Source organism: Gasterosteus aculeatus, chromosome 9 (genome assembly GCF_964276395.1).
Source record: "Gasterosteus aculeatus chromosome 9, fGasAcu3.hap1.1, whole genome shotgun sequence".
In the NCBI taxonomy this organism is placed as follows: Eukaryota; Metazoa; Chordata; class Actinopteri; order Perciformes; family Gasterosteidae; genus Gasterosteus; species Gasterosteus aculeatus.
The window spans coordinates 20,416,730-20,468,906 of NC_135696.1; the positions used below are offsets into that span (position 1 = coordinate 20,416,730).

The 52,177-nt window shown below is 49.4% G+C and overlaps 4 protein-coding genes across 8 annotated transcripts; 2 read left to right on the plus strand and 2 right to left on the minus strand.

The window, feature by feature from the left end:
- Positions 1–1,932: 1,932 nt before the first annotated feature.
- LOC120825435 (E3 ubiquitin-protein ligase pellino homolog 1) lies at positions 1,933–9,740 on the plus strand. Its single transcript, XM_078079709.1, has 7 exons — positions 1,933–2,704; positions 5,501–5,651; positions 6,413–6,542; positions 6,673–6,774; positions 7,940–8,122; positions 8,214–8,402; positions 8,675–9,740. Exons 2-7 carry the CDS (start codon positions 5,566–5,568, stop codon positions 9,251–9,253), a joined length of 1,269 nt encoding a protein of 422 aa, XP_077935835.1. The 5' UTR covers positions 1,933–2,704; positions 5,501–5,565; the 3' UTR covers positions 9,254–9,740.
- Positions 9,741–10,292: 552 nt separating this feature from the next.
- vps54 (VPS54 subunit of GARP complex) lies at positions 10,293–23,323 on the plus strand. Of its 2 annotated transcripts, XM_078079706.1 has the most exons (24): positions 10,431–10,576; positions 13,062–13,227; positions 13,332–13,573; positions 14,767–14,851; positions 14,999–15,033; positions 15,366–15,497; positions 15,587–15,972; positions 16,236–16,362; positions 16,745–16,774; positions 17,676–17,783; positions 17,865–17,920; positions 18,052–18,148; positions 18,226–18,542; positions 18,660–18,789; positions 18,881–19,062; positions 19,143–19,255; positions 19,542–19,605; positions 19,698–19,803; positions 20,022–20,109; positions 20,219–20,340; positions 20,759–20,839; positions 21,230–21,337; positions 21,424–21,518; positions 21,608–23,323. In XM_078079706.1, exons 1-24 carry the CDS (start codon positions 10,472–10,474, stop codon positions 21,711–21,713), a joined length of 3,081 nt encoding a protein of 1,026 aa, XP_077935832.1. In that variant the 5' UTR covers positions 10,431–10,471; the 3' UTR covers positions 21,714–23,323. The 2 variants fall into 2 exon arrangements, with proteins under 2 accessions (XP_077935833.1, XP_077935832.1); XM_078079707.1 differs by lacking the exon at positions 16,745–16,774 and having other exon boundaries at positions 10,293–10,576.
- Positions 23,324–23,623: 300 nt separating this feature from the next.
- LOC120825090 (UTP--glucose-1-phosphate uridylyltransferase) lies at positions 23,624–30,762 on the minus strand. Of its 3 annotated transcripts, none has more exons than XM_040186477.2 (9): positions 30,538–30,762; positions 29,010–29,125; positions 27,426–27,533; positions 26,077–26,262; positions 25,567–25,998; positions 25,294–25,491; positions 24,964–25,206; positions 24,638–24,742; positions 23,624–24,216 (listed from the first exon to the last, which is right to left on the minus strand). In XM_040186477.2, the coding sequence occupies exons 2-9, from the start codon at positions 29,106–29,108 to the stop codon at positions 24,109–24,111; spliced, it is 1,479 nt and encodes a 492-aa protein (XP_040042411.2). In that variant the 5' UTR covers positions 29,109–29,125; positions 30,538–30,762; the 3' UTR covers positions 23,624–24,108. The 3 variants fall into 3 exon arrangements, with proteins under 3 accessions (XP_040042411.2, XP_040042409.2, XP_077935834.1); XM_040186475.2 differs by lacking the exon at positions 30,538–30,762 and adding an exon at positions 29,599–29,922; XM_078079708.1 differs by lacking the exon at positions 30,538–30,762 and adding an exon at positions 29,599–29,705 and having other exon boundaries at positions 29,010–29,206.
- A 918-nt stretch (positions 30,763–31,680) lies between these two features.
- On the minus strand, positions 31,681–40,576 carry LOC120825091 (malate dehydrogenase, cytoplasmic). Of its 2 annotated transcripts, none has more exons than XM_040186478.2 (9): positions 39,734–40,576; positions 35,946–36,044; positions 35,272–35,368; positions 33,961–34,136; positions 33,262–33,384; positions 32,598–32,774; positions 32,398–32,511; positions 32,189–32,278; positions 31,681–32,099 (listed from the first exon to the last, which is right to left on the minus strand). In XM_040186478.2, exons 1-9 carry the CDS (start codon positions 39,785–39,787, stop codon positions 31,977–31,979), a joined length of 1,053 nt encoding a protein of 350 aa, XP_040042412.2. In that variant the 5' UTR covers positions 39,788–40,576; the 3' UTR covers positions 31,681–31,976. The 2 variants fall into 2 exon arrangements, with proteins under 2 accessions (XP_040042412.2, XP_077935836.1); XM_078079710.1 differs by lacking the exon at positions 39,734–40,576 and adding an exon at positions 36,936–37,211.
- Positions 40,577–52,177: the final 11,601 nt, after the last annotated feature.

The following is a 52,177-nucleotide window of genomic DNA, read 5'->3' on the forward strand; positions in this document are numbered from 1 at the left end:
CAAACTAACATACGTGACTCACCTTTAACACATAAAGACCTTATGGCCAATAACAAAGCACCGATGATAACTGAGAAAAAAACAAAATTTGCAATTTCCGTATGTCAGTCCTCGTCAAACCAAACAAAGATCCAACTCTTCCAAACTTAACGTCCTATTTCACTCCTCACTGTAGATATTAAAATCATCAGTTAGGCACCAGCTCACAGATCAGAAAAAGTCACCCCATCCATAATTCGTCCAGATCAAACCAGCTTTATCAAAGGTAGACGTTCCTCCACCAACACACGCAGACAGTTTAATTTAATAAAGGACTCATGATTACAACAAGCGGAACCATCGCAGCCTCTTTGGACGCAGGAAAAGCCTCTGACAAAGTAAACTCGACATTTCTCATGAGCACATTACAAACATTTTGGGGAATCGTTTATTAACTGGGTTCAGATTCTGTACACTGCACCTACAGCCACGTTCATCACTGTGGAGGGAAAATGTTTCTCATTGTCCAACATATATTCATGTTATAATCAGTTTTTAGAGAGTAGGGATACATCTATATTAACATAGATATACAGAGGAGTTACAATTCAACAGAGAGAAGGTTGCAAAGATATGTAAAGACAGGAGTCATGGTGATACTGGGGACGGCAAAAGGTTTACGACAAGATAGTGTAGAGCAGGTGTCACCAACCCAGTGCCCGCGGGCACCAGGTCGCCCGCAAGGACCATATGAGGCGCCCGCAGGCCTGTTCTAAAAATAGCACAACTCACCACTAGTGAGCGGTCTAATAAAATTTAATTAATTTTAAAATAAATAATTTTTTTGATCACACTTTCCTTTATATGTATATGAAAATGACAAGATATTTAAAATAAAATAATTGAAAATATTTGTATAATACATGAAAGTTTTGATAATTTAGTCGAACTCTGACCTATTCTAGTTCAAAGGTGAGTGCGGGAACAGCAATGATGCGGAGCTGAACGCACAATCTTACCCCAAAAACATGGCAGAAAAAAGGAAGAGAACGTATCATTTGGTGTGATGCGGCATCTCGGGCGCACAGGTGAGGGAGGCGGGGCTTGTGGGGGGTTTTTCGGAGGACCGCGCGCACTTCTTCTTACTTGTGCACCGCGGGAGTGATGCCCCGCTGAGGTAAAGCCTACAAAGGTGTTCAAGGCCGTGAGGGTAATTAATGTGTTGGCTGGTTTACTTATTAGATGTGTTCAAATGTGTATGGAGGCCTTGATGAACTGGTTCTCTTCAAAATGTTCAAATTCAAATTCAATATTTGATTAGGCCGCCTGTCCAACAGAATATAATGAAAAAACAACATGCAAATATTCTTCATGTGTTCATTTTAACGTCTCTATTTCATTCATGCAAACACTTGAAACATATTACAGGCTGCTGTTTTTTATCCGTTTCATTTATTATTACCTATATGATTATTATCTATTTACAATTGTATTATTATCTGTGTTCAGCAGGTTTATTTCAATCATTTGCATACGTGTACTTTCTGGTGATTTCACAACACCAGATGGCCTTTGACACGTGCTTCTAACCTGTCTATAATGTAAAAACAGGACCTCTGAGAGTACAAAGTGACTCGTCCTGTGTATGATTATAGGTCATGTACTCAGGCTAGTCCTGCTCTGCCTGTTTATATTTAATTCGTTGCATGTCTGACCAAAACCAGTAAGTTCTTCCTGCTGGAACATCAGTTTAACTTGATGATAATCACTTTGACTCTGGGACATGCTAATCATCATGTGCAAGCACATGCAATGCAGCACTGTTGTTTCTTGATGATCGATGAAGGCATTTCATTGGTGTGTTTCGTTTTAATCCAGTGTTATTCTGGTTTAATGGTGTGGTTGCCGCTAGGGGCGCCGAGCACCAGGTAACAGAGGTGAAACCACACAGGCGTCACTGTCAGGTGATAAAGCAGGAAAGGACGTTACCAAGGTTTGAGACACGAGGGAATTCATCTTCAGACCAATACGAATGTGTCAGTGAATTAAAGTAGTGATAATTACTTTATTAATGTTTTATTAAAAAAAAACATGAAGCATATAATGGACCGTCGGTTTTTTGACCTGGTAGAGAGACCAGCTGAGGTAAAAGAGGAACGAATTCTTCCTTTCACAATAAAACATCTGTTACGGTAACTTGGTGCATGTCATTAGGCAAATGTACTTCTTGATAGCACATAACACAAAACGCACAGGGATTAGTTTACTCTGTGAAAATGTACATTTGTACAGTAAATACAAATGTACGTATATAAATGGTAAATACTTTACGGTTTTTTAATCTATCTCATATGTACAAAATCACTTGTACATGCCGATTCTTTTAACTGTGGGATTAAAAATACACAATTTATTTTCCTTATATGTAACTTCATGGTTGAAACTGAATCTTAAACAACAGCTTAAGGTTTGTAGCCACTTGGGCCCAACATCAAGAACTTCCTGGTTTTACTTTGAAAAGCCCGCCGGAAGCAGATGCCGCGTACGTTCGGGTCGGTGTCGGTGCGGCGCAGACGGAGCCGAACCTCGATGACTTTTTGTTCAGTGTAACGAGTCCCGCGCGGGTGAGGAGCCGTGGAGGAACCGGGCCGCCGGCAGAAAGCCGCCTTTCTGTGCGCAGAAACCGGCGACACATCCGGGTCACGCGAGAGCTTCCAGACCAGCGGTGAGTTTCTACGTAAAAAAAAAAAAAAAGTTGTTTTAACGCTGAAATCATTCCGACTAACGACTTAAATGATGACTATTTAACGTCAGAGGGAGAATTAAGTACTTTCTAAATAAGTTCTTCACTTCCACCGACCCAAATGCATTAAAGTTAACGTCATCCAACGTTATCTCTTTTTTTTTTTACTGTTGTAATAAACGACCCGAATTCACCAATAACGTAACGATATATTATACTTCTTTTAATCCAAACATCCGTCACTTCAAAATCAATAATTTAGTCAAAGGTACACGGCAAATAACGCTTTAGCTGCGATGACATCATGGCGTTTATTCTGCTTTTATATTTTATTTTAACACTATTTAGTAAGACTCTGTAGAACTCACTTAAATATTCCCCTTGTGACTTAAAATGTAATTGGTATTATACTGCTACAAGTACTGCTGAATGTCTGTCTTTGTCCCTTTTAAGCGCTTATTTGTAAGTAAACATACTCTTCCAGGTTATGAACTTAGCATGTTGAAATGCTCTTGTGCCGTAATGTCTCTACGTTCCTCCCTCCTGTGACTCTGAACAGGGTGGTTCATGAATCTGGATCCGTGCACGTGTCCTTTTCACGCGTCTTGTCCTGAGCAGGACGGCCCCGTCCAGCTGCCCTCCTTTTGTTCCGGCCACACAAACTGATTAGCATCCCCCGTCCCGTCCCGTCCCAGCATCTGTCCCCACAGACGCTGCCATTGTCCCCCACCTTAAACTGGACAGTTTGCCCCCCCCCCCCCCCCCCCCCCTTTTTTTGTTTTAGTCCAACTGTCCCCCGCATATTCAAAGCCCATTGACACCCACACGCAAATGTTGACCTAAAACCTGGGGGAAGCTTGGTCTGGGGGGGGGGGCTTCGGTCTCTGTGGGGCTCTTGTACAACATCATGACCTGATATTTAAATGTTCTACTGATGAAATGAGGACATCGATTTTTGAGTAAAATCCTCCAGAACTAAATAAGCAGTAGTGAGACCTCACTGTCGCCCTTTAATCTGCTCCTAATCGAGTCAGCAGTGCACAGTGACGCCGTTGTCTCAATGACCCAACGCGCACGCCGTCCACCCTCCGCCCCGGTCGCAGAGACAGTCTGACACGTGAGACGCGAGCCTTTGTCTCCGTCCGTTGCCGTGGAGAACTAGGTTGGTGTGTGTGTGTGTGTGTGTGTGTGTGTGTGTGTGCGCGCCAGTCGGTTGCAGTTAAACGGGTGACGGAACCGAGGAGCAGCAGCAACAACAACAACAACAACAATAAAGGGAATTTATTGCTGAACACATTCCAGACATCCAGCTACGTGTCTGTCTGACCGTTACCACGGTGATCTCCCCCCTCCCCCTCCCGCTCGGCCTCGGGTGACGTTAGTGAGACCTGTGGTTTACCTGTGCGCCGCCGCCGCGGATCAATAATTCACACGTTTTAAATCAGCGGAGGCTTCACGTCCCGGTCAGACTGTGTGGTCACGTATGTGTAAATGTACGCAGAGGAAACGAACGCATGTCGACGATACACAGAATGTGAATTGACCACCTGAATGACGTCATGATGTACTTGTCGCCGCGGTGATGCCAACAAAGCGCGGTGAAAAGCCGGCGCTTCATTAAGCTTGCGTGTTGTTGATGAGAAGATGACGTCGCCGACGTCAGGCCCGACGTGTCGTGGGGTCGTGGGGTCGGGGGGTCGGGGGGTCGGGCTCAGCCACGAGACTGAAAGGGACCCACAAAAGAGCGATTGTTGTGAAGGAGTGGAGTCACTCTAGAAAGCAGTTCCAGGCGGTGAAAGGCTCTCTGTCACGCTGGGAGGCCGCCGTGGTCGTGGCGGAGGGGCGACCCACCAAACACAACAGGCCCCCCCCCCCCCCCCCCCTCCTCAAGGAAATGGTCCTTTTTCTGATTTACTTTCATCTACCACAAAGAAACCAGGTGATCCTCCCGTTCCTGAATCATGACCGAAGCAGTTGAGCGCGTTGAGGCGAATAATCCAACATGTGACGTCATCGTTCATCATTCAATCAGCAGCCTCGGGGGGCGAATGTGTAATTCTTAAACAGAACACCAATGTACGTGTTAAAAATGACACATAACACAGAAACCATGAAGAAATATTAGATTCGGGCACTTGTTCTATTAGAGGAGCAACAAGCAGCCGCCGTGTGTTTCTCAGCACACCGGGACGATTTCCATCTTCACACCACATCCGGCCCTCCGCTGTCATTGGACGTTGTCAACCCTGTTTGTTTTCCGCCATTTGCTCTTGTGATTTTAATCTCGAGTGTCTGTTAACAGAGGAAACCTGCTGCTCCAGATTGCCGACAGAGGCCTTTTATGTTTCTTTTCTAATCTCGTAAAATGTGACTAACGCAGGACATCACATCTACCGACGCCTGTGGGCTGTGCGGAGGTTTGACTGCGCGCGTTAGAAGAAGAAGAAGAAGAAGAAGAAGCCGCTTGGTGCTCACTTTGCCGGCAGCTTAACAGAAACCTCCTTTTGAACGAACCCCGTCGCCACGGCGACCACCTGCTCCCGGGGGCCAGCGTTGACTTTTTGTTGTCGCCGACATTAAACTCATGCACGTTCTTGCGTTCGGATGTTTCACATCTGGGAACGAATGCGCCGGTTGCGGCGTAGGAGGAAAGCGATGGGGGCGTGGCTGCGAGGCGGGGGTGGTGGTTGACCCCCGTCACACCTCGCAGGTGTGTTAAATGAAATCTGTGAAACGACTGTATCGTCATACATCACATCTGTACCTCTGTGTCTGCAGGCGATTCCCGTTCGGACGGCGGCGCTCTGAGGGTCCCACCGAAAGTCCTCCCGACGTCTGCACAGATGTCTCTCCCCCGCAGTGAAAACATCTCCACCTCCCCTGCTTCCACCAAAGGGCCGGTGAAGTACGGAGAGCTCATCGTGCTCGGGTGAGGAGCTTTTAACCGCCGCGGTCCGAACTCCTAAGTCATCGACGTGGAGCCGTTTTAGAGCTTATAATGTGGTCCTGCACGAAGCGCCTCTCGCAAGGCGAATGAGGGTCCTCTGAGTGACCTACGCTGGGTCGGTTAGCCTAGCGTAGCATCAAGGCAAGACGTCTGTTTTTAAGAGTTGGTGACTTCTCTTTACCACCTGTTGCAGCTGCAATAACTAGAAATCCGGGGTAAAAAATAACTAAACGAAATAGACAAATAAGTGGAAAGAAATAGAAATACAGTTTATATGTACAGCATTTATAATTCATGAGGACCTGAATTGGACTGAATCGAACAAGGGGCCCTTGTCGGTCTTGGTCTGTTTTTTGTTTGCAGAGCTCGGACCTTTGTTCCGCCTCCGGTGGCGAGTGTGTATTGTTTTGGGATCCGCATAAATTCGGCTCAAACCCGGCGAAATGTGTCCAGAGACGAAGAAGAATGCAGCCGACTTCCTGACTGAGCGCCTTTCACCGCGCTCACAAGGGCGCGCCTGTGGGTCGGGGAGGTCGGCTGCTGCGCCTTCAGACCTTTTTTGTTTGCTTTTTTTTGTATTATTGTATCCAGAAGTGAGATCAAGCGGTCCGGGACCCTCGGCCGCCGCACCCCACCAGCACCCCACCAGCACCCCACCAGCACCCCACCAGCACCCCACCAGCACCCCACCAGCACCCCACCAGCACCCATGAATGAACGAATGAATCTGTTCTGTGCTTCAGGTGCAACGGCTCGCTGCCCAGCGGCGACAAGGGGAGGCGGAAAAGCCGCTTCGCTCTGTGCCGCAGGAAGAAGGCCAACGGGGTGAAGCCGAGCACCGTCCACGCCTCCTGCACGCCGCAGGCCGCCAAGGTGAGAGCGAGAGTTACACTCGCGTGTTACTTGTTGGAGGCAACGGCACGAGCGTCGGCTCGGTGTCTCGTGAGAGTGTTTGTGTGACGTCGCCCGTTGTGACTCTCGTGCGTCTCTTGTGTCCCTGAAGGCCGTCAGCAACAAGGAGCAGCACAGCATCTCGTACACGCTGTCCCGCGCACAGACGGTGGTGGTGGAGTACGACCACGACAGCAGCACCGACATGTTCCAGGTCTGCGGCGTCCGCTACCGACACGCCGAGGCCGCTACGCGCCGAGACCGCTACGCCCCCCGACAGCTACACCCCCCGACAGCTACGCGCCGAGACGCTACACGCCGAGGCCGCTACGCCCCCCGACAGCTACGCCCCCCGACAGCTACACGCCGAGGCCGCTACGCGCCGAGACCGCTACGCCCCCCGACAGCTACACCCCCCGACAGCTACGCGCCGAGACGCTACACGCCGAGGCCGCTACGCCCCCCGACAGCTACGCCCCCCGACAGCTACGCCCCCCGACAGCTACGCGCCGAGACCGCTACGCCCCCCGACAGCTACACCCCCCGACCGCTACGCCCCGAGACGCTACACGCCGAGGCCGCTACACGCCGAGACGCTACACGCCCAGGCAGCTACGCCTCCCGACAGCTACACCCCCCGACAGCTACGCGCCGAGGCCGCTACACGCCGAGACGCTACACGCCCAGGCAGCTACGCCCCCCGACAGCTACGCCCCGAGAACGCTACGCCTCCCGACAGCTACACCCCACCGACAGCTACGCGCCGAGGCCGCTACACGCCGAGACGCTACACGCCCAGGCAGCTACACCCCCCGACAGCTACACGCCGAGGCCGCTACACGCCGAGACGCTACACGCCCAAGCAGCTACACCCCCCGACAGCTACACGCCCGAGACCGCTACGCCTCCCGACAGCTACACCCCCCGACAGCTACGCGCCCAGGCAGCTACGCCCCCCGACAGCTACACGCAGAGACCGCTACACGCTTTAAAGGGGCCGCTCCCCCCAAATGTCACAAGCACATGTCTGTTACACTGGACACTTCTTGTCTATCAGTCTACGTTGTTTTTCTTTGTTTTCTATGTTCTCGATCTCAGATCCCAAAATATCCTCAACTGTTCGTGTCCAAAGTGTAAACTTCTACACGACAAAAAAAAATCGCTTTGATTTGTTCTTGTTTGTTTTTAGACAACCAGACAATGTTGGCTTGGTCCGATTCTCTCGACCCTCTAATGAGAATCAACAAAGCTGCAAACAAATTCCTCTGAGGAAAACTTCAAATAGCAGAAGAGTAGAAGCTGTAGAAGTCGCAGTCTTCTCGTGTCTCCACCTGGTCGGTGACGCTGATGTCGTCTCGTTGTCTCCGTGCGCTTTCCAGCTCGGTCGCTCCACAGAGACCCCCATCGACTTCGTGGTGACGGACACGCTGCCCGCCGACGGCCAATCGGCCCAGAGCACCATCTCCCGCTTCGCCTGCCGCGTCATCTGCCAGCGGGACCCGCCCTACGCCGCGCGGATCTACGCCGCCGGCTTCGACTCCTCCAAGAACATCTTCCTCGGGGTAAGCCGCGGGCGGGGGGGGAAACCCGCCGCCCGCGATTCGCCGACACCCAACGGCCGACCCGGTTTAACGGCCCCTCGCGTCCCCACAGGAGAAAGCAGCCAAGTGGAGGACGGCGGGCGGTCAGATGGACGGGCTCACCACCAACGGCGTCCTGGTGATGAGCCCGCGCCGCGGCTTCGGCCAGGGCTCCCGACCCGGCGTGTGGAGGGAGATGTCCGTCTGCGGCAACGTCTTCACGCTGCGGGAAACCAGGTCGTCCCAGCAGAGGGGCCAGATGGTGGGTGACCCACTCGACTCCAGCAGAACCACACGGAACCGCTCTTTCTTCCTTTCATGAATAAAGTTCTTCTTCTCTCCTGTGATAATGCTGCTCCGTGGCGCTACGAGCGATTAAAAGAGGGTTTTTTTTAACGTTAATAAACCTTTTTAAAAGATAAAGTAAACCTCAGGAACATGCTTCACGTCTCCTCGGCCGGGTTCCACCTGAATTCGCCCCCCCCCCCCCCCGTGTGATAATGTGAAAATGTTTCCGCTCGTCCCTCCCGTCAGGTGGAACCCGAGTCCAACGAGCTGGTGGACGGGTCCCTCGTCGACCTGTGCGGGGCCACGCTGCTGTGGCGCACGGCCGAGGGCCTGGCGCGCACGCCCACCGTCAAGCACCTGGAGGCGCTGCGGCAGGAGCTGAACGCCGGGCGGCCGCAGTGCCCCGTGGGCCTCAACACGCTGGCCTTCCCCAGCATGCGGCGCAAGGACGTGGTGGACGAGAGGCAGCCCTGGGCCTACCTGCGCTGCGGCCACGTGCACGGCTACCACGGCTGGGGGGGCCGCCGCGACCCCGAGGTGGAGGCGGCGTGCCCGGAGAGGGAGTGCCCGATGTGCCGGACGCGGGGCCCCTACAAGCCGCTGTGGCTGGGCTGCGAGACGGGCTTCTACGTGGACGCCGAGCCGCCGACGCACGCCTTCGCGCCCTGCGGCCACGTCTGCTCGGAGAAGACGACGGCGTACTGGAGTCAGATCCCGCTGCCGCACGGCACGCACGCCTTCCACGCCGCCTGCCCGTTCTGCATCGAGCCGCTGGGCGCCGAGTCCGGCTGCATCCGACTCATCTTCCAGAGCCCGCTGGACTAAAGCCGCTCGGACCTTCTCAGGCTTTAAAGCCACAGAGGGGACAGAACTCTGTCCTCCGGGGGTTTTTCCCCATAACTTCATTTTTTTTTAACTTAATTTTGACCAATGTAAATTAATTGTGTTGCCCTTTTTGGGGAAATCAGAAATGCGTCATGCAGCGTTATCCTCTTGAGTTTTTTCCCTGGACATTCTTGTTTTATTTATTCCTTTTTACCTCTTTTATAAATCAATGTGGAATTCAACAGCTGATTTCTGTCTCACCTTTCCTTAAAGAGCCATTAACACTGAGACATGATCACCAGTTTGGTGTAAGTCGAGTGTCTCACCGTGATCCACTTCCTGTTTCTAAATGCAGATACATGATTCATAACTTATTTCTGTATTTAATCCTTTTCACCCAAATCAAGTGACCTTTCTCGTTAACGCTGTTCGTTGAATTTGCAGTAACTGTTTTCATCATGACTTTACCAAAATATATCCTTGTGAAGCATTTTAGGCTGCTGTCCTGTACTTCAACCACACACATCAAACAACATCATTCCCTAAACTAAGCACAAATGTACTTTAGGCATTAACGACTAATAAATCGAAAGTAAACGCTTCCTGTTAGATGCCACAGAATATGCTTTTGAAGTTATACTTGCAGAAATGCATTTACATAAACACAAGAATATTGTTTCTAAATTGTTTGCTCTAATCTAAGTATTTTAAGCCGATAAATACATCACAGTAAAAACTAAAGATATTGTTCATTGGTTCTTATGGCTTTTACAATCTTTGAAAGACAAAGTCATGGAAAACAAAAGTCAAAAGATATTAAGTGAAATAATGTTTTTGAAAAAAACGTCCAAATACGTTTTAGCCCTAAAACAATGACTATGTTAGTATGTTAGGTCAAAAAAATTAAAGTATTAAGTCAAAAAATGTTTAAGAAAATTAGGTCAAAGACCTTTTTGAACGAAAATGCAAACAATGTTGGCTAGAAAAATGTTTTGAAAAACTACTTTTGAAAAAAAATCAAAATATGTTAAATAGGGGAAAAAAAAGTTTTAATCAGTTCACATGCTGGATGCTTCTGATCAAAAACCCACAGGAAAGTCATCAATCCGCCGATACAGGAGGAAAAATGGCAGCCGGCCGGTAGGTGGCAGCAGCGAGCTTTACACAAAGAGAAGAAGAGACGTCGGCTGCCCCGCCTCCTGCGGTGCATGATGGTCGATGTCCTGTTGGTATCTGCCGTTCGTCCTGTTTTCCTCCCGGTTCCTCCGGTGGTCCTGTGATGGTGGAGAGGAGAAGAGCCGGCCGCTGTGCTTCACACAACAGGTACGGAGCGGCGGAAACCCCGCTGTCACCGAACTTCTCCCGGTTCGACTCTCGTCTCCCTCCGCCTGTCAGCGCGATAGCTCCGGCTTGTCAGCTAGCATGCTAGCATTAGCTGGTCTACGTGTACCCGCTGCTGGACTCCCTGACAACATTAGCTTTAGCATTAGCTTCACTCCACGGGCATTCCTAGTCTTAACAACGCTGTCACCGAAAGGAACGTTGTGTTATGTGCGCCTTGTGTCACCGCGTGGTGTTGACGTCGCTGTCAACCCGGTGGATTAAACGCTAATCGCCACAGCGTTGAATGAGCGGGCGCTAAGCTAAAGCTAGCCGGCTAGCTTCTGTCACAGCTGTCTGTCCTGCTGAAAGGGAGCAGAGGTGGAAAGTAACTGAGCATAATAAGTCACGTGCTTTACTTAAATAGACATTTTGGGTACTTTTACGAAGCTACCATGTAGTATGTAACGTAAAGGTCTTTAAGGCATCTACAGCTGTATAATGCAACATGCATTGTATTTAGCAGGGATGTTAACCGAGAATCATTTTATTGCACAACCTGTAAATATCTTAAACTACTTTTTTGATGCGGAACTATTACTCAAGGCAAGGTATCTCTTTTACAGTATGGTATCAGTACTTCCTCGAATCCTTCCTAATTCCTCGATAAAGCAATCTAAATTCTTATTTCACCTTTTTGGAATCAGTGATTTAATATTTCAAACATATTGAAGTATTATTTATTCATTGATAATTTCCAATTCACTGTGAAATGTATGTGGTAGATTCACCGCACCTGACGCTAAACAGTATTTTAAACCCTGAACTTTGCTATGGTGAGTTTATCCTTAAAATAATGAGTTGGATTAATGATAAATTCTCGATTTATTCAATGTATTCGTTAATCGATGCTTAGATTTAGAGAACCATTATTTATTACCAAATAAGATAAGAACTTTTTGAAATCTTCCAACCCAGTTTTAGTCGTGTGAGATTTACCACGCCTGTGAAATCGGTGGTAACGATGTATCTGCTCACCTTAAGCGTTCTTTTTTTTTGATGGAGCCATTTAACCTTTAGCTCAACGGAAACACCGTAAACACCCACTAAATACTGCTTGTTTTTTCTATTAAAAACCGCACTGATCCAAATTGCCTATTCAACAGGAAATATCAATCATGTAGTCTGAGAGTCCTACTCTCATTTCAATGTGCAGCACCGATTAAAACATCCAATTATTTCTGTTTTTACCTCTCGGACGTCTCTGCTCGTAGGTAAAGGTTTTACACACTTTGAAACGTTGGTGTCGTCGTTGGAGATGTGAGGGTCTCTCATCGGGGGGACGGGATTAGCGCAGAGGGTTTTACACCTCCGCGGTCCGAGCCGTAAGCACGCGGCTCTCTGCTTCGCATCCTTGCGCCGCTGCCGAAGTCGTCCCGTCTTCCTCCGTGTCAGCGGCGTTTTCTAAAAGGCCGATGAGGTGAACGCTGCCGTCCACCGATGACCGTCACAGACAGCGCCGCGAGTTTTAGCTCTTTAATGACTTAATCTGACCATTGTTTACAGATGTACCTGTAAAGTCGGCGAATTGTCTAAACAGAAAAGAAATGTCTACATTTCTGGTAATTACAACTTCATATGTCAGATTCCGTTTACGGTGTAAAAAACCCCAAAACTTTAAAATCGTCCGGATAGACAAAGTAGTTACACACAAACAGATTTGCTGTTTTTGGAGGTCAAAAACAGCCTCAGGGTGCAACAGGTATAATGTTTGCAAACACAACTGACACACACACAAGTCACGCGTCAAGGTCACTCAAAGGTGTTCTTCTTTGCAGCGGGAATGTTTAGAAAGAAGACAAACTGTGCTGCTGGTAACCGACCTCGGATGTAGACGATCATCTTTAGGCACCACGAGATTCTAAACACCAACACGCCGTGAGCGAGTCGTCTAAGAAATACTGAGTGAAGGTGCAACGTTATTCACATTAAAGAAAGAAGCCAACAAGTAATAACAATCTTGAGAATTTGGAACCAGAGATTGTTCAAAACTCCCTAAAATGCTTTTCAATTTTAGAGTTTCTGTACTGATTGTCTTTCCTTTTTTTACAAAGATAAAATTCTTTGAGACAGTAATAATTTATGTTCACAATAGCGCGAGTGACTTTGTGTGAAACTGATGCCTCAGAGCCTCTGGATTTCCCCTCATGCTTTCTGTTACGCTCTCGTCAGCAGCGTTTTCTGATGAACTCATGATTCTCTTCAGCAAACACGCAGTCAGTGTCAAGTGGAGAAAGAGTCCGATTTTTCTCTCAGGTGTTTGAGAGCTAAAAGCCGTAGAATATTGGACTCGTCACATGGACACAAACGATTATTATAATAATAATAATAATAATCCGTTCTGCGTCTGAGGTTGAATTTACGGTTCAACAAACAATTCAAAGATTGTGCACATTGTTTAATCCGGTACTTCACCGTCTGTTTGCAGCTAGCCTCCTGGGCGGCGAGTCCCGATGCCATGGCCTCCAGCCACGGCTCCTCCCCAGTCCCTCGTGGAGGCCGAGGTGGGATCTATCGCAAGGAGCGGGACGCCCCGCCGGCCCGATGCCGGTCCGTCCGCTCGCTGCCCGACGTCTGCCCGAAGGAGCCCACCGGTGGGAACGCCCGGCCGTCCTCCATGTTTTGGAGTTCCATACCTTTGTGTCGCCTGACTACTGTGTTACGGTACGAGCGTGACCCTATGTTGAATGTTCTGCAGGTGGGGGGCGGGGCCTGTGCGACGGCCCGTCCGTGGTGGCGGAGCACGACAGGTGGACGGTGTACAGCTCGAAGGTCAACCTCCCCGCCGCGCTCAACGACCCGCGGCTCGCCAAGCGGGAGTCCGACTTCTTCACCAAAACGTGGGGGCTGGACTTCGCAGAGACGGAAGTGATGCCCTCCTTCTACCTCCCCAACATCACCAGGGAACACTTCGGACCTTACCTGCAGGAGACGGCTCAGGTAACACTGAATTGTTCGGGGTGGGGGGGGGCAGGCAGAAAATGCCGCCGGTGGTCATGTGACCGGTTGTGCGAAGCTCATTCGTGGCTGAAAGAATGTCTTGTTTTCCAAGTGGCCTGCAGGTTCACTGCAGGAAACTGAATGCAAATGTTCTTCTGAGGGAATTCAGATGGAGAGCTTTTTTTTTATCTTAATAAAAGGCTGCAGTGACTTCCACGGCTCCATGAAGGAATATATATATTATTTATAAATGATCAAATGATGGCCTTTTATACAACCGTGTATACAACCGGTGTGACCCGGGTCTTACCGTACCATATCTAACCCCGGCTCACCTAACCCCGGCTTACCGGCACCATACCTCAGCTTACGGGTGTGTCGGGAATGCTGTTGAAGCAGTTTTCTTCCCTTCCCTTTCTTTTGTTTCCGGCTCAGTTTTCCAGATAAATCTGTTGTGTTTTTTTATCTTTAGATTTATAACACAGCTGGCTGGAAACACCTGTACCGGTTTGAGTGTCCTTTTCTTCATGCGTAGCTGTGTAATATCAGATCAGAGACCATGTGACTGCTGCTCATCTCTGATCAATCCGCCTTGTTTCCCCTAAACGAGCCCTCGATGATTGATGTGATGTGGTTGTTGTCGAGCTTTAGTGGTGCTCAACAGATGGAGGGTTTAGTCTTTCATTTATTTCCTTGTTTAACGTTGAGTGTCCCGATAAGGAGTTCCGTCTTGCTGTCTTACTCTTTCCATGTACCTGCTCAAACAGCCGTATTTCTTTTAAAGTCGCTTGGCTTTAAGTTAATTTCCTTGCAGCTGTCAAAGGAGAAATACGTTTTTAAAATGGTGATTAAACTCACCAGAAAAGCAGTGTGTGGTTTCACTTTGAGGCGTTTAGACTCCTTTCGGTTCCCGTCTGAGCGTCTGGTTTCCACAAATGTCTGTGACGCCTTCATCGCTTCCTCCTCCGGGTTTCAGATGTCTTATAATAAATCTTTATTTATTAGCTCGTTATTGCTTCCTTATTCCGGCTGCTTTCTGCTCTCATTGTTCTCCTCTGACAGGAAGTTTGGCCTTCGGCGGCATTCATGTGTTTCGTGATTTAAACCCCCGCCGCCCGGACATGACGTGACATCTCACACACGAGGAGGCCTCGTAGATTCTCAGTTTTCTTTCCGTGTTTTTCTACTTTTAGAAGGAAAGAATCCACGAACGCTGCAAGACAATCTGTCCCAACAAAGACGATGTGGACGCCGCCTCCAGCCTCGACGCCAGCCACGGTATGAATGATGAACGGGAAGTAGAATGCGGCGGCCTTCTGATGGACGCGCAGGAGTAATGTGACAGTGTCCTCTTCCTTCTCATCGATCAAAGAATGTGAAACAAGCTGACTAATTAAATCCCAAATGTCTGTTTCTCCTTTGTAGAGAAATCCAGAGCGGAGCTGGAACAAGTGCCGAAGGTAACACTTACTAACTCGACTCCTACTTGATAAAACTAATCCCAATAATTGATTGAAACAGTAACAGATGTTTTGATGCAGTTTTTCTTTTGTTTATTGTGGAGAGAATAATTAATTCATATAAACTCAAATATCAAAATCTGACCCTGCATCAAAACAAAAGTTATTGCGTCGGTATTGTTGTAATCCTGTAAAGTGGCGTTTGGGTGCTTGGTTTTATATTCCCGCTGTCGTGTTAGAAACAGTCCGATCCAGATGTTTGAGCTGGAGCTGGACTCGCGTCGGTAGAAGCATCTGCTGCCTCACGACGTTTCTGTGCTTTTGGTTTGCAGATGTTCATGAGGCCTGAATTCGCTCTGGAGGACTCGGCCACCTTCAACAGCGTGCTGCCCTGGTCGCACTTCAACAGCGCCGGAGGGAAGAGCAGCAGAGACGTGGCCTCCTCCAAGCTGCTGCAGGAGAAGGTGACCTCCCTCGTCCTCAGCCCCCCCCCCCCCCCCCCCCTCCACCCCGAGTGTAACCTCACCTCGAGCTCCTGGTCTCTCTCCTCCAGCTGAGTCACTACCTGGACGTGGTGGAGGTGAGCATCGCCCGGCAGATCTCGCTGCGCTCCGAGGCCTTCTTCCACGCCATGTCGTCGCAGCACGAGCTGCAGGACCGCCTGCAGGAGACGCAGCGGGCCGTGGCCGTGCTGCGGGGCCGCACCGCCGCCATCGACCGCATCATGTGCCGGGGGCCCCTGCGGGCGCTCCGCACCGCCCTGACGCGCAACAACTGCGCCAGGCTGCACAACAAGCTGAAGCTGATGGCGGCGGTGCACCAGACGCAGCCCACCGTGCAGCTGCTGCTCTCCACCTCCGAGTTCGTCGGAGCGCTGGAGCTCATCTCCACCACCAAGGAGGTGCTGCAGCAGGAGCTGCAGGGGATCCACAGCTTCAGGTGAGGGGGGGCAGCAAAGTTTGGGTTTAGATCCGGACTGGAGTGCATCCTCGTGGGAGAAGTTGATGTAATTCTTAACCTGTGAATGAGCAGATGACGCAGACACATTCTGGTTATCAGTGTGGCCTTTTGATCAGAGAGGCTTTTATTTTGAAAAGGCCTCCCTTGAAGAGTCATCCGTTTTTAACAGATTTGAACTCTGAGCTGTTGTCACGTGAAACCAGCTTCCACCAAATCGCTTGCCTCTGTCCGTCCGTCCGCAGACATCTGGGCTCCCAGCTGTGCGAGCTGGAGAAGCTGATCGATAAGATGATGGTGGAGGATTTCAGCATGTACGCCCGCAGCGACCTGAACCGCAGCCTGAGGGACGAGCCGCTGGTCCTGGAGAAGGTCTGAACTCCTCCTCCTCCTAAGCCTTCATCCAGTCCTCTTGTCTACTGTGTTCAGCCCAATCAAAGAAGAGATTAATGAGTGGGAAGCTGGTCCTACATGTACCAATACATTTAAAGACAGAGTAACATAGACAAAAAACAATGGTGAGACATCCAATAATATGTGGAGGGATTTGTTGATGGATGTGAAGGAGGCGTTTGAATCTTCTTCGATTTGTTTCAACGTGTTCGTTGGCTCTTTTTTTTAAAGAGAAACATGTTTCTTTGATGTCGATGGCGAACTTTTACCTTGTAAAACACAAGAGTTAATTTACTCAGACACATGAAGGGTGAGATCATGTGACCTGCTATGCGTTTAACAGACAATGTGCTCATCACAGGTCCACAGACCTAACGCTGACTCCCAGAAGGTGGGACACACACACACACACACACACACACACACACACACACACACACACACACACACACACACACACACACACACACACACACACACACACACACACACACACACACACACACACACACACACACACACACACACACACACACACACACACACACACACACACACACACACACACACACACTCACTCAAATCATCATCAGAGTGTTTGTTTTGACGTGCCTGGAGTGCCTGACGGGTGGAGTTAACTGCGTCCGGTGATTCAGATGCGGTCAAGCAGGTTTATCCGAAGTAAAACGTGTGTACGTGTGTTTTATATCCCTCTGGTCTCCAGGCAGGTCGAATGAGCACTGACTACTTCTTAAATGTGTCCTTTGAGTGCTGCATGTTTACCAATGTACCAAATGTTGATTCAAATCTGTCGCCAATCAAATCCTACAGAGCAGAATGGAGGTTTTCCTACAAAATTTAAGATTAAAGCAAATACTATTAAATTCAATTATTAAATTATTTTTAAACTATAAAATTAAATAATCCACTAAAACTTTCTTCTGCACTATTTCATTACTTTAATTAAGTTTAGTCAGCGTAAACGTAATTTACTTTTTTTAAATTTCATTATTATTTCTCATGGATAAACCCATTTTAAATAATCATGACCTTTAAAAACAATCCGTTTTCATTTTTGATCTTACCATCTTATTTTGTGTAAATGTGTATTTTGGATGAAATGGTTGATTTACAAAATCTCTGGGTTTTGCTGCTTGAAAATCTTAATTTATTTCAAACTGAATCACATTTCCTGCCGAATTAAATGCTGCATTTTGTCTAGTTTGGTCTTAACGCATCAGGCCTTTCGTTGAGTTTTTATTTGAATATTGTGTGTGTTTGTGTGCGTTTAGGACCGTCTGGAGTCCCTGGTGTTCGGCCTGCTGCGCCAGAGGAAGCTGGACTTTCTGGATATTTACAGCGATGAGATGATCTTTGCTGCTAAGGCCATCGTCTCGCAGGTAACGAGCACATTTTTCTTTTCTTTTTTTCACTACTTGGAAAGAACTCTGTTAATATAAGCTGCTCGTGGGTCTTTTCAGTGTGTAGCAGAAAACGTTTTGAACATAGAAGATATCGACACTGAAGTCGTCACTAAGTAGGTGGAGCCCTGAACGTTCATAAAGAAACGCGTCCGTCTATTGTTTATCAATAATAAGCAGATTATCCTGCCTGAACAGGATGTGGTTAACCGTGTGTGTGTGTGTGTGTGTGTGTGTGTGTGTGTAGGCTAGCTGACCAGATGCGTCTGATGACGTTCCCTCAGTTGTTTGAGCTGCTGAAGAACATCTTTGCGAGTTTCCTTCTCTTCCTGCAGAGGATCAAGGTCGGTCAGATGTCCTCAGGCGCGTTCGGCCGTCTTTTGAACCGACGTGAAAACACTGAACGCGTCTCTCCCCTCAGGCCACCCTCGGCGTGATCCAAGGCGTGGTCCTGGAGGTCCTGTCCTCCAACCAGAGGCTGCGGCTCCTGGAGGCGGGGGCCGGCTCGGGGGCCGCGGTCCAGGAGGCGGCTCCCCCCGGCCCGTCGCTCCCGCAGGGGGAGGCCGAGCTGGCCTACCTCACCCACGAGGGGCTGTTCATCAGCGACGCGCTGAACGAGGCCCGGCAGCAGGCGGCCCGGGAGCAGAGCCCCCCCGAGCAGAGTCGGGCGGAGGCGGCCGGCGGCGGCGGCGGCAGCGACTCGGCGGTGACCTCCGTCAGCAGGGAGCAGAGCCTCATGTACGTCGCCATGCGAGCGCGGACCCCAAACGGGGGTCAAAGTGCAGCGATGTGTTGTGATGCGTCACATTTAAAACGGGACGGCGGGTGTTAACGGCTCCCCGTGAACGTGTTCAGGTCCGGCGAGACGGCGATGCCCACCGACCTGGAGCTCAACCGCGTGACCAGCAACCTCCAGGAGCTGCTGCACACGGCCTGCGACGTCAGCCACGACCGCTGCGTCAAAGTCCTCACGGCCAGAGCCAAGGTACGCGCGGGGTGCAAGCGGGGAGGACGCCACGGAGCCCCCCCCCCCCCCGACACAACACTGAGACGCGTTGCTCGTTGTCCCCCCGCAGGACGGCTCCCTGGAGCGCCTCAGCTCGGCCGAGTTCGTGTCGCTCTCTCGGGCCGTGGAGGCCTTCGTCGGGGACACGGAGGAGCTGTGCAGCAGGCGCAGCGTCTCCCTGCGGGGGGCGCTGCAGAGCCAGGCCAACCGCTTCGTGCACCGCTTCCACGACGAGCGCAAGACCAAACTCAGGTGAGCCGCCGACCCCTAATGTGTGCAACGTGTGCGGAGGTCGAGGAGCAGCGGTTCTGACGTCTGTGGCCGTTTCACAGCCTCCTCATGGACAACGAGCGCTGGAAGCAGGCCGACGTCCCCGCCGAGTTTCAGGACCTGGTGAACTCCATCGCGGGCGGAAGGATAGCGCTGCCGGAGCGCAAAGTCCCAGGTTCCTATCACGGATTGTCTTACTTCCTTCAGGAGAAATCCGGCAGAGACGCGATAAGAAAAGTTACTGGAAAAACCACTTTATTGTGAAACGCCTATTCGCATACTTGGAACAACAAGTCTCCTAAAACTAAAATAAATTTAAAAAAAAGAAAGAAAAAAAAGGTTATTTAGCCAAATGTTTCGCAGAAGAATGAGGGTAGATTCGTTTCGACTGAACAAACGAGTGGGATCAACTTCGATTGAACCCGTGTGCGTGTGATGACATGTTGTGTTTCCGTGTGCAGGTCAGGAGGACAGGAAGCCCGCCGACTTCCTGCTCGTCAACGGGCAGAAGTACGCCGTGGTCGGGTACGTGGCCCGTCTGGCGCCGTCCGCTCAGCTCACGCGGTCCGCGAGACGTGTTGTGACCATCGTCTTCGTGTGTCTCTCTCTCTCTCCAGGACGGTTCTGCTGCTGATCCGGATCTTTCTGGAATACTGTCAGTGCGTCAACGACATCCCGTCCATCGCCACCGACATGCTGACCCGCCTGTCGGACCTCCTCAAGGTCGGAAACCGCCTCCAGCACTCGCACCGCGTCCGCGTTTTAGAGCCTCGCGCTCCCTGCGGGACGATTGGTCCGACCGGCTGTCAATCAAGCCCTGGTCCCTCCGAGCAGAACCAATTACATGATGCATTCATGCAGTCTCTTTGTGAGGAGGTTATTGAGCAGCGAGGCCTCTGCGTGGTTTTTAAAAGTTCTTCTTCTTCTTTGGTTTCCTGCAGCACTTCAACTCCCGGACTTGTCAGCTGGTTCTGGGAGCCGGCGCGCTGCAGGTCGTCGGCCTGAAGACCATCACCACCAAGAACCTGGGTAGGACCGCCCCCGCCCGCTGCGCTCACAGCTTCAGTCCGCTGCGAAACGGACCCGCTAACCCAGAGTGTGTGTGTGTGTGTGTGTGTGTGTGTGCGTGTGTGTGCAGCGTTAGCTTCCCGCTGCCTGCAGCTGGTGGTTCACTACATTCCCGTCATCAGAAGTCACTTCGAGACCAAACTGCAGCCCAAACAGTTCAGCGTCCTCAGACACTTTGACCACATCACCAAGGTAGAAACGCGCGCGTACGCACATCTACCTGAAGCAAAATGAGTGACTCAACACCTGGGAAATAGTTTACTTTATACCCCGTTGGGTGGTTTAATCTACGTCAATGCTGCCATCATCACGCGCACCTCTTTTTCAGCTGCTCCAAGAAGCTTTTTAAGCTTTATTCAGCTGGAGACTGAATATAATAAAGGAACATTTCATATTATCAAACATCTGGAGATGCGAGATGAGAAACGTAACTTAAGTAATTGCACAAACGTTTGTGATTTTAAAAACTACAATATTTACTTCTAAGTTGCAGTGGAGCAAAAGTACAAAGTTTCCTCCAGTTAAAACGTAAGAGCCCGATAGTCAGAACGTAGAACTCAAGCGTTTCTCTTCCCTGCGTTGATCGATTTGATGGATTGTTGCCTTGCAGGACTACAACGACCACGTGGCCGAGATCTCTGCCAAGCTGGTGGCCATCATGGACAGTCTGTTCGAGAAGGTTCTGTCAAAGGTGAATTATTTTAATAATAATAAATCATTTTTCTAAAGGATTTATTATTAAGGACGGCGCCACCCAGTGTACAGAATAAAGTAAAGACATTTGGCTTTCACTTCATCTAGTGACGCTTTATTTTCACACACACACACACACGTTATTTGTCTTCATAAGAAGAACCTTTGTTGATGCAAAAGAGTTCGCAGGACATTTAAGATCACAAAGACATTTATGTCGTTTCCTCATGAAAAGGTCACAAAAGAAGATTCTCTTTTAATATTTCATCTACTGGTTAATGTTGAAATTAAAACGCACTCCTCCATCGAGGGAAAAGCTTCAGCTCGCTGCTGGTTTGATTCCCGGCGGCTGATGGTTGTTGTTGTTGTTGTTGTTGTGTGTCCTCAGTACGAGGTCAAGGCCCCGATGCCCTCGGCCTGCTTCAGAAACGTCTGTAAACAGATGGCCAAGATGCACGAGGCCATTTCTGACCTTCTGCCCGAGGAGCAGACGCAGGTGAGGCTCCGCTCTCTGACCAGGTTCGATGTGGTCGCTCGGCGCGTGAGCGGCGCGCTCACGCAGATGTGCGTATCTCCGCACAGATGTTGTTCCTGAGGATCAACGGCAGTTTCAAGACGCACCTGAAGAGGCAGCTGGCTCGCCTCGGGGTCGTTAACGACGGGGGACCTCAGCACGGGTACACGCCCTCCCGACACGACGAGCCGTGCAGAAGACGGTAATAAGTCGGTATTTAACCCCCCCCCCCTGTCCCCCCCCCCCCTCCAGGCTGGTCGGGGTGGACGTGGCGTTCTACACGGAGAACGTCCAGGTGCTGAAGAGCCTCGACCGGCTCGACCTCAACATGGCGGAGATCTGGGAGCAGAAGAGGTGATGGAGGACGCCGACGGGACGGCCAGGACTCACAGACGCCTCGGCCCCCGTGGGGGTTCAGAGGGACCAAAAACCCCGAAGCGGGTGAAGCAAAGCAGCGTCACGCTGGAGGGGGGAGGGGCTTCCTCTACAGCGCCACCTTAATAAGACTTGAGTGGAGATATCAGAGACTCGGTGGGAGTTTAAGGAGTGTAATTTATTTTTCTCTCTTGAGAAACATTTGATTCTGTGGGCAACTTTTCCTCCAGAGGTTTCAGCCGGGGGGGGTTCATCATCCACGCACACTGAAGCAAAGGATTCTGGGTGTAACAGCCTTTCCTTCCTGCGTCTGGCCGAATCACCGGCTCCCTTTGTGGTTTTGTTTCGCTGCGGTTCGTTGGATTCTTAAGTCAGGGGTATTTTTTTGGGGACGTGTTGCGTTCGGAGTCCCGGACGTCTCGACGTTTCGAGACCTGGAGACAAACAAACGTGTGATCGAAGAGCTAAGTCCCGCCCCTCCTCCCCCCCGAAAACCTTAATCAAACATCCAGAGCCCCCCCCGCTGCATCCTGTCCCTACCAAAGTAAAACACTTTCCAAATGGGGACATAAACTCTTCTATGATACTATTGTTTCCTGTCCAATTATGCATTAAGTTTTCTTCCGACGCGGAGACACTTTTTATACGCGCGCTCGCCGATGAGTTTGACTGCAGAAGATGAAGCATGAAAATCAGCTGTTCTCCCTCCTTTTAATCTGCATGAAGAACGCAAACTTTTAGTTTCCTCTGAAGCTGAAACCACTTGAGACGGAACAGAAAATCTGTTTTAAAAGCTGCTCGTCGGAACTCTGACAGGAAGTCGCGGTGCCTTCAGGCGCAGTCGTCCACACAACACTCTGCTGTTAAAAACTGTAATTAAATCTGGTGCTGAAACCTGCGGCCCGCCCGGTTCCGGTCGGCGGCGCGCTGGTGAGGTTTTGGAGCGCTCCCCTTCCCCCCCCTCGGCTCGCACCGGTTCTCAGATCAATCAGCCGCCGCTAAAGAACGAGGTTTAGGTTTTCTGTTCCTGTGTGGCGTTCGGTCGGTCTGAGCTGCGACCAAACACACGCGCGCACACATCTGTCCAGCTGTGGTCGCACCACCCCTGTTTGAGCCCCCCCCCCCTGCCCACCCCCCGGGCTCACGGCTCTAATCTCCTTCAGTACTTTAATACAGCGCGTTTATTACAGGGAGAATGATCCTTCAAATAATGTGACGCAGCCACCGGGGCTGTGAAGGAACTCCAGGTCAGAGGGCTTCGGGGTGGGGGTGAGGTGAGGGTCAGAGAGGGGGGGGGGTCAGGAAGGGGGGGGGGTGTCATGTGACGGCAGCTGTCAAGTTTCTCGAGAACAAAAAGCATCGACTCTCTGCTGTCGGCTTCAGAAGTGCCTCCTTTCAGAGACGACACATCTGAGCTCTCCACTACAGTGTGCCTACCATACCACTGTGTGCGTGTGTCTGTGTGTGTGTGTGTGTGTGTGTGTGAGAGAGACGGGCTGCATGTATGATGATCCAAAATGTATCGACTCCTTCAGACGTGATGTGAATAAAAGCGGACGACGGCTCGTTGTCCTTCGGTCTGTTTCTCTGAAACTCTTCAGTTCAAAGTGACTGTTTGTTTTGTGCATTTTGTTCCATTTAACAACCTTCTCCTTCTCAGGTTTTTTTTTTTATTGAATTGTCCCTGCAGAGACACACAGGACGATGCAGCTCTTTACGATCACGTCCTCTTTTCAGTAGAGCGAGCGTGGAGTTAAATATGAATAAACGGCGGCTTTATTGTGAAACAGGAAGCCGTTTTAAATCAGAACACATCATCAGTTTGTTTTAACGCGGACCTGTTCTCTTCTCGTGGAACTGTTACTCAGGCGGATCCCCGTCTTGTTGAAGCGCTTTGGTCTCCATGGAAACGTGTTTTAATGTGAAGGTCATTTACAAACCCAGCTGTTGTTTTTTGGCAAAGTTGAACAGAAACATGAACTTCTTGTCGGCAATCCTGCATGCATGTACGTGCACATACTGTGTGTACATGTACACACTATGTGTATACATGTACACGCTGCGTGTATATATGTACACACATGCATGACAAAGCATCAAGTCTTCACGACGTGTTTAGGAAGGCAATATATTATCAATCTATATCAATATTTTCAACCATCATGAAGATAAATCCAACTGATTTAAAAACAAATATCATTTAAATCCCCAAACCTCTAATTTGAAATGATTTGAGAAGCTTCAGACTTTGGTTAGTTTGCAGTAATGAGTTCAGCAGGTTGACCTTTGACCCTTGTGCGGTCAGTGACACGTGAGTTCGAGGTGCGATCGGCCGGCTTGTTTCTGTGGGCTGCTGCTTTTTGTTTTCCCAGCATGCATCAGTGGTCGAGGATGCGCAGGTTCCCTGAGACGATCTTGTTCTCCAGCATCGCCCCGGCCGGAATATCGATCCGGTCCCCGTGATTGGCGATGATGATGACGGTTCCCTGGCGAAGGTCAAAAGGTCAGATCATCAAAACGCAGCGATTGTCATTCGGAAAAGTATTCGAATCCTTTTCTTTCGTCACCGTAACAACCGTGTTCTTTTTTTACATGCTTAGGACGCGTCTCACAACATGCTAGAATGACAAACGTCATTTCAAAACACCACACGAGACGCTTCTGGACCGACATGCGATACGATGTGTTTTCTAGACTTTTTTTTTTTTTTTTACACGGTACAATGACTTTTAAACTTTTTTTTTTTTGACCTTCTAAATCAATACTATGATTTAACTTTTTTGAGATATTACTATAGTACAACTTTATCATAGTATTTAATACCTTTCTTAGAAATACTACATTCTTTATATCTAATATGTGAAGAAAAATCTGAATTTCTCATCAGCCGCGTTTGTTTTCGTTCACCTTCAGCGAGACGTTTTTCCCGAAGGTGACGTCTCCGGACACGGTGAGGTGGTCGAGCTCCAGCATGTCCGGGATGTTCTCAAACCGGGACAGGAACTCCTGAACCTGCAACGCCAACGTCTCTGAAACCGATCTTATTTATCGATTTCACAAAAATAAAACCCCTTCCAACATGTGGCCTCATTCATCCAAAGACTAACAAACCGCTGTGATCTTTTATTATTCATGAACATATATAATGGAAGAAATATTTGTAATAGTAATATTCTCAAAATGAAGTGATGAAGTGATACTTGTGGATAAAACGGTAGAGTAAGAAAGCCGACCTTGGTGAAGGAGCCGCCCAGCTTGACGTGCGGCGTGCTGGGGAACTCCCTCCTCTTGCTCATGGTGAGCGAGCCGGCGTCCATGCTGTACAGGTTGGACATCACCAGCAGCAGGTCGGACGACGTCTTCACCGGCAGGAAGCGGCTGCGCGGCACGTTCACGCCCATGGCGTTGTTGAAGCTCTTGATGGCGGCGCCCACGGCCGTCTCCAGCTGGATGACGTTCAGGCCGCCGTCCAGCGTCTGCGGGGGGAAAGAGACGTTGAGGAAATAAAAAAAGCGTCCCGCCAGAGGACGCGGCCGGACCGCCTGAGGAGGACGGCGTCTCACCTTGGGGTTGACGATGATCTCCAGGTCCATGGCGTTCTCCTCCTGCAGCCTCTTGATGGCGGGCAGGGAGATCCACAGGTTGTTGGTGTTGAAGATCTTGAACTTGGTGACGGACTTGAACTCGTCGACGTGGGCCTTCGGTACCTGCGCGATCTCCAGCAGCCTCAGGTGGTCCTCGTACTGGATCAGCGTGCCGCCCTGCGAGGAGGAGGAGGAGGAGGACTGAGCGGCCGAGCCGAGAGGAGGAGATATAAAAAAAAACCCTGCGCTGACCTTGACGTCGGCCCGCGTCTTGTCGGTGACCTCCATGATGAACTCGCAGCGGCGCTCGGCCGGCTGGCTCATCAGGTGGTGCAGGATGAAGAGGTCCACGGTGGCGCCCAGGTTGTCGATGTTGGACACGAAGACGTACTCCTTCCCCTCGGCCAGCAGTTTGTCCAGCAGGCCGCAGTTGGCGAAGCTGGCGTAGATGTCCCCGTGGCCCGGCGGGTACCAGGCCTCGCCGACCTCGCCGCCCGTCGCCATGTCCTTGGCGATGGGGAGCAGCGAGTCCTTGTTGATCCGCGGGTACCGGCTCTGGTTGAAGGTGTGGATCTTCACCCGGTGGTGTTTGTACTTCTGCAGGATCTTCTTCGTGTCCTCGTCCGTGTTGAAGGAGTTCATGAGGACGAGCGGCACGTCGGCGTTGAAGGTTTTGTTCAGATGCTGAAAGAGAAAAACGGCCGTTCACTTCCCCACTTTTCACAGGAAATGGTGGCGTCTCCGTCTCTAATGCGGCTCCACCTCGATCTGCTGCACCGTCAGGTCCAGGAAGGTGTTCTCGCTGCGCACGCTGATCAGGCTCTTGGGGCCCTTGCAGCCCATGCTGGTCCCCAGGCCGCCGTTCAGTTTGACCACGGCCAGCTTGTTGAGGCTGGCGCTGATGTTGTCGGGGAGACCCTCCGTCCGGATGCTCTCGTAGGGACGGATCTGAGCGGAGACACGGAGACGTAAAGACCGGGAGAGAGAGACCGGCATGAGCCGGAGGGACGCGGTTTGGCCCGTGCGTGAATAAGCCGCATACATTAGGACAATTAACGGGCAACGCGCGCTAGCTACGCTACGCTAAAGAGTCCCAGCGTGTCTCCACGGGGACAAAAGGGACACGTCTCATGTGGGACTGTTATTTTAAAGGATCAGAGCTCCAGAATGAGCTTCATGCTTCAGGGACCTGTTGAAGGAGCCGACACATCACCTCACCAAGTTTGACTGAATCCCGTCCAGAGCGGCAGTTCTGACCTTTGAGAGGTCGCCAGAGACGCGTGACAGCCGAAAGGACACGCGTATTTATGGACACCGTGTGTGTGTGTGTGTGTGTGTATATGCGCCCTCAGGACACGGTCCCATATTCTGTGATTGGCCTTCACAGCGACAACAATGCATTGTGGGACTTGGTGCTTATTACGGTTAGGAAACACTGGAGGCGCGAGGGAACAAGGGGCCGAGGGAACAAGGGGGGAAGGGAAGGAGGCACATGAAGACAGGAGACGAAGGTCCGTCTGACCTCGCCGCCCTAAAACGACTCGAATGCTTCGTCGGTCAAAACTATTCTGGTCCTGACCTTCAGTGTGCTCGGGTATTTAGGGAGGTGTGTGTGTGTGTGTGTGTGTGTGTGTGTGTGTGTGTGTGTGTGTGTGTGTGTGTGTTACATGCCACACTGGTGATGAATCGTTGGCTTCAGTCCTTCTTCTTCATATCTGGTTACTTTAACTCGTTTCAGCAGCTTTGTGTTTGGACTTTATCACTTTGTGCTTCATTTAAATGAACCTGCACAGACTGGTTTAAAGTAACTAAATCTAATATAAAGTTCTGTTTAACAACTTTAAGGAACTTAAATTCCATTTTATACAACGTTATTCTTCTACTGTTACTTTTATTTTACTATATTTATTTGATTCATTACATCACATTTTATTTGTAGACGTGCAGAGATAAGATAAAATAAACGTATTGACATCAGGAGGAGCTGAAGATCTGTGACTCTGCAGTCCCACCGAGCCGCTGTCTGACCTCCGACCTCAGATTACAGCAGAGGGTTGCAACACGAGAAGTGTGTGTTTGGTGTGTGTGTGTGTGTGTACTCGGCGTCTCACCGAGTCCTCCGGCGGCCGGGAGATCTTGGCCCAGTCGACTGCGGGACCTTTGACCTGCAGGAATCTGTGGAAGAGCTTCTTGAAGCCATCGAAATCTTTCCTGGAGATCTGAGGGAGCAGAAGCCGAACATCAGAAGAACTGAACCGGACTCACGGAACACGAATGTGTTCAAGCTTTCAGTTCCTGTTGCGTAAAACTGGTCGCGATAAAGGTCATTTGCGGTGAAGCCTGTTTCTTGGGTGCTTCTGTGTGATTAAACTACTGCACAACGTCAATATCATCCAAATCACCGCGGCGTGACGTGTGTGTGCGTGTGCGCATGCGTGTGCGTGATCTCTCGGTTGTTCACCTCGTGTGAGTGTGTTTTATCTGAGTGATAAGATGGCCGAGTGGACTCTCTTACTTTACAAATATTTGTGAGAGCAAAATATTCAGTCCGTGACCCTTGTTGCCTCGCGTGAAACCACGAAAACACACGCTGCAGTTTCCAAATGAACATTCAAGACGTTGAAATGAACAAACAATAAAGTGACATAAGACAGCGGATTTTAGACTGAGACGGTGCGGATTGGTCAAGACTCTTTCGTAGGATGAAACATCTGGTTCTCTTAAACCTGCATTCTCTCTCCTGACCAGCAGGGGGCGACTCCTCTGCTCCCATAGACGTCTATGAGGAAATGACTCTACTTCTCTGTAGTGACCAGCAGGGGGCGACTCCTCTGCTCCCATAGACGTCTATGAGGAAATGACTCTACTTCTCTGTAGTGACCAGCAGGGGGCGACTCCTCTGCTCCCATAGACGTCTATGAGGAAATGACTCTACTTCTCTGTAGTGACCAGCAGGGGGCGACTCCTCTGCTCCCATAGACGTCTATGAGGAAATGACTCTACTTCTCTGTAGTGACCAGCAGGGGGCGACTCCTCTGCTCCCATAGACGTCTATGAGGAAATGACTCTACTTCTGTGTAGTGACCAGCAGGGGGCGACTCCTCTGCTCCCATAGACGTCTATGAGGAAATGACTCTACTTCTCTGTAGTGACCAGCAGGGGGCGACTCCTCTGCTCCCATAGATGTCTATGAGGAAATGACTCTACTTCTCTGTAGTGACCAGCAGGGGGCGACTCCTCTGCTCCCATAGACGTCTATGAGGAAATGACTCTACTTCTCTGTAGTGACCAGCAGGGGGCGACTCCTCTGCTCCCATAGACGTCTATGAGGAAATGACTCTACTTCTCTGTAGTGACCAGCAGGGGGCGACTCCTCTGCTCCCATAGACGTCTATGAGGAAATGACTCTACTTCTCTGTAGTGACCAGCAGGGGGCGACTCCTCTGCTCCCATAGACGTCTATGAGGAAATGACGCCACTTCTCTCCCGATTTATTCCCTCAGTAAACGTCGTGAACACGAGTTTATGGTCTCAGCCTCTAGTTTCAACACGGCATGATGGTCGTTTAGTAAATAATCCATTTAGCGTCAAACGGACCATAAACTGGTTGCAAAAAACCCCCAAAATCAAAAATGGCGGCTGCCAGAATGAGTATCAGCTGGAGGTCATCGGGGGGGGGTGCGGACGGCGCTCACCTCGGCCTCGGCCTCGTTGGCGGTGGCGAGCAGCGCCTGCAGCTCGCGGTGCATGGAGTCCTCGTGCTGCTGACGGAGCTTCTCCTGGAACTCCGTCATCACGCCGCCGCTCAGGTCTGCAACACACGCCGCCGTCTAGTTTAACGCCGCTTCGTTGACTCTTAACCCCCGACTTTAAAAACGGCGGCCCGGTGGGGCTACGAAACCAGATGTGGGTACTTTCAATCATCTCCCATGAAGACGGAAAATCATTTCGCTGCAAAATATGTTCAGCTGCCGCGTAGTTGTTTCTGACTGTGTTTAAACTTTAGTGCAGAAACCAGTGAAATCTTTCCTCCACATACAGACGAGACCAGAACATTATTTCACAATTAATCCCCAAAAGTAGACAAGCAGCCAACATCTGCCTGTTCAACTAGTAATAAACTTGTATTATTACACGTTAACGTTGTTAAACAGTGAAAGAAGCTGCTCTGTTTCTAGTGTTCAACGGCGCTTTGAGGGTTACATGTTGTTTTTTTTCACACATTCATGAGACATTTAACATGAACAGAGTGAGGAATCACACAGCGAGACGCCCGAAACTTACCAGCTACAGTCAGAGACATTCCGGTTGTAAAAAGAAGAACAGAAATCGACGAGCAGCTGTCAGAGAACAACAGACGTCCTCCTCATCCTCCACCGAGAGGAAGATCAGAGCTGAGAGTCCGACCTGAGCGCCACACGGACACACATACTGACGCACACACACAAAAACACACACATACACGGACACACACGCGCACGCACACGCGCACGCGCACGCACACACATACTGACGCACACACACAAAAAAACACACATACACGGACACACACACGCACACACTCACGCACACACACATACTCACGCGCACACAGACAGGTGTGTGTGTGTGTGTGATTGTTCTGAAATGGGTACTTTACGTATAACTTGATAATATTTTTGTTCTTTCCCTTAAATAAAACAAACATTAATGTCTTAATTATTACAAAGTCGAACGTCTGTGTGTGTGTGTGTACGTGTGTGTGTCCGTGTATGTGTGTGTTTTTGTGTGTGTGCGTGAGTATGTGTGTGTGTGTGTGTGTGTGTGTGTGTGGAACGTGTGTCTTGATCCCTCAACCTGAGAGATAAACTTTCACCTGTCTTTGATCACTTTCAACTTAATATTACATTTTATAATAAAACTCGTGCTCAAGGTGAATAATTTAAATAGGAATATGCATATTTCGACCTTTATGGTCTTATTTAACTATTTTAATAATATGACTATTTGAGTGTTTGTGTGAACTTGTCTTGGTAATTGATACAGAGACGCGCGCACGCGCACACACACACACACCCACACACTACACGCGCGCGCGCGCGGTACTGAAGCGGGTTCATGCCAGATGTTCACACGTTTCAGCTTTTAGTGCATTTATTCCACTTTGCGCCTCGGAGGCCGCGCGGACACGCTCCTGGACAAACATCTCGTGCACGCGCAGCCGCAGGGCTGAAGTTTACCCACCTGCGCGCACCGGAAGGGCTTCAGAAACACGGCCGAGACACCGGACAAGCTGCCCGCGGGACAGACAACCCGGGAGACCGCGGCTCGGACCGGATGCTTCGTCTCCACAAGTCGCACGAAGCGTTAAAAGCCGCCGCGGCTTCTTCTTCTTCTTCTTCTTCTCCTTCTTCTTCTGCGGCTGGAGCGGGCCGGACGGGCTGGTACGTCACCGACGCACGTGACGTCACGGGAGACAAGTGTCACAGAACGGCGATTAGTGGAAGACGCCCGTCACTCAAACGGGGGGGCGGGAGGAGTTGCCAACATGCCCCGCCCATCCAGACTGGTCAATTTTACTGCAACTGCTTTATTTTTTTTTTCTTTCTTTACTTTTATTGAAATCAACTTTTATTATTTGCGTTTTCAGCTTTTAGTATATTAAACCTTTACAAATTTTATGGAAGCTTAATTTTCATAAATGTATTCTGCATATAATATACACATATTATACGTACTTGTAGCCATAAAAATAGTGACTTTATAATCAGCCTAGAAACCATAAACCCTCATGTTGAACAGAATATAATAACCTGGATGTTTCTGGATATCCAGAGATGACGTACGAAAATAAAAATAAAATATCCGTTTGTGTTGTTTGGGTCGATGCTGCCCCCACGTGGTCAGAATGATGCGCTGAACGTTAGAAAGCTTCAGTAGACATAATACACACTTAAGAGGTTTAACTTTTAAAGTATCAGTTTACACCACAAATAATCAGACGTCCAGCATCATATAAAACAGGAGCCTCCGGTTTCCACGCATCCAATAGCTGAAACACCCAGAAAAACTCAAATGATGAATGACTCTGTATTAAAGTTAAGCTTCAATTAGAAGCCATCGGTTTGTTTGTTTTGATGTTCGTACTGCATGCAAGTGTATTTTAATGTAATTGAACATGTCATGTTGTAAAAAGGTGATTTACAATCTATTTCCAGAGGAAAGATGTCAACAAAGCTGAAAGTTCTTTTCAAACATTTCGGAGCTCAACGTAGAACTGAAAAGAGCTTAAAATCCGTGTGTGTTAAACTTCACTGATTCACTCATTATAAACCATTAGAAGCCTTCGAGTGAAAACTGACGTCTGAACATAAAGAGAACAAGTGGTCGGTTTGCTTGTTGTTTTATTGGTGACAACGTGTTTGTTACAGTTTGGGGCAGCTGGTGCGCGTCGTCGTCCAACAGAGACGTCCCCACGTGGAGGTTGTGGTGGTTAATCGGGTTTCTTTAAGGTGGCCTAGAGACACGCACACAGAGAGGGACAGAGAGGACACACAGATGCCAGCTGGGACGGTTACTAAGCGACGAGGGCTGTTGTTTCTTCTTCTTCTTCTTCTTGGTCAGAGCCGCGAGCAGCCGCCCTTTGGGGGCCCCGAGCGCGGCTGCCGGCCGGCGGGTGCGAGTCACTGCGACAGGAAGTCCAGGGCGGTGTCGCGCTCCTCCACCAGCTCGGCCGCCGTGGCGTCCATCTTGCCGCGGGAGAAGTCGTTGATGGGGAGCCCGTCGACCATCTTCCAGGTCTGGTTCTGTGAGGCACGAGCAGAAGAAAGAAGGGGAGAGGTCAGAGGTCGAGCCGTAAGAGTCGTGCGCCTCCTTTGCTCCTCCTGACGCTCACCTTGATCTCGATGGGGAAGGAGTAGATGAGGTCCTCCGGGATGCCGTAGGAGTTCCCGGCAGCGTACACGCCCATGGAGATGAACTCGCCCTGTGGACAGGAAGCGACAACAGCGCCACTCAGTCTGGGTCAACAACAACAACAACAAGACGCCATCAACTAGTGACTTGTTGCTACGCGTCACACTGAAACACGGCGTCCACACGGACCTCCTTGGTGCCGAACCAGATGTCCCTCACGTGGTCGCAGATGGCCTTGGCGGCGGACATGGCGCTCGACAGCTTCCTGGCCTTGATGACGGCGGCGCCGCGCAGCTGCACCGTCTGCGGGGCGGAGACGGGAAGCGGTTGGAGAAGACGACACGAGGAAATGAAAAAGAAGTGCGTCTCCTCGGCGCGAGGACGCTCACCGAGATGAAGTCTCCCCGGAGCCAGGCCTCGTCCTTCACGGCGTCGTAGGCGGGCTTCTCGGCGCCGCTCACGGTGACCTTGGCGTGGTGGACGTCGGGGTACTGCGTGGAGGAGTGGTTCCCCCAGATGATGACGTTCTTCACTTTGTCAGAGGACACGCCGCAACGCATCGCCACCTGCAGGCGGGGGGGGGGGGGGGCGGACATGTTTGAAAAGGGGGAGGAGCAACGCAGCTTCAGCCGGTGAGAAGAAACTGAAACAGCAACTGATAAAACATTCTGTGTCATTCAGCGGTGGAGTTTCTTCTGTTGACTTTGATCCAAACATATTTCACACGTTACATCACAGACTTTCACACGGGAGGAACAACTTCAGTTCAGGTCTTTGAGCGCGAGGACGTTTGGTCTGGTTTCACTTCTTCAAAGGGCTGCTGTCGGTCACATGACCTTCTATGGGACACGAGTAAAAACCATTAAAGAGAAGTTCTCCATGGAGAAAACATCTCACCGAAAAGGACGTTTCAATTTAAATTGACAAATAAAAAATAGTTCCAAGGCTCTGAGTCCATTTCCACCCGAGGTAAGAAGGAAAAATAAAAATCTAACTGGCAGGTTCCTTGTTCCCTACGCCTGTGTGTGCGTGCGTGTGTGTGCGTGTGTGTACCTGCGAGCTGGCCCGGTTGTGGTCCAGCCGGGTCAGGCAGGAGAAGTTCTCCTTGGGGATGGAGGGAGCCGACTTGGAGGCGATCAGACAGTTTGTGTTCGCCGGGTTTCCAACAACCACGACCTGAAAAACAGGGAAATGAGAAAAAAAAAAAAAAAAAAAAACACACCTCCGTCAGCCTGATGGGGTTGAAAGAAAAGGTTTTCCAACAAACAAATAAATAATTTTGTAAAAGAATATTAATTCTACAGATGGTTTCTGTCGTTTGTTGCACATAAAGTTGGTTCAGATTGATTAATATGATAAAGATTTGAGGGGAATCCAAACTTTACCTTTTAACAAGTAAACTTTGTATTTTACTTCCTAAATGTTTATTTCTAAGAAGACGTTTTGTGTCGTAAAAGCATCAAAGTTCACATTCATTCTTTCCTCCAGTGTCGTTTTGACCTTTGACCTCTTTGGGCGTCACAGTGGACCCTCCCCACTGATCAACACGCTGTGGGAGTTTTCCAAGGCGCAAAGAGATGGGAACCTCTGATCATGTGACCTTCTTTAAGTTAAGACGCTCCGACGTCACAAGCTGCTGTCAAAGAAAAGCCTTTTTCTGTAAAAGCACAAGAAATCCCAGAATGCCGAGGGACAGAGAACACAAACAAAGCCCCTCCAGGACAGCTGGCGGGGCCTGAAACACAAGGTCACCTTGACGGTCTTCTTGGCGAACTTGTCGAGGGCGGCTCCCTGAGTCTTGAAGATGGCGACGTTGGCCTTCAGCAGGTCCTTCCTCTCCATCCCCTCCTTCCTCGGCATGGAGCCCACCAAGATGGCGGCGTCGATGTCCTTGAAGCCGACCTCCACTTTGTCGGTGGGGATCACCTCTGTGGGGGGGGGGGGGGGGGGGGGGTTACAAATGCTAATTAAGACCTTTACATTTTAAAGAAGATTAATTATTTCTTATTGTCGCCGAGAATCTGATTCTCTCCAGAACTACTGTTGAATTTCAGATTTTGAAAAGTCACTGAACAAAAACAACCCGTTGACCTGAGGAATCTCATCTGTTCAGATAAGCGCTGCGGAACACTTTGATAGCGTAAGGATTTGGTACTTTGTTCTTTAGAGGAAACGTCTTCCATGAGGAGTGTTCCTTCACTCTTCTCACTCACGCGCCTCCACCTTCTATTCAAGCAGATTCTCTTTGACCATCTGACTCTCGGCCACAGATTTCCACCTCGGGGTCATTGTCTGTCAGACGAGGCGACTCGTCGCCGCCTGATTAGATCCGTTCTGTGTTCATGATGAGCTGCAGCTATCAGACTGGACTTCGGTCCGGCTCCACGTCTCCTCCCCTCGCGGTCGCCAGAACCAGCCAACCAGAGGCCTCATTTCAGACACTCCTTCCTCTTCCCCCTATGACCCCTTTCTCCTCCTCCTCCTCCTCCTCCTCACAGCAGCACAGAAGATTAAGTCGAGTACAATCAACACAATATGTGCACCTCATCAACGGCAGCTCAGATTATTGTGTCGAAAGGCCCTTTGACTCCTTTCGGCTGATTAAATTTTGTGCAACATTTCTGTTCTCATCCGGGTGAAAAAGACAGCTGGCTGTAACCATGGCGACAAAGTCTTAGGCCTGAAATGAGGCCTGAGGCGAACAAGATGTTATCGTTTTATTCCAGGGAATAGAACGAGTCACTGTGTTGTCCTTCTTGTCTCAACGGAGCTGGTTGACAACAACCGAGACGATGAAACGGCCTCGCTGGGCCGAACTCGTCCTCCCTTACAACAGAGTTGCGTTTAAACGCCGTGATTTACTTCATTTGCAGGCCGACGTCAGTCTTTTAACTCTGACCATTGCACCCACGCGCCAAAAATCATAAAAGTGGCTTAAATAATGAGGATTATCTGGCTGAACAAAACCTGCAACAGTGTATATTTTCTGTGAAAGTCAAAATAAAAATGAATTCCCTGTTGGCCTTTTGGTTAAAACAGGGCAGTGAGGCGGCGTTGGCTCACCCATCAGCAGGGGGAGGGCGCAGTCCTGCAGCTCCATGACGACGCCGTCCAGCACCGGCAGCATGGGGGGGATGTCCAGCAGGACCAAGATGATTGGCTGAAAATAACAATAAAAACAATGAACCCGAGGATCCACAACGCTTGACCACATCTTAAGATACACGCTAGAATTTCACAAATGATAAGATGCAGCTCGGAAGAATATTTATCACAAAAAATGATTCAAAAAATAAGTAAATAACTTTATCAGAGACCAATAAAACACACAGATTAACAACAGACTTTCTTTTGCAAGTTCTCAGCTGCTGCTGATGACTATTGGTAGGAAGTCTTTCCATCGACAGCAGTCTGATCGTTGTCACGCTGCCACGCGGCCAATCAGCTCGCTGGGATGGAGGCGTGACATCGCGGCACTGCCAACGTGTGCGCCATGAAGCAGAACCTCACAAAACCTGTAAAAAGAGCCGCATTCTTCCCTCCGTGTCTCATCAGACTGATCGCATATTCCCCCCTGGTGAGGACTCCGGTAGGCCGACGGCACGCTGCACGCTGTCCACGAGTCCGTTGCGTAAGAGCCATGACCCACACGGCGCCGTCTGTGCAGCGGCGAGGGAGGGGGGAAGGGGGGGGGGGCTCTGCTGCTGGCGTTGCGTAATCAAGGAGGTGGCTCTTACCTGGTCCTTCCCGAACACATCCCCCTTGGCGATGCTGTACAGCAGGGAGTAGGCGATCTGGCCAGCGGCGCCGGTCACCACAACACGGATCGGTTTGGTCTGCGAGGGGAAACAAAGCGGGTTCGTCATTTGACCCAGATAACAACAGAGAGGAGGAGGAGGGGGGGGGTGTCTGCGGATTGAATCACAGCGAGGCTGCTCGAGGCCTTTATTGGAGGCTCCTCCCACACACCCTTTGAATGAGGACATCCGACCCGTCGCCAAACTCCGTTTGGAAAATCGAGCGGCGAACAGAGCCCCGCACATTGGCAAGAACAGGTTCCACATTCAGTCTAATTTAAGACTCCATCGTCAGCGCTCGGTGCCCCTTTTTAACTCGGCCCGCACGAGTCACACCGCAGGGACGTTTTCGTCCAAGCTTCGCGGTCGGTTTCACGCGCAACCTTCTGACGTTTCTCTCCCCCCCCCGTGCGCCGTGATGAATGAAGCTGGGCTCCAAACCGGCGGAGCTTAAACGCTGCGGAGGACGCGGCGGTTTCACCTGCGAGCCGGATCGAAGGAAAGAAAACACCGGAGCGTCATCTTCTGTGAACGCACAGGCCACGTGACGTCACGCCGCAGCGCCCGCATTAAAATGGAGGCAGACGCGCGGACGTTAGTTACGGCCGGTTGGCAAGTTTTAAAAAGGCGGAAACGCACTTGAACGACGAACGGGACGACGAGTCTCCTCCTGCGCGACGCAGAAACGCCGCGGGCGACGCGAACGTGTCCTTGAACGTTTAACCCATTTAACGCATTTAACGCCCGAGTAAAAACGTAATCTACGACGTTAGCGTCACGTTGACTGACGTTAGTTAACGTTCCGTTACATCTAGACGCTGCCGCCTTCCTCTCGGTTACAGCGATACGTGCATTATTCAGGCCGCCATCGGAGGTCTCGTGTCACACGCTGCTTTGACAGAACCACACGGAGCGGAAGGCGCGTCTCACCATGTCTGCTTAACGGGTCGCGATGCTTCGGCTGCGCGCTGCCTGTTTCCCCGCTGAGAGTCGGACTGGATGAAGGGGGTCACCTCTGTGCTCGCGCTGTAGAGTCAGGCGGTGGAACGGCTCCGCGCGCGGCACCACGGGACTTGTAGTTCTTTGGCGTGACGCCAAACAGGCTTTTGAGAGCGAGCCGAGCCGACAGAAGAACACCCTTTCCCGTGATGCACCGCGCGGGTCACACCGCGCCCACCGGCTCGCTGTATAAATGGAGGATTTTCTGATTTTTTTTCTTTTTAATGTGGGACTCTGGGTAGCTGCGCTTTGACGACACCCGGTTGTTGGTAGAAGAACTGCATCTATTGATGTTCTGCATTTCATTTCTCTTTAATCCAAACAAATAATCAAAAAGTCCCCTTCGACATACTCTTTAACAGTGCCTGTTATCAACCTCAGGATCTTATGAAGAAACACGTACACAAACCCAGGAACATGCTCAAAACCTCCTGAGGACCATTTCATTCTGGAAACACTGGAGCACCCTAGTATCCCTGCAACCCTGATACAGGAAACCCATTGAATCCCATCCAAGAGTCATTAAAATCCATACAGCACCATAGAAACTCAACTGGCACCTTCAGTGAAAACTTAAAAACCAGCAACGGTGAAGTTTTGTTCTTGATCACAATGACATACACAGCACGTCAGGAATGATTGGGAATATCTTGATATCTTGGAATAATCAACCAGTTTCTCAGATCTTTATCCTTTGGATTTGATTTGATGAATTTGCACAAAAAATACCCCAAAGCATTCCTGGCCTCTATCTATTCACCCTGATTTTTCAAAATAAGAGTACATTTGAATTTCACTAAGTTTCTCCAGGTAAACAGGTTGTTCTGGTATTGTAATATCTTCAAAGTATATCTACAATTTAAAAAATCTGTGAATTACTCTCGGTGCCTTGGGTCAAAGGTGAAAGGTCACTTTGGGTCCAGTTTGCTGCTCAGACTACAGGAAGTTGCCAGCCCGTTAAGTCGTTCTCCAGCCTGTTATCTGCGGCCTTGTGGAAGGCAAATCTGAGCCGAGCCGTCTGATCTGCAGACATTTATAGAGCAGACATCATCCCCAGCTGGAGAAAAAGTTCTCCCTTCCTTAGGTACAAGTACAACAACGTAAAAATACTCACTTCCTAGAAAGGACATAAATATGTGACAGTGTTAATACTCAGCATATTACTTTTGAAGCTGTTGGAGGTAGAATTTGTTGTAACTGATTAATATACAATTAGCAATCTCTTTAACATTTTATTATGAAAATATATTGTATCAATTCTACTTATTTCAGCATCAAAAATCACCACAGGCCACCGATGTGTTGTATTCACAAGCTTATCTAAGAGTAACTGACTAAAGTTGTAATATAGTGCAGTGAAAAAAGCACAACAATTGTCTCTGAAATGTAGCAAAGTTGCAGAAAATCAAACTCCTGAACTCTTACAGTCACTCTAATGTTGGTGGCTACTCCGGAGCACTGAAGGCGGCAGTTTTTCATGATATGTCCCAATTAATGCTGCAGCATATAACGTTTCAGACAATAAAGTTCTCCCAGCTTCGTGCAGGAGTTGCAGGCACAGCTCTGTCCATCCTGCGGCCCGTCAAGGACACCGGCCGCCATGTTGGATCTGTGCTGCGGTTCTGTGGCAGGAGCTGACCGAGGTGCTGATAATCTGCAGCCGGAGACTGCTGCGTGAAGGCGGCAGCTAAACAGGGCGCGGGATAGCCCCGGTCTCTGAGCCTTCAGAATAAAAGTCCACACGTTGGCGCTTAACGTGTGTAAAGACAATTCTTGGAGAAACCAAAGATTAACAGAGGTACTTTTGAATAGTTTTATCACAATCTTCTGTGCTTTTTTTTTGTCAAAAATGCATAATTTCGAGATCTTTGATCCAGCACTTTTGTTCAGGGTTTTAAATACAACTCATAATCTGCAGCTACGTTACAAGTGAGTGAAAAACATATTTCCTTACTCTGAATTAAATAATCCCTGAATACGTTTATCCTTCAGACATATTTATATACTGTATATATTATATTACAATAATTGTTTTTTGTGATGCAGTAATTTAGCAATTTAATTAAATAAACGTTGCATGCCATCATAAATCATAAGAGAAAATTCCCCATATTCATTCTTTATATTGTGAGATTCTATTAAGACAAACTATTAGATATAAAGGAAATTATGAATTAGTAAAAAAGTAATAGATTTTTTTAGATTTGGAATCCATTTTTTTAATGTATTTTGATTGAAAATGTTATTATTTTATTTTATTTTATTATTTAATTAATTGAATTTCTATTTGCCTTTAAAGTTCCCAGTTTCATCACTTGCATAATTCATTCTGCCACATTCATGAATGCACCATCAGAAGAAGTTGGACTTTTATCTTGAAGGTCATAGCCGGATGTGACGTTTTGAATCACTTTGGTGAGCTTCACCACCCGGAGACGACTGTCGGTGAATTAATGTTGACGGGTTCAGAAAAAGACGCAACGCGCCGGGTTCCTTCACCTTCACCAAGGTGTTGAGTTTCCGGCGGCCATTTTCACACGTGAAGACCAAACGGACCGTAAAAAAAAACCCCTCACCGAGTTTGTCTCCCCGTTAAGTCACAAATCTGTTCAACAAACAACGTTTGGACATTAAAAATACCGCGTTTTAAACCTCTGAACGCGTCACGTTTTAGCTGCGGACTCTGTGGTGGTGCGTTCAGGGACCCTCGGCGGCCGCTTTGAACTCACCTGCGAGGACACCGCCTGCACCATCAGGTACATGGAGGTCAGCATTGTCATCATGGTGTCCTCCGGGGGGGTTGTTGTCGTCCACCGACAACCGAACAGTCCTCTGAGGCGGAGATGGAGGCTCGAACCGACTCGGTACCGAGAGAGAGAGAGAGAGAGAGAGAGAGAGAGAGAGAGAGAGAGACTAGAGGGCGCGGCGGGGGACAGACACGCGCAGGGACCAGGGACAGAGAGACAGACACCCGCAGGGACAGAGAGACAGGCAGGTGCGACTTGGCGACGGCACCGGAGGCGACCGGAAACCGGCTGCAGTTCAACCTTTACGGCTCCTTGTGCCTCAGTGACACCACCCACCCTCCACCTACACACACACACACACACACACACACACACACACACACACACACACACACACACACACACACACACACTCTGCTGCTGTCAGTCTAGTCCCTTAAGACGATTTTGAGGACGTAAATAGCCCGCTAGAGCTTTTCATCTCTGCGCACATTATAAAGTTTAACGTTGTGAAAACCAACAGAAAGGGGATTTTTGTGTGCGGGAGTCAGTGACGTCACTGCAGGGCAACGGGAGGTTTTGTCCCAAAACGCCGGTTTCAGGGCCACAGGAGGACAGCAGGGCCGGTGCTGGGAATACTGGTGCAGGATTAGTAATATTTATATTTATATTTCAATGAAGTCCAAGTCGCTGAGGTCAAATACAAGTCGCAGAGGTCGTCCCAGAGGTCATATGAGACAAATACGAAGGTCACTAACAACATATTCTGTTTGTATATTCTAACTCAGGCTTCACTCTGAAATGAGCATTTATCCGATGGAATACGGCAACATTCTTCAGGTGTCAGCTACATAATGCAAAACATAATCCGGTACAAGTTAAAGTTCTTCTTTTAAAACAAATATAAGCATCATATCAGCACTCGCTGGAGGTGCAACTGGTTTACGTTGGGCCTCTTCAAAAGGTTACCAAATACATCTGAGCAGTTGATAAAGAGAATCCGTTTTCCAGTTTGTAAAAAATATATGATTCCATTTTAACGAAATATTAGTTTTTCCTCAAACAAGTTGTTTAAATGTAAGAAGTTTTGGACGTTTCTATTTAGTTTAATTGATAGAAAGCTCTGATGATTTACAAAAAAAACTGCATTTAGTAAGAGGCCAATATTTAAATTTTTGTGCTGTAATATACAACTAGTGTTTTAATGTACATTTGAATTCTAAAAAGCAACCAAAACTCAAATGAACACAAACCAGTAAAAAGTCCAATGTGTCTCTCTGTGATGTAGAGGAGTAGAATTATACAAGAACTCTAAGTGAACAAATACCTCATAACTGCACTCCAGTGTGTGAGTTAGTGTACTTAATGTACTTAATGTACTTACATTCCACCCCGAACCACTGTGGCTGTCTGTGACGTCACTTCCGCAGGCCGCCAGCAGAGGGCGCCGCGCGCCGCAGGAATCGGCTGCTGTGTCTCTGCGCGTTGGAGGGTTCGTGGCGGCTAAATGCTGACAAAAGAGCTCGTGGGACTAGTTTTAACTTCTGCAACAAAACTCCCCTCACGTGACAGAACAAATAGTTTAAGTGCAAATAAAACGAAATAAAATAAATGCCAGAAATGGACACAAGGTAAGGGTGGTAAATATAAACAGGATAACGGTTAATGTTGAATTCAGATTATTTAGACTATGATTTTTTGTCTCCTATTTGTTTATAATCATGTGACTGATGTGTAATTTGTTCCATTCACTCATCAGTTAAACATAAATCTAATTGCAGTTTATTTGGATTATTTTATACTTATTATTATTTTTATATTTGAATAAAAAAAGTGCCTTTTTACATTGAGAATGAATGAGTGACTTTTAAACGGTCAGTGTGGCGTTGATGCGCCGTGTAGCTGCAGTAGATGTTTTCTGGGTGAAGCTGCAGGTTTTATCAGATCAGGTTAAATGTTACTGAATTATCTGATTATAAGACTCTTCCAGGTAATGTTACTAAATGTCTTCCCCCGGGATTTATGCGACTTCACCTGATTTTTCAGTGATTAGTTCGCATTTCTATTCCTATTCCTATAAATGAACTCATAAAGTCAAATAATTGTCCTCACTTTTAAACAAAAAACAAAAGTTTCAGTCAGTTTCAGGTCGGAGCGGCTAAAAATGCTTCGGGGGGCCAGTTGGTGAAAGACGACCTGATAATAAGACAGAATGAACCTGAAGAAAACTGACAGCTCCTGAATGACACGTGACACCAGCCGGTGACCCACTTCTGACCCTCTCAGCCACAACTTCACTTAAATAGTTCATAAACGTGTTTCATTCAAATATTACTGTCTGACAACAAACCACATCCCGATCATTTATTCCCGCAGCGGCAGTGAAGCCACGTGGACGGAGGAGGCTAGCACTAGTTAGCCGCTCCAGCTCCTGGCCTAAATAAACGTGTTCCTGTGCAAAACAGCACGGGGTGTTTTCATTGTTGTGACCTGAAGCTCGTTAGCTGCCAAAAGGGCCGACGCGCCGTTACGTCGTGGCAGCCGACACGCCGCCGCCTCCTTCTTATTCTTCTTCTCGCGTTAAAGCCACGAGGCCCCCGGCGGTGACTCTCGCCTGACCGCGAGGTGAGCTGCGGCATTCCTTCCCAGCAGCCATCGCGGGCGCGCACAATGCCCGATTAAGCAGCCTCGGGTGCTTCGCACGGCAGGTCCCAACCCGCCGAGCGAGCAGCAGTCGGTCAATCGGAGGACGCGTCTCCGTCTTCTCTTCTTCTTCTTCTTCTCTTGTCGTTTAGCTGTGCTGAGACGAGCGTTGGCCCGACGTGCTCGCTAGCTGAAGGTAGTTAAATGCCGCGACGCTCGCAGAAAGTGACAGAACAAAGTTGTTGTTTGTCTGGCGTCAACGTGCTCGTGTGAAGTTCTCGTCATCCGAGTTAAGTTTTGCGCGTCGTACGGAACTAAAACCGCCGCAACGGCGACCGGACTTCTTCTGCTTGAACGTGAACGTCTCTTCTTTCATTTCTTTGGTCTCGCGGTTTAGATTTTTCCAAACTCATTAACTGTATTCTTGATTCTACAAGTTCGGAAATAGAAAAAAAGAGACATGTTTAGAAGTGAGTTAAGTAAAATAAAGATGATGAGAAGAAAGCTGCAAAATAATTAACTTTTACGGAAAATAAATGCAAATATAACCCATTAAAATTACTTCAAAGAAATGATTAATCCGAAATACTTTATAAAACCAACAAACTTGTGCAAACTTTGGCAGAGAAATGTTGTGTTGTGTGAAGTGTGAAGCTAATCGGGTAAAATATGTTTTCGCGGCCAACGAGCCGTAAAAGAAGGATCACTGTTGGAAAATCCTAAATGTTATCTGCCGCGAGACTTTTAGGGTTTGGTCACATGTTCAAATATTGTATCCTTAAATGTCCGAATTGAAGCATGTGACCCCCCCCGCACACAGACGTCTGATGATGATAATTTCATCTCACTGAAGCCGTCGCTCAGCGGCTCGCGGTTGGAATGTTGGGAATGCGTCTTCCTGACCTCTGAGCTCTGAGCTTTTCATCGCCCCCCCCCCTCCCCCGCCACCGCCGCCGCCGCCACCTGAACCCACGGGGACAAACGAGTCCATTCGGTCGTCCGAGGCCGACGGTGACCACGTCCGGGGCCTCGGCTGGCGTCGGCGCCGCTGCTAGGCGCTCGCGTGTTATGACTGGCCCGACCATGTGGGGATTATGGGCATTATCGCTGCCCGCTGCAACGACAACGCGGGGCGGCTCCCGGGGAACGCGATCGCAATCTGAGCCGTTCATTCTGTTGTTTGTTGCCGTGATCAATGCTGGCGTGTTGTGTGGAAACAAGGAGCATTGTGGGAGCTCCACCTGACCTCCAGGTGAACCACGGCGTCGGAAAAAATCACACCCGACGACATGCCCGCTTATCTCCTCCTCGTTGCGTGAGTGGGATGGCGGAGGCGGGGCCTGTAACCCGCCCCCCCCCCACCGACGCCTGGCGGGTTTTACGCCGCACCTGCGGGCGCTCGCTAGAGGACGGCGGCCGCCCCGCGGTGCCGACCCGCATATCTGGGCCGATGGGAGACGTGCGAGCGGCCGCATTCCAACAGGGATTTGCAGACGGGTTGAAGTCATCTAAACCGAGGATTAGGACTCCGGCTCAGATGCTCCGATAGCAGCGTGGCTGCCTCCCCTCTGAGCTTCATGGGAACGACAGTCAGAACTGCTGATAGCAACAAGCATTAACGCTCTGGCACCCAACCACGCCCCCAGAACCAAACTCCTCTCTCGGTGGAGACGCCTCACCGCGAACTCCTGTCGGGGCGCCAACACTTGGCAGCCCTTTGGGGTAATTAAGAGCGGTCACGCCCCACAACCGGTTCACCTAGCCTCTTATAACCCCCCCCCCCCCCAAAACACACACACGCACACGCACACACACTTCTTGGCAACAGTATCCGCTCCGTCGCCGCTTCTTCCACTTGTGCTGCCAATCACACTTACTCCACCATCTGCCTGGAATGGCGCTGATAGAAAAAGGCCCTAAAGTGCTGGTAGGCGGCCAGAGCCGGCTGCCTATACGCTGATTAATGGTTAATGGTGAAGACCGAGGGAGGAGGTGGGGGGGGGGGTGCATCGCGTCCTCCGCCCTCCTCGAACACGAGAGCAGCTCGCTGAACACAACGATGTGAGGAATTCACCATCTCCTTTCTCCGTCACCTTGGATCACATCTGAGTTCTGACGTACCTTCTGCAGCCGTCTGCTCTGGTGACGGGCGTTTGAATGGAGGTCTGAAAGATTTAAAAGTAAAACTGTCTCTACCTGGGGATTCTGTAGAGCTCGTGGAAGGTGGACTACGCTTTGAAAGTCCTGAATTCAACGTTTGGTCGAATTCAGGACTCGTATAGTCCACATTCGCGTCGTCGCTCCCAGAAGCGACGGAGGAGCTGAGTCTGGGACACAGGCGACGACGTTTCCTTTCCAGGCGACAAACATATGTTTCGATGACCTTCATGAACGGAAAAAAACACACTGTGAAAGGTTTAAAGTTGTACGTCGAAAAACAAGGACAACGTCGTGGTGGCGAATTTCAATCACAGTAAGCCCCGCCCTAAAGCATACCTCATGTCTTATGACCAATTGGACTCTAAATGGACCATAACCTACTAAATGAACATCATGCAACATTGGAAAAGAAACTAGAGATGTTTATTCTGAGAGAATGAATAAGGAGAGAAGTTGAGTCACTCATGTAGACTTCTTTACAATCTGACGTTTTTAGCCCTCTGCTGTACATTAGAGAGAATGCATGTTTAAGTCACTTTACTTATTGGACCTGGAGTATGAATCAGTTGAGGAGCATCAGAGGAGCATCAGAGGATCCAACTGTCGTCTATAAAGCACAAGCTTGACACTGTTGTATTTTGTACATTGTGTTTTTTCATATTTTCTAATATGTTGCAACAGAGAAATAAACACCTTGATGTTTTGTAACCTGTGAACATGTTTAGCAGCGTCTCGGTGACGAACACCACGAACTGACACAACGAGGAGACTTTGGTGAACACTCCTCTAAGTCAAAGCCTTCCTTTAAGAACGCAGAAAGCTCAAACCAACAGAACCTCCGTTCACGTTTTAAAACACTCCTGTTCCGCCTATTATTTGCCCTTTGTCACCTTCCACCCGGGCTAATCCTGCCCCCGCCTCCCCTCCTGTCGTCGTGTCAGATTTTGACCCCGCCCACCTTTTCTCCTCCCGGTGAACTTTTCAACCCTTCAACTCTGCCCTCGTCCCCGGGGACGGGAGGCCGTGTGCCGCAGGCGCCCGGCGTCTTCTCTCCGTCTGCTTTTTAAAACCCGCCGTCTCTCGCAGACCTTTTCTCGCCAGGTTGGGGGGCTGCGAGGCCGGCGGCCATGTTGGATGTACTCAAGGAGTCAAGAGGAGAAGGGGGGGGTTCCTCCATCTGTCAATGGAACACACCCGCATTCCCAACTCGTGCACCGACACGACATCAGTCACCCGAAACACCAGTATGCATCACTACCACCAGTATGCATCACTACCACCAGTATGGATCACTACCACCAGTATGCATCACTACCACCAGTATGCATCACTACCACCAGTATGGATCACTACCACCAGTATGCATCACTACCACCAGTATGCATCACTACCACCAGTATGCATCACTACCACCAGTATGGATCACTACCACCAGTATGCATCACTACCACCAGTATGGATCACTACCACCAGTATGCATCACTACCACCAGTATGGATCACTACCACCAGTATGCATCACTACCACCAGTATGCATCACCACCACCAGTATGCATCACTACCACCAGTATGCATCACCACCACCAGTATGCATCACCACCACCAGTATGGATCACTACCACCAGTATGCATCACTACCACCAGTATGCATCACTACCACCAGTATGGATCACTACCACCAGTATGCATCACTACCACCAGTATGCATAACTACCACCAGTATGCACCACTACCACCAGTATGCATCACTATCATCACTACCACCAGTATGCACCACTACCACCAGTATGCATCACTATCATCACTACCACCAGTATGCATCACTATCATAACTACCACCAGTATGCACCGCTACCACCAGTATGCATCACTACCACCAGTATGGATCACTACCACCAGTATGCATCACTACCACCAGTATGCATCACTACCACCACTATGCACCACTACCACCAGTATGCATCACTATCATCACTACCACCAGTATGGATCACCACCACCAGTATGGATCACTACCACCAGTATGGATCACTACCACCAGTATGCATCACTACCACCAGTATGGATCACCACCACCAGTATGGATCACTACCACCAGTATGCATCACCACCACCAGTATGGATCACTACCACCAGTATGGATCACTACCACCAGTATGCATCACCACCACCAGTATGGATCACCACCACCAGTATGGATCACTACCACCAGTATGGATCACTACCACCAGTATGCATCACCACCACCAGTATGGATCACTACCACCAGTATGGATCACCACCACCAGTATGGATCACTACCACCACTATGCATCACTACCACCAGTATGGATCACTACCACCAGTATGGATCACTACCACCAGTATGCATCACTACCACCAGTATGCATCACTACCACCAGTATGGATCACTACCACCAGTATGGATCACTACCACCAGTATGCATCACTACCACCAGTATGGATCACTACCACCAGTATGCATCACTACCACCAGTATGCATCACTACCACCAGTATGGATCACTACCACCAGTATGCATCACTACCACCAGTATGGATCACTACCACCAGTATGCATCACTACCACCAGTATGCATCACTACCACCAGTATGCATCACCACCACCAGTATGCATCACCACCACCAGTATGGATCACTACCACCAGTATGCATCACTACCACCAGTATGCATAACTACCACCAGTATGCACCACTACCACCAGTATGCATCACTATCATCACTACCACCAGTATGCACCACTACCACCAGTATGCATCACTATCATCACTACCACCAGTATGCATCACTATCATAACTACCACCAGTATGCACCGCTACCACCAGTATGCATCACTACCACCAGTATGGATCACTACCACCAGTATGCATCACTACCACCAGTATGCATCACTACCACCACTATGCACCACTACCACCAGTATGCATCACTATCATCACTACCACCAGTATGGATCACCACCACCAGTATGGATCACTACCACCAGTATGGATCACTACCACCAGTATGCATCACTACCACCAGTATGGATCACCACCACCAGTATGGATCACTACCACCAGTATGCATCACCACCACCAGTATGGATCACTACCACCAGTATGGATCACTACCACCAGTATGCATCACCACCACCAGTATGGATCACCACCACCAGTATGGATCACTACCACCAGTATGGATCACTACCACCAGTATGCATCACCACCACCAGTATGGATCACTACCACCAGTATGGATCACCACCACCAGTATGGATCACTACCACCACTATGCATCACTACCACCAGTATGGATCACTACCACCAGTATGGATCACTACCACCAGTATGCATCACTACCACCAGTATGGATCACTACCACCAGTATGGATCACTACCACCAGTATGGATCACTACCACCAGTATGCATCACTACCACCAGTATGGATCACTACCACCAGTATGGATCACTACCACCAGTATGCATCACTACCACCAGTATGCATCACCACCACCAGTATGGATCACTACCACCAGTATGCATCACTACCACCAGTATGCATAACTACCACCAGTATGCACCACTACCACCAGTATGCATCACTATCATCACTACCACCAGTATGCACCACTACCACCAGTATGCATCACTATCATCACTACCACCAGTATGCATCACTATCATAACTACCACCAGTATGCACCGCTACCACCAGTATGCATCACTACCACCAGTATGGATCACTACCACCAGTATGCATCACTACCACCAGTATGCATCACTACCACCACTATGCACCACTACCACCAGTATGCATCACTATCATCACTACCACCAGTATGGATCACCACCACCAGTATGGATCACTACCACCAGTATGGATCACTACCACCAGTATGCATCACTACCACCAGTATGGATCACCACCACCAGTATGGATCACTACCACCAGTATGCATCACCACCACCAGTATGGATCACTACCACCAGTATGGATCACTACCACCAGTATGCATCACCACCACCAGTATGGATCACCACCACCAGTATGGATCACTACCACCAGTATGGATCACTACCACCAGTATGCATCACCACCACCAGTATGGATCACTACCACCAGTATGGATCACCACCACCAGTATGGATCACTACCACCACTATGCATCACTACCACCAGTATGGATCACTACCACCAGTATGGATCACTACCACCAGTATGCATCACTACCACCAGTATGCATCACTACCACCAGTATGGATCACTACCACCAGTATGGATCACTACCACCAGTATGCATCACTACCACCAGTATGCATCACTACCACCAGTATGCATCACCACCACCAGTACTGACGAAACCTCTGATTTCAGACGACTTGTTGCAACATTTCTGGCAGATTTGTTCTTGTAGTTTCGGCCTAACACTGCGAGTGTCGGCCATGACGCTGTGTGGGTCAAAGGGCAGCTCACTTTCACCAGACTCCGAGGAAGTGCCGGATGGCGGCGGAGGACCGGCGCCTCTGTGTCCGCCAAAACGCTGCCGCGCCTCCTCGGGCTGCTCGCTCTTTTGTGCCGCTTTTTATTTTCGCTGTTTCTTCTCCAGCAAGAATCGAGCCAAAGCCCCGAAGGGGCCGCAAAGCAGAGAGAGTGAAAAGGACTGTCCAAGAGAAACGAGAGACACTACGAGAGAGAGAGACAGAGAGAGACAGAGAGAGACAGAGAGAGACAGAGAGGGAGAGAGAGAGAGAGACAGAGAGGGAGAGAGAGAGAGAGGGAGAGAGGGGGAGAGACAGAGAGAGAGGTGTAATTCCAAACTGGGAATCCGAGTGATGCAAACTGGGTGTCAGTTGTAAGGGGAGAAACAACATGGCCGCCAGCGAGAGCGTTTGTAGTCCCAAAGATTTCCTGTCAGCTTTTCTTTGTACAAACTGTGTTACATAAAGAAATGCAATGGGAGACGGGCGCGCGCACACACACACACACACACACACACACAAGTTCACATACGAACGCAGCATCTTCTGCACTTAAGGATAATAATGTGTCTTCACAGCCACCAAAAGGCGAGCAAACAAAGGAAAGGCCATATATATCTGCTGCGTTTCAGGACTACGGACAGCGGCGCTGCCAGCGGCCGGACGGATCCGAGGTGTCGCTTACTGGACCACAAAAGAAAACACATTTAAAAGGCACACAATGCCGCCTGCATGACCTTTGATTTGTTCATTGACACGATGGATTCAAGTCGTAACGTGTGTTTTCTCTGCTCCCGACGACGACAAACTTGTGTGTGCAGCCGCTGTATGTCACAAATTCATCAAGTCATCTGCATCGCCGCACTGTAACACACACAAGCAGTCACACGCACACACACACACACGTATACGTATCCTCACAACTCACACAATCAGAGAGAAATTAACCCCGTTTAATGGAGGCCAGATTGATGGATGAAAAGAAGAATGGAGGCCGGGGGGGAAGGCGGGGGGGGCACGAATGATCTCATGGCTCATCCTAATGAATACATAAAGGCGTCTTTTCCCGAGCCCTCCGTGTCCCACCAGAGTCGGGGGCATTATGGAGGCCGCGGCGGCGGCGGCGCGTCTTTGTTCCCCCCACCCCCCCCTCCACCCCCCCGCGCAGACAGGCGGCGGTGAAAGCAATCTGTGGTGCAGCGGAGGCGCATGCAGCAGCCCGGCCCCCTCGATAAGGAGACCCCCCGGCCTCCCCGCTAGTGTCTGGTCCAGCGGGCTAAGCTTCGCCTTTCTAATCCCCCTCTAAAAAAAAAAAAAGAGGGCTTTGATTATTCCGCTGACCAATAAAGCCCGAACGGAGGCGGCGTTCGGCTCTCGTGCTGGAGAGAAAGGCGGCGGCGGCGGCCTCGATTGCCGCGTTTTATCGGTTTCCGGTGATCGGCGGGATCAAGTGCGAGCGGCCCGCGCTCTTTTGTTCAGCTGCTCCTTCTTTCTTCTTCTTCAGTCGGCGTACAAACATCTACTCAGAGGCGGAGGCAGCCAATCGCACCGCGTGGAGAAGCTCGGGTTCAAAGGCCTTCGAGGCGCCACTCAGGACGGAGCGACAGGTAACCCGTCCGGTCCAAACGTCCACCACGAAAGGCCTAATTATGGCCCGCAACCCCCCCCCACCTCGGATCTCATAACTTCCCGTGCAAACCCTCCACAATGCAAATGAGCGGCGTAGGTTCGGGGCCGTTAGCCCCTTTAAGCTATGCAAAAATATTCCAAGCTCCAAAATGACGAGAAAAATAATAAGATATGAAAAGTAGGAGAAAAAAATGATGATATTTTGCTTTGCTGGCTGTATATTTAGGTCGGTGTGGAGTGTGCTGGGGATTTGTTACCGTCTGTCACCTTTTCCTCCCCCCTCCTCCTCTTCCCCGGCATCATCTTCCTCTAATTAAAGTGTTTGTTGTCACCCTCAGACCCGGGGTGTGAAATCAAGTTAGCAGTTTATGTAAGAGCCGTGGTGGAAATCAAACACTTTGTTATCCAGAAAGACAGCGACTTCAATCACTCCGAGCTGGGATATATGTTCCCATTGTTGACTTTGCTATCTGCATGCTAAGCCAATTTTCTACTTAAGTCTCCCAGCTTTTAAAAAATGTTATTTGGTTCCCTATGTGGTCTTAATTCTTCCCCCTCGCTGATAAGCGCCGCTGCGGCAGGCCGGGAAAATATAGGCCCAATTATAGAGGACTTTAAATTCCAAATCACTCTTTGGAGAATGGGAAAAAATAATTTTAATGGAAAAGTAGAGGGGGATGTATTTTGAGGTCCGGTGGTCCGTTTCACACGACCCCCCCTCTCATCCTCACCCGCAACAACCCCTTGTTCCCCAAAGGGACTCGTCAAATACTTTTAGCAGAAGAGCAGAAGAGAAAAATTACAATCATCGATTCTCCCCAAAGAGTCATCTGATTTCTGCAAAGCCTCTGAACGGCTCCGTCACCCCCAAACCAGGCGGTGTTTCGCCCTTTTAAATGCGGCCCGACGCCGGTGGAGTTCTCTAGTAACAGCGGCCGCGCACCATCATCTCCGCAAGCAGGTCACGACCTTTGACCTGATCCCAGAGAATCAGCAAAGTTATCACAATTAATGCCGAGGAGGGACATAAATGTGTGAACCAAAAATGTCCAAAACCAAATTTAAGCCAATCCATCTAGTAGATATTGAGATAATTCACAGGATAAGTGGAAACTTTTATCCGTCAAGTCAAGTATGTTCATCAATTTACTGTCATGCTTATTTAATAAAAGCTTGAATGTCGAGCCGTCGGAGGCTCTAAAGATCAGAGGATCATCACTGTGAAGAGATCCTGTATTTGGGGATCATGAATACCTGGATCCAAACTTTTAAATAAGATATTTTAATCCGCACAGCAGAAGAATCCAAACCGAGGGACATTTCCGGTCGTGTCTAGATAACGAATTGCAAAAACGTGCGAGAGCTTTTTCTCGAACTTGCCGCGTGGGAACTTTCAAACCATCCGAGACGCATGACTAACTGTCAAATAACGGGGCACCACCTCCACGGAGGGACGGCCAAAGACGCGAGGCAGCAACACGGATCTCTGGACTGAGGACAACTTCCTCAAT

Bases quoted from the DNA above. Each gene is read 5' to 3' on its own strand.
- vps54 (XM_078079706.1), top strand. From the start codon at position 10,472: ATGTCCTGTTGGTATCTGCCGTTCGTCCTGTTTTCCTCCCGGTTCCTC. The intron at 15,034-15,365 runs GTAACACTTACT...TTTGGTTTGCAG, and splicing joins AGCTGGAACAAGTGCCGAAG to ATGTTCATGAGGCCTGAATT. The intron at 19,606-19,697 runs GTACGTGGCCCG...CTCTCTCTCCAG, and splicing joins CAGAAGTACGCCGTGGTCGG to GACGGTTCTGCTGCTGATCC.
- LOC120825435 (XM_078079709.1), top strand. From the start codon at position 5,566: ATGTCTCTCCCCCGCAGTGAAAACATCTCCACCTCCCCTGCTTCCACC. The intron at 6,775-7,939 runs GTCTGCGGCGTC...TGCGCTTTCCAG, and splicing joins GCAGCACCGACATGTTCCAG to CTCGGTCGCTCCACAGAGAC. The intron at 8,123-8,213 runs GTAAGCCGCGGG...GCGTCCCCACAG, and splicing joins CCAAGAACATCTTCCTCGGG to GAGAAAGCAGCCAAGTGGAG.
- LOC120825090 (XM_040186475.2), bottom strand. The intron at 25,999-26,076 runs GTGGAGCCGCAT...TTTCTCTTTCAG, and splicing joins TGACGGTGCAGCAGATCGAG to CATCTGAACAAAACCTTCAA. The intron at 25,492-25,566 runs GTCAGCGCAGGG...TCCTCCTCGCAG, and splicing joins AGACGCGGGCCGACGTCAAG to GGCGGCACGCTGATCCAGTA.
- LOC120825091 (XM_040186478.2), bottom strand. From the start codon at position 39,787: ATGATGACAATGCTGACCTCCATGTACCTGATGGTGCAGGCGGTGTCC. The intron at 36,045-39,733 runs GTGAGTTCAAAG...TTCCCCTCGCAG, and splicing joins TGCAGGCGGTGTCCTCGCAG to ACCAAACCGATCCGTGTTGT. The intron at 32,775-33,261 runs GTACACACACGC...CCCCGCCTGCAG, and splicing joins ACAACCGGGCCAGCTCGCAG to GTGGCGATGCGTTGCGGCGT.